We start from the raw sequence: 72,089 nt of genomic DNA, 5'->3' as shown, positions 1-72,089 counted from the left end.
CATCGTTTATAGAGATTTTTAGTCTGTTTATAAAACTCAAACGATACGATGAGCTTTGGAACGATAAAACATGATCGTTGGAGGATACACACAATGTGAAACCGGACCTAATGGTCATTTATCGTCTGATTGGCACAATAATCGGGTGAAAAACCTGTAGTGTGTACCCAGCCTTACCAAGATACAGGTCAGAGCTTGAGATGCAGCTCTTACACCTTTTCACCTGTGTGGTTCCAAAGCACAAAGTGATTTATTAGCAAAAGCAAAAAAATAAGTTCAATAAATAAGTACAGCCGATACATACAATGCCCCCTGGATCCAGTATTCAGCCATTCAATCCTGAAAAGTGGGAGGGCAGGGACAAAGTGACTGCAAGCTGATTCCAGAGAGCAATATATATATATATACAAGTACTGTTACAGCAAATACAACACAGATGATTTGGCATATTTTCATAGGTTCAGGCTCCAGGACAGTCCAGTGTAATGCAGGTCATTGGTTAGTTCAAACGACACCCTCCAAGGGTGGGGGTCAGCTCTCCAAGCAGATGCATACTGATCTTCCCGCCAAGAACTGGTCTATTTACATTCCACAGACAATACCATTTCAGGTCATTTATTCCCTATATCCATAACTAGCATACGCACGGTGTGATCTTTTAGGCATATGAACCGGACGTCTGCGAATTAATGGGGGATTAGAATGACGCCAAACATGATGTTTCCTGTAACCTGAACCTTAGATCTCACTGAAGTACATATAACCTTATACTATTTAACTATAAACTCAATTACATCTGTTAATAAAAACCTGTGGTTTGGAACTATTGTAAAATGAACTATGTGCAAGTGTAAGTGTATGCGTGTGTTATTATCGTGCTATTGCGTCATGACACGTGGCGTACTAATCGCAATCGCACGGTAAAACAATATTAATCAATATACTTTCATTTATCCAATTATTTGACTTTGGCACTTTAATAGTGCTTTACGATAGTTATGTTATACCAAGGAAGAAGTAGATAAAAGCAAAAACAAGAAGCGAGTGTGCTTTGTAGGACTAATGGATCCCAGTTAGCACTACCAGATCGGCCAGTTTACAAGGGAACACGTATAGAATACAGATGCTGCACAAGGTATCAGAATTCTAGGAACAGGTACAGGTGAACCCCTCACCCCTGGACCCACTGTCCTTCTGTCTCCACTACCCCTACTGCTGGTCCTGTTGGCTACAGCCAGGATATATTACATTCTGTGTCTGGATGCAGTTTGAAACAGAGATCAGATTTGGTTTAAAAAAGCAAAAAAAAAAACAAACAAATCACTTAATGTATTAGGGCAGCACTTTGTTTGGAGCCGTATTGGATGTCTGTCCAATCTGAAAAGTCAAACTGGATACGTCTTGGAGAACGCCATCTTTATAAAGCCCAGCTGCACATTGAAAGCGGGTGGAAACATCCCGTTTTACAGCACAATTTTATAATGTGCCTGGAAAGACTGGGTGCCAACCTGCTATGCAATCAACCAACATGCCACCACCCCCCCCCCCCCCCCGTTCCAAAATCCTGAAACCAGCCCTAGCGCTGTACAATATGGACTGGTTGTCACTAATGCAGAAGGGAAACAATGGTAGTGTCTCCCTGGTGGAGTGAAATCTAAAAAATTGTGATCCCTGAAGTGTCAATTATGCCACCCTAGGTGAACCCAGTATAATGGGCAGCACGGTGGCTTAGTGGTTAGCACTTTTGTTTCACAGCGCTGGGGTCATGAGTTCAATTCCCGACCATGGCCTTATCTGTGTGGAGTTTGTATGTTCTTCCCATGTTTGCGTGGGTTTCCTCTGGGTGCTCCGGTTTCCTCCCACACTCCAAAAACATACTGGTAGGTTAATTGGCTGCTCTTTGTGTGTGTGTGTGTGTGTGTGTATATTAGGGAATTTAGACTGTAAGCTCCAATGGGGCAGGGACTGATGTGAATGAGTTCTCTGTACAGCGCTGCGGAATCAGTAGCGATATATAAATAAATGGTGATGATGATAATGCAAAGGGCTGTGTGATGAATACACCCAAAATGGTTACAAACATGTTTTATTGAAATAAAAGACTACATGAAAAGACCCTTGTTTACCACTTTATAGTAAAAAACAATAATCTTCACTGTTCTTCGCTCTCATCATAGTTCAGCTTTAATGGATGAAACAAACCACGAGCACCGCCGTAGAAGGAATGCGAACTGAATTGGCCTGGACTCGCCTTCCTGCTTACGGCACTTTCAGTCAATTCAGGACACTCGTTCAACGGCGGTGGCGCTAGCGCGTTTTACCTTGTGTCGTGTGTTTTGATCACGCGGGGATTACAAAAGCTGCAGGATTTCTCTTTGAATTTCATAACTGCAGGATTACCCTTTGGTTTACGACGGTGCAAGAAGGAAGAAAGATTTTATTTTATAATAAAGAGGAGAACAAGGGTATTGGGGAGTTATTTTTATTTAATGTGCTTGTGTGTTATTTACTTATTTATACTATATATTTTATGCTCTCTCTATAATCTCTCAACATTGAACATTATCTAAAAATACTTGTCATTTTATCAGTATACTGTCAGTTTAACGTCACAGTAAAGCACCCACTTAGACTGTCCTTTGGCGATGAACTCTTAATCCTCTCCATTTCACAGTACGTGGATTAAAAATAAAATAGATCTATTTCCTGATTGTCACCTCTCTTGCTGCAAATAATCTTCTCTATTTCTTAGTTTAGTCTCATCTAAAAGGTGCATTGTGTTGTTTAACATCGTAATAACCCGTATTTGTATTCCTCTTCCTGTAGTGTCACATTGATTTGAGTCTTGTAAAGTCCTTATGGGTACTCACTTTGCAGAATACATAACTTTAAAAGGACATAGATAATAAACTATGCCTGCAGGCTGAAACATGCAATTAAGGATAATTTGAAATGTCCTACATAAGTATCTATACCCTTCCTGTTAGCAGTTATTAATTGACATGCCTTCTGGGTGCTTATGCCAGCTATTGTATATTCATAAGTAAAACTCTAGGACTATGTACAGGTTTACAGATAGAACCATCCACTTTATACAACAGATAGAGTCCCTTTGTGGGAAGTTATGTATAATTTGAGGTCACTGCTTCAATCCATCCCTTATTGGTGGACGTGCAGTGTTACCTGCTATGACTTTAGGACCATAACTGCTTTTAGGACGGTGTCGAAGTCAAATAATTGGATGAAGTAAACCAAATTGATTAATATTTTACCATGCGATTGCGATCAGTACGCCACGTGTTATGACGCAATTGCACACATACACTTACACGTTCACCTTAAAAATAGTTCCAACACACAGCCTTTTATAATCAAATGTATTAGCGTTTTATAGTTAAATATGATAATGTTAAAGGCATTTTAGTGAGATCTAAGGTTCAGGATACAGGAAACATATCATGTCTAGTATTATTCTAATCTCCTATTTATCCTCAGACGTCTGGTTCAATCGCCTAAGAGATCGCACCTTGCATACGCAAGTTGTGGATTATAGGGAATAAATGATCAGAATGGTATTGTGTGTGTAATGCAAATAGACCAGTTTGAACCGGCTGGAAGATTAGTATGCAACTGTTGGAGAGCTGACCCCCACCCTTGGAGGGCATCGTTTGAACTGGCCAATGACCTGCATTTCACTGGACCATCTTGGAGCCTGAACCTATGGAAACATGCCAAATCATCTCTATTGTTTTCACTGTATCAATAACTGTATAAAGGCAGGAGCTCTGGGGCCAGCTGGCTGTCGCTTTGACCACAGACTTCAGGATTGAATGACTGTAAGCTGGATACAGGGTGCCTGCATATGTATCTTATTTTATTGAATTGTATCCTGCTACTTTTTGCTATTAAATCTGATTGTGCTTTGGAACCACGCAGCGGACAATGATTATTGGTAGGGGATGAAATAACTTTAATAGGAGGAAGGAGACTCTGCTGCTCCCCGGTAACCTGGGATTACCCTTTAACTGCACACTCTTCACCCCATGAAGATCATTTATCTCCCGCAACATTTAAATTTTTTACATCTTTGTGCAGAGACATGTTATGATGCACATGGTTGTGCCTAGCCCATATTTTGCTCCTTAATCTGTTTAGTTGTTCCGAAGAGACAGTCTTGCTGGCATACTAGTGGATGCACTTTTCCATATAGATTGGCACTATGAACTGGATTAACTCCTGATACTTGAAATAAAACTTCTGCCTTAAATATCCTCTTGAAAACTCACACGCACTGTTGCTACTATTTGACAAGGCTGCGGATGACTGGCCTTCATTAGCCGCATCTGTAAAAATAGAAGCAACCAGTGTTGTCCACTGTATTGTTTTTATAATTATAGATGTTGCTAGGCATATCCGTTACTCACAACCTAGGTGTGAAATGGCAACAAGAGTGTGTTTTTGAGCTTTCTAAGAACTTTTCTTGCAAAAGTCGTATTTTAAATTAAGTTATGCCAATAAATCGTAGTATCCAGCATAATGATTTTAATTAGGCAAAATATTTTTATTGGTTGTGTTATGGTTACCCTTTAAGACGAGTGCATGAGAGGAGAGAAGATAGCCTCTTTGTCTAGTTCCGTGCTGCAGAGTTGTGGTGGCTGTCTGAACAAAGTTTTTAGGAAAGGATGGATATATGGTCTTCTGTCAAAGGGAATTATATCATGCACAGGGGTGTGGACAGAAGGGTGGAGTAGGCACAAAGTACCGGGACCCAGGACTGCCGGGGGGCCTGGCCTGCGTGTGTACTGGGAAAAGTCACCAACCTGGTGTGGGGCCTGATTCATTAAGGAAAGTTAAGTAAAAAATTAAGTGAGTTTTCTCCTTGACAAAACCATGTCACAATGCAAGGGGTGCAAATTAGTTTTCTATTTTGCAAACAAGTTAAATACTGTCTGTTTCTTCATGTTGCACACAAATATCAACTTTCAATTTCAGTGTACAAATAAGCTATCAAGTATTTGTGTGCTACGTGAAGAAACAGACAGTATTTAACTTGTTTGCAAAATAGGAAACTAATTTGCACCCCTTACATTGTAACGTGGTTTTGTCCAGGAGAAAACTTACTCAATTTTTTATTTAACGCTCCTTAATGAATCAGGCCCAAGGTCACTAAGTGATACATTGTATCAATCAACTACATTTTTCACGCTCTGACCAATCAGAGCAAAGCCGCTCTGTACTGGTTAATGGCAAAAGTTCTCCAGGTCTGTCATGTGCATCACGGCTCCACAAAGGGCAATATCCGTTGTCTGTAGCAGTGTTTCTTAAACCTGGTCCTCAGGACCCCTAACAGTGCATGTTTCCCATATCTCATTTGTCACAGTGTTTGTGGGGGGTTTTAACAGTTTGGTTTTTTTTTTTGTTTGTTTTTTTGTGGCACTACAGCATACTTGCCAACTTTTCCTCGTTGGTTTCAGGGAAATCCCAGGGGAGGTGGGGGCGGGGCTTGACTAATTGCATCATTTTGTCCCTGCCCTCCTAAACGATAGTCACAATTTTTGGCAATTACAGAAGGGGTCCTAAAATAATGCAATATTTGTGTCATTAAGCCCTGCCCCCACCACTTATCTATTGCGGGGATGAGAACCGGGAGGTCCCCCTGCTCTCCCGGGAGCCCAGGAGGTCTCCCAGAAATGCGGGAATCCCCGCACATTCCGGGAGAGTAGGCAACTATGCGTTAAAGAAAAGCAGCTAATGAATCTCTAGAGACTGAAGTGTCTTTTACATTTCTGTCTACATTACTGAAGTCATGTTGTCTTACCTGTCAGTCTTTGATTAAATCTTGGTCTCCATGAAAATGGCCACCTCCATAGGCATCAATACATGGACATAGGACACAAATTCTGAACAGCGTCATCATGCCACAGATGGCGAAGCCAACCACGTCTTGTACTGGCTCAGCATCAGGGAGAATGCCAGACTCTTCAGGGAGTGAGGGAGATCACCCCTATTTCAGGGAGTCTCCCTGACATTCAGGAAGAGTTGGCAAGTATGCACTACAAGTTCCAGCGAGCCCAGCATGTCGGAGCACCCTGGCGCTACACTTACAAGCCTGTACCCGTCGCTCTGCTAAAAGCTTATCTCCATGCACATAGTCATATAATCATGCAGATGCATTTATGTGTTTATTTTGATTTGTATGTATGGTAAGATAAGGGCTACTTAAAATAAACGCATAAATTTGCTTTTTTGGGCCACATATTTTCTGACTACACTTTTGACACAAATGTATCCATATTTAAATGAGCCTCAAAATCAGGTTTCTGTGTTTTTTTCCACAAACTAAAAGTTACTATTTTTGTTCCCTGTGAGATAAATCTGAATCCCGCACTGTGTGGTAAATTTGTCACCTCCATTTATCCAGAAATAACACTAAATTCCCTGAAGTATTATTTTTAATGAGGCACATGTATATGCAATTTTTTTTTAACACTTCTCAATGGAACAACTATAATGTATTTGGAAAAACATAAGAAGGCTTAAATGCGTCATTATTTTTTTTTTTTTAAATATAGAAAGCATTTTCATTGCTTGTGATTCATTCAACAAATGTTTTACTTGAATGTGAAGTTAAAAACTTCCTTTCAGTCTCCAAAAATTATATATATATATATTATACAAGAAATAAAATATTTATAGTTTTTTATATAGTTATGTCAACTTTTCATACTATAATTTTATCAATATGTATTTATATATTATATGTTCCAGCATTTTCAAGAATGTTCAAGCCAGTACACACATGATTGAGCCAATGTGTACAATCACATTAAACTTGTTACATTTGAATACATTTGGCAGTTTTTTATTGTAAAACCTTGAACTCCACCAGTTAGTAATCAATTGGGCAGTTATATGGACTCTGAGAACACAATGGGTTAGATTTTCTAAACTGCGGGTTTGAAAAAGTGGAGATGTTGCCTATAGCAACCAATCAGATTCTAGCTGTCATTTTGTAGAATGTACTAAGTAAATGATAGCTAGAATCTGATTGGTTGCTATAGGCAACAGCTCCACTTTTTCAAACCCGCAGTTTAGTAAATATACCCCAATATCTTGGCTTGATTTTTATGCTCCTGGATGCAGGGAATTGACCCCACAATGTTTTTACTGCTATGAGTATTGAGCTAAAGTTAAGTTTATTCACTTCACTTATTCCAATTAATTGTAGGACAATGCACCACTAGCCAGAGTATTCCCAAACTGCAGGAAACTTTGTTGAAACCGTGAGCTGTTCAGTCTAGATATGGTCCAGACACATGCCAAGAGCCGTCTATGGCCTCGGGTGGAATAAATATGGTCTTTAGTTTTATGGATATTTTATGTTGTCGGAAAAAACCTCTGTCGATGAAATCCACCAGTTAATTTTTGGCTTTTAAGGTGAAGTTGGAGCTATAAGGAAAGAGAACAGCTTGGAATCTGAATGGGATGACTCAGATGGTTAATCCAAAGTGCAGGAGAAGTAGCAAGTCCCAGGCAGTCCCCTGTTAAAGTGCCTGGGTTGGGTGGTTTTTCCAATGACTTACTCGCTCATCTGCGATGACAACAGGCTAATGGAAATGTCTTTAGCTGGTGCACCATAAATAGAGGTTCTCTTGAGCAGACAGTAGACCTTTTAAACCTCCAACCTGCATAGGCTCAGGTTCTGATTTATCTGTCTTGGTACTGGAGTATTTGACAGGTGATATTGGGGGGAAGAAAGAAGTATTAGACTGCAGATCTCTGTATTATGCCTTGAGCCATTTAGTGAGCTATGTGTCCCGGAACTCCTGCAGATTTTGGGGGGGACCCAATCAGGGCAGCTCATCATTGCAGATGTCATCGTTAAGTCCTCTCCCACACTGGTGATGTCTAGTTGCCATATACCAGTCCGTGTCATCAATTCAGTGTCAGAACTCAATGACAAAATCCAACACAAAGAGGATTGTTTCAGCTGCGGCTTCCAAGTGGGGGGCCATCAAAAACCCAGCCAAGACCCTGCTAGAATCCTGGCAGGGGTTTCAGTATTGGATCTTCATTATTCATCAAGGATCTTCATTATTCATCAGGACATCACACTTCAACAAGTTTAGTATTATCCCCACTTTCATTGACTCTATGGCATAAGTCAGTGACTAAAGTTAAAAGATAAAGTGATATTGAGTCACAATTTTCTGATATTGAGCCCGGTCGAATCATTCTAGTAGCACCACCTTTAGTTGTTCAGGGGGTACTGCCAGTAAGGTCTGAGCAGCTTGCAATTCATCAAGTCGGGCTTGCATCATTGTGAGCTGTGCCTACATATTCTGTATGACCTTCATCTGGGTCAGTTCATTAGAAGCTGTGGTGGCCCTAGCAGGATCCATCATAGGTCATATTATTCTGTCACTTTGTGAATACAGGGCAGGAATGAATCCCATTATCTGGAGATTGATGGGCAACCAGAGACATAGTCAAGGATGAAGCCAAAGACTCAAAACCAAAGCGAGTACATGCCAGGGTAGTCAGAGCCGGGAGAATGGTCTTACAAAGCCAGGAGTCACTGCACAGATAGCCCATCATAGAGAAAGGCAGGGATGCAGGATATAGGTACAATAATATGGCAACGTGTGTGAGGTTACGGGGTTCTTAGATCACTCAATCCCATGACGGATACAACGGTACTTTATTAAGGAACAATGTATACCAATGGAAGGGCAACTGTCTTTAACAACTTTACCGTGTGGGTAACAGTAGTCGAGGAAGTGACAAGGCAAAGTCTTAGGATGGTAGCACGAAGTCCCAATATAGTAACAAGAAATCCCAGACAATGTTAGTTCACCGCTGTTTTCAGATTCCTCAGACCAGAGTATGACCTCTTCAATCCGTCACTCCAAACTAGTACCCCGCTGGATTTGTGGGCTTTGGAGGCGAAACCTCAAACTTTCAGTCTCAGCCCCTGTCACACACACTGACTTCCTTCAATGCTCTGACCTGAACATTTTTATAGGCCCGGAAATAGCCTTCTCCTATCTGAGTAATTCAACACTCTCTTTCAATCCCAAAACCTACTATTACTATCAAGATGTGTATTTGGATAAAAGGATTAAAGTCAATTGCTATCAGGACTAGCATGACCACCTTTTGGTTCTGCACAATGTGCAGACAATAGCCAGGTTGCTGACTACACAGTAGAATGTTTACCAAGGCCTGGCTAAATAATTGTGTTTGCAGCAGTCTTATGTCTTAGCACAGTCTATTAACCTACTTGTAATAGTATGCATCAACTAGCTGTTAACTGTGCACATTTTACCATCTAAATTATGACATTACCCAACTAATAACTGTACTCAAAGTCTGCCATTTAACTTGCACAGAACAATTATTGAATACACAGTGCCAATTTGTTACATTGCAGCCACCTTGAGTAATGTGTTGGACGAAAAGGCCTGGCTTCTCTAACCTTCTCATATTATACTATATTGTCTTCTATTATATGGAGTTTTCAGCCTCTAACCTGGATCCAGCCTTTTAATATCATAAAGTTGAAGTGAAGCTCTTACATCCTTCTGACGTCCTCTTGTGTATCAGATGAGCCACTTTTAATAATATTTTTGGTATGCGGCTACCTTATACACTGTGTGTACTTATAATATATATATTTTTTGTATTTTACGAGGACCGCCCGCCCTAGTGAGGTCTTGTTAATCACCTAAGCAGTTTGTTCAACCAAAATGCAGTTAAATCCATAGATGGCAGTACAGATATGTGGATATATAATCACCAGACAGATGCAAGTCTTCGAAGTACCCAGAGTACAGTCAATGCACAGGTTATATCCCCTTCAATATTCCTACAGTGGTGGGGCTATTGGCAGGCAGATTGGAACCGTAGCCCGATTATGATAGATGGGCCAGTGATGAGGCATAACCCTAAGGGTCCCACCCCCCCTCCCCCCCCCCCCCCCATGGTGATTGGGGACTGTTGGCCCCTTGTGAAGAAGGTATCTAGGATTCTAATCCATGGATACTACTGTAGCATAGACCTGGTTGACTGTACAGTAGAGTTGACAGCATTATGCTTACGTACGCCAATTGTTTAACACAGACATCTCGTTCTCACTTATTCCTGATTTTCATTCCACCTGGCTTCATTTAAGAATACCCTATCTGGCTTATGTAATCATGTTTCTATTAATATAAATGCGCACAGCCTACAATAACCTATGTTAAAAAGTTGCACAAGAGCAATAAATGAAAATAAACTGCAAGTCAGTGAGATGGTGCAAGTTCATAGTCTGCAGATAGATCGATGGATCGAGAGTGTTAAAATAATAGTGTGAGATCTTTCTTACTTGGCACTATACCAACCTAGCTAAGTGTGTGTAATCATATACACCTGAAATACGGCACAGACACAGATATTTTGGTAAATAAATAGGTCGCAGTTAATTTATTTAAATAATTGAACCTTCGTGGTGGCGGTGAGAGCGCAGCAGTCAGCTAACAACTACTCTTGAACCAACAAACCGTGGGGGACAAGCGCTCAACCACTAACCAAGAATCTCATCTTTATCAATCGGCCGGCGCTAGTCTGGCGTCAGCGTGACTGTCCCCTCTAGACTCGACATCGCTGCACCGCGCAAAGCGCAGCAAGGGATCCTCCGCGCAGAGGAAGTCAAGAGTCATGTTCTTCAAAAGGGGCAGTGACGAGCGGCCAATAGGGATAGCACCTTCGACTAGTCACTGACTGCACAGCGCTCCTACCCACTGTTCCTCCTCTGTATAAATAAAAATGTTAAAAACAACTTAACTAAAACTAAGCAATGTGGGTGGGTGGTATCGGCGATGATCAGGAACAGAAAGACCCAGCATTCCTTGCTCACTGCATTTATACAGAGTAAACAAAACCTCTAAAAGACATCTTATTGGCTGGCGCAATATAAACACAGGAAAACTTAACCCCTAGTGGTAAGTGCCTATTCAGAGTACAGTACAGTACAGTACATGTGCGGATTCGGCACTCTGTTCTTTCTGTTAACATGCGGAAAATAACATTTAGGCAGAGTGTACTTACACCCAGAGTAAAACCTTGAGATCTGCTTGCATTTGAATGCAGTTGGAACTACGTTCATTTCTCTTTAAAACGCAAGTTACTGTTTGAATCAGGCCCAATATCCTTTTAAATCAGAAGATAAAAAAGGCATTGACAAAATTATTGACACCAGTGCCGTAACTAGACATTTTAGTGCCCTGGGCGCCCACCATCTAAGTGGGTGTGACAATCGTCAAGTGGGCGTGGTCAGCCTACGATGGGGGTGTGGCTAGTGCTTTACAAGCTCCAGGCCACACTGAAACCCCCCTCCCTCCCCATTCCTCACATTCTGGCTTTGTAAGGATCTTTATTTAAAGTAGGGATGAGCGGGATCGGATATCTGAAATCCAAACCCACCCGAACCTTGCCGATCCGAGCCGGATCCGAGACAGATCCGGGTATTTCCGCCAATTGCAAAACTGAAAGCGAGGCTCCGAGTCATAATCCCGTTGTTGGATCTCGCGATACTCGGATTCTATAAATTCCCCGCTGGCCGCCGCCATCTTCACTCAGGCATTGATCAGGGTAGAGGGAGGTTGTGTTAGGTGGTCCTCTGCCCTGCTATATCCTGTGCTGTGCTGTGCTCAGTCCAGTGGTGCTGTGTCCTGTGCTCTGTCCTTCTGAGGTCAGTGGTGCTGCTGGGTCCTGTGCCGTGTCCTGTTCAGTCCAGTGGTGCTGTGTCCTGTGCTCTGTGCTTCTAAGGGCATTGTTATTTCCCCATTATTCCCAAGTTCTAAAAAATTTTAAAAAAAGTTATAAAAAAAAAAAAAAATTATTATAAAAAAAAGAAATTAAAAGAAAATATCCAAAAACATTCAGCAGTATAAGTCCAGTGGTACTGCAATATTACAAAGTTCACTGATTCTGCAGTATAAGTCCAGTGGTACTGCTATATTACAAAGTTCACTGATTCTGCAGTATAAGTCCAGTGCTACTCTCCTGTGCCGCATATAATTTTTAAAGGCTTTGCCGAGTGTGTGTGGCTTAGGGGTACGCTCTCTTGTGCTGCATATAATGGAAAACAAAAATTTGGAGGATAAAGCTGCGAGGAAAAAGCTCCGTTTTCCTAAAAGACCCGCTGGCGGGGATACTGATAACATCTGGTCTGGACTGAAGGACCTGCCAATCATTGCAGACATGTCTACTGTTGCTGCATTGGATGCTCTCACAATAGAAAAAATGGTGGAGGATTATTTTGCTGACACCATCCAAATAGACATGTCAGACAGTCCATATTGTTACTGGCAGGAATAAAAGGCAGTTTGGAAGCCTCTGTACAAACTGGCTCTATTTTACCTGAGTTGTCCCCCCTCCAGTGTGTACTCGGAAAAAGTTTTTAGTGCAGCGGGGAACCTGGTCAGTGAGCGGCGAAGGAGGTTGCTTCCTCACAACGTTGAAAAAATGATGTTTATAAAAATGAATAATCAATTCCTCAATGAAGTACAGCACTGCCCTCCAGATAGTACAGAGGGACCTGTGGTTGTGGAGTCCAGCGGGGACGAATTGATAATGTGTGAGGAGGAGGAAGTACACACTGTAGGGGGAAAGGAATCAGAGGTTGAGGATGAGGACGACATCTTTCCTCAGTAGAGCCTGTTTAGTTTGTACAGGGAGAGATGAATTGTTATTTTGGTGTGGGGGCCCAAACAAACCAATCATTTCAGCCACAGTTGTTTGGTAGACCCTGTCGCTGAAATGATTGGTTTGTTAAAGTGTGCATGTCCTATTTCAACAACATAAGGGTGGGTGGGAGGGCCCAAGGACAATTCCATCTTGCAACTAATTTTTTGGCATTATGTTGTATATTGTAGGGACCACTCCTCTACGCAGTTTAGGTACAATTTTTGGTGGGATTCAGACCATTTGAGGGTTTTTAAATTATATTGTGGTGACCACTCCTCTACGCAGTCCAGGTACATTATTCGGTCTGATTCAGACCAGTTGATGGTTTTCTTATTATATTGTGATGACCACTCCTCTACGCAGTCCAGATACAATTTTTGGTGGGATTCAGACCATTTGAGGGTTTTTAAATTATATTGTGGTGACCACTCCTCTACGCAGTCCAGATACATTTATTGGTGCGATTCATACAAGTTCAGGGTTTTTAATTTATATTGTGGTGAGTGACCACTCCTCTACGCAGTCCAGGTACATTTTTTGGTGCGATTCATACCAGTTGATGGGTTTTCTTATTATATTGTGGTGACCACTCCTCTATGCAGTCCAGATACATTTATTGGTGCGAATCATACAAGTTCAGGGTTTTTAAATTATATTGTAGGGACCACTCCTCTACGGAGTCAAGATACAATTTTTGGTGGGATTCAGACCATTTGAGGGTTTTTAAATTATATTGTGGTGACCACTCCTCTACGCAGTCCAGATACATTTATTGGTGCGATTCATACCAGTTGATGGTTTTCCTATTATATATATTGTGGTGACCACTCCTCTACGCAGTCCAGATACATTTATTGGTGCGATTCATACAAGTTCAGGGTCTTTAATTTATATTGTGGTGAGTGACCACTCCTCTACGCAGTCCAGGTACATTTTTTGGTGCGATTCATACCAGTTGATGGTTTTCTTATTATATTGTGGTGACCACTCCTCTACGCAGTCCAGATACATTTATTGGTGCAAATCATACAAGTTCAGGGTTTTTAAATTATATTGTGGTGACCACTCCTCTACGCAGTCCAGATACATTTATTGGTGCGAATCATACAAGTTCAGGGTTTTTAAATTATATTGTGGTGACCACTCCTCTACGCAGTCCAGATACATTTATTGGTGCGAATCATACAAGTTCAGGGTTTTTAAATTATATTGTGGTGACCACTCCTCTACGCAGTCCAGATACATTTATTGGTGCGAATCATACAAGTTCAGGGTTTTCTTATTATATTGTGGGGACCACTCCTCTACGCAGTCCAGAAAGATACCTCGTTGCAACGTTTTGGACTAATAACTATATTGTGAGGTGTTCAGAATACACTGTAAATTAGTGGAAATGCTTGTTATTGAATGTTATTGAGGTTAATAATAGCGTAGGAGTGAAAATAAGCCCAAAAACTTGATTTTTTAACTTTTTATGCTTTTTTAAAAAAAAATCCGAATCCAAAACTTTAAATCCGAACCAAAACCTTTCGGCAGGTGTTTTGCGAAACAAATCCGAACCCAAAACATCACAAAAATCTGAATCCAAAACACAAAACACGAGACACCAAAAGTCGCCGGTGCACATCCCTAATTTAAAGGGCCTTTGTAGAATCACAGTACTTTCAATGCAGCTATCACATGCTAGCTGTAGAAAAAATGAATTAGTTGAAATTGAAATAAAACGCACTGAAACAAATTGAAACATAATTGTAATGGTACCATCTGTATCACACTGCCCCTTCATCACACTGTGCCCTCCATCACAGTTTCCCCTTTATCACATATCACACCATCTTTATCATACTGTGCCCCCTTATCACCATCACACTAAATATATATATATATATATATATATATATATATATATATATATATATATATATATATATATATATATATATACACACACACAATACAGAGGGCATTCCTATGACCGCCATACCAGCGCTGTTGTCCCTAATCTTTCTCTATTTTCACATTAATAAATAGCTCTCCTCCCCAAAATCAGCCCCACAGTTAATTAATAGCCTCAAACCACCCCACCATTAAATTAAAAAGTCTCATCAATAAATTAAATTGACCCACCATCACCACACAAATAAAATAGTACCCATTAAATAACTAGCACCCACAAAAAACGCCAACATTACATTAATAGCCTACCTCCCACCCATGTACTGAGACACACATCCCTACCCTCATATCACACTTTATATTAATCCGCCCCCTTTTCTCTCACACATTATGGCAGCATACCACCCCCCATTCCCTCAAAAACCATAGCTGCATGTAGCATAGACCCCCCTCCATAATAGCTATGTGCAGCACATATCCCTCCCTCTATCATAGCAACATCCCTACTCCTCTAATATAGCAGCACCCCTCCTCCTCTAACATAGCAGCACCCCTCCTCCTCTAACATAGCAGCACCCCTCCTCCTCTAACATAGCAGCACCCCTCCTCCTCTAACATAGCAGCACCCCTCCTCCTCTAACATAGCAGCACCCCTCCTCCTCTAACATAGCAGCACACCTCCTCCTCTAACATAGCAGCACACCCCCTCTAACATAGCAGCACACATTCACCCCCTCTAACATAGCAGCACCCCTCCTTCTCTAACATAGCAGCACCCCTCCTCCTCTAACATAGCAGCACCCCTCCTCCTCTAACATAGCAGCACCCCTCCTCCTCTAACATAGCAGCACCCCTCCTCCTCTAACATAGCAGCACACCCCCTCTAACATAGCAGCACACCCCCCTCTAACATAGCAGCACCCCTCCTTCTCTAACATAGCAGCACCCCTCCTTCTCTAACATAGCAGCACCCCTCCTCCTCTAACATAGCAGCACCCCTCCTTCTCTAACATAGCAGCACCCCTCCTCCTCTAACATAGCAGCACACCCCCCTCTAACATAGCAACACCCCTCCTCCTCTAACATAGCAGCACCCCTCCTCCTCTAACATAGCAGCACCCCTCTTCCTCTAACATAGCAACACCCCTCCTCCTCTAACATAGCAACACCCCTCCTCCTCTAACATAGCAACACCCCTCCTCCTCTAACATAGCAGCACCCCTCCTCCTCTAACATAGCAACACCCCTCCTCCTCTAACATAGCAACACCCCTCCTCCTCTAACATAGCAGCACCCCTCCTTCTCTAACATAGCAGCACCCCTCCTTCTCTAACATAGCAGCACCCCTCCTCCTCTAACATAGCAGCACCCCTCCTTCTCTAACATAGCAGCACCCCTCCTCCTCTAACATAGCAGCACCCCTCCTCCTCTAACATAGCAGCAACCCTCCTCCTCTAACATAGCAGCACCCCTCCTCCTCTAACATAGCAGCACCCCTCCTCCTCTAATATAGCAGCACACATTCACCCCCTCCCTCTATCAGAGTAGTACACATCCCCCTACCCTAGAATCTTTTGTTTCAAGTCCTACCTACTTTCTTTTTCCTTCCTGTCCAGCCGTCGCTGTCTGGCTCTTCTCTGCTCCTCTGCTGCCTAGCAACGTCATTACATCAGACGCTGAGGGGCAGAGGGCAGAGTTTAGAAGAGAGGAGGAGCTGGGTGTCGAGCGCTATCTTGGATGCGCCGGCCGGCAGTCTGATTCTGAGGTCTGCCAGTAAAAGTGGCAGGTAGCGGGTGGCCGCTGTGCCCACTTGTGCTTGTTCCGCACCCACAGCTGCCTAGTTACAGCTCTGATTGACACCCTAGACGTAATGTTTGCTAGCACAGCCTCTGGTCCTCATTACTGCATCAACAGCTTCTAATAACCACGTGTAAGCTCCCTGTACTTCTCTACTGGCAAGCCTCTATTCTTTTGCAAACTGTTCCAGTTCTCCCAGATTTGAAAGGTGCCTTCTCCCTACTGCTGTATTCAGATGTCTTCACAGGTGTTCCATGGGATTTAGACCTGGATTCATTGTTGGCGCTTCGGAGCAGTCCAGCATCTCACCTGGAACCATTCCATGGTGCTTTGTGAAGTGTATTTGGAGTTATTGTCCTGCTGAAAGACTCATGACCTTTGACGAAGACCCAACTTTCTGACTCTAGGTTTTAACATTGGGTTCCAAAATGGCCTGGTAATCTCCAGATTTCATGATGCCTCGCACATGTACAAGGCCCCCAGAGCCAGATGCAGCAAACCCAAAGCATCATTGAAGGTCGGCTACATTGCCATGGGCATTAAACTTCCTAATAACAATACATACTGTGGATGTGGGAACATCAAGCTTCCTGGAGACGGATTTGTAGTCTCGTGAGACCTTTTCTCTATTCAAGCTCATTTAAAGGGTGGTTTTTATATTGCAGACACCTGCTACTCACCACAGGTGCGTTCCATTCCAACGTGAACGAAAATCACCTACTTGAATTCAAATTATTTCTAACAACTTCTTAGGGATGCCAATAATTGTGCTCGAGGCATCTGAGTATCGCTCGACTTCCCAGGTAAATAATTTTTTATAAATAAGGGATTATTTTATTGGATAGACCAGTGGCAATATTGCCACGATCAGGGCTCTACTGGCAACTAGGCCTCAATGTTTTGTGTTTTTCCTTGGCTTGATTTGATCAGTGTATAAATTGCTTAATATGTATTGTTCGTTCTTGTAGTGTGAGATATCATGTGATTGCATTTCAGCCAATTACATGGCTGGAACAACTTTTGTCTTCATTGTATAGTCTTCCGATATGCAGATCAATAGACTTGGATATATGCTCATTTGTTGGTCACGTGACATTGCAACACATGATTATACTACCTGAAGTGTTTGACGTCACCCAATTTGGTGGAATGTTTGATTAATGAATCTGTGTATACATACCTGATTTATAGTCTAGATAAAAACTCTGTGGCTGACATAAACTGACCACAATTGATTTTCTGTGAGTGCTTACGAAATGGATTATATAAAAAAGGATTTGGATTGGAACAATGGGGGTTTTACTGGGAAATATGGGATCGGCCACAACATTACAACCGCCTGCCTAATATCGTGTAGGACCCCTCATGCCGCCAAAACAGCTCTGACCCGCCGAGACATGGACTCCTCTGAAGATGTCAGGTGGTATCTGGCACCATGGTAGCATCAGATACTGTAAGTTGCCAGGTGGGACCTCCATGGCTCGGACTTGTTTACCCAGCACATCCCACATATGCTCAAACAAATTGAAATCTGGTGAATTTGGAGGCCAAGTCAACACCTTGAACTCTTTGTCATGTTCCTCAAACCATTCCTAAACAATTATTGCAGTGTAGCAGGGGGCATTATCCTGCTGAAAGAGGCCACTGCCATCAGGGAATTCCGTTGCCATGAAGGGGTGTACCGGTCTGCAAGAATGTTTAGGTAGGTGGTACGTGTCAAAGTACCACTCACATCAATGCCAGGACCCAAGGTTTCCCAACAGAACATTGCCCAGAGAATCACACTGCCTGATTCATCAGACCAGGCCACCTTCTTCCATTGCTCCATGGTCCAGTTCTGGTGCTCACCTGCCCATTGTAGGCACTTTTGGCAGTGGCACTCTGACCGGTCTGCGGACTACGCAGCCCCACACACAGCAAGCTGCGATGCACTGTGTTTTCTGACACTTTTCTATCATAGCCAGCATTAACTTTTTCAGCAATTTGTGCTATAGTAGCTCTTCTGTGGGATTGGACCAGACGGGCTAGCCTTCGCTCCCCACGTACATCTAAGAGCCTTGGACACCTATGACCCTGTTGTTCAGCTGCTGTCCTACCTTGGACCACTTTTGGTACGTACTAAACACTGCATACCGGGAACACCCCACAAGACCTGCTGATTTTGCTGTTTTGGAGATTCTCTGACCCAGTCATCTACCCATCACAATTTGGCTCTTGTCAGAGTAAATCAGATCCTTACGCTGCCCATTTTTCCTGCTTCCAACACATCAACTTCAAGAACTTACTGTTCACTTGCTGAATAATATATCCCACCCCTTGACAGGTGTCATTGTCGCAAGATAATCAATGTCATTCACTTCACTTGTCAGTGGTTTTAATATTGTGGATGATCGGTATATATGTGAATATATATATATATATATATATATTCTCTGTAGGTGTCTTAAGTAGGGGGGAGGAGTAGCCCTAGTTCAGGCTCCATTGTCTGAACTAAGTCTCCTTATATTCCCTAAAGGCCATCTTTTTTTCTTTCCCAATATTTGCTACTTCTTTTGCAAACCACACTGGCTTCCTTTTCCTTGTACTTTTCTTAACCCTTTGATACAAAGGTCTGTTGCTTTAATTATTGCACAATTTTTCCCACCTCTCCTGCTCTCCGTTCAAGTTCTTCCACTCTGCCACTTACACATTTTCTCACCCTTCCTAAAATCTAACACCTTTATGTAGTATGAGTTGGTCTCTGTCTTTATACTAAACCATACTGCTTGATGGTCGCTGGATCCTAGGTTCTCCCCCACATTTACATCAGATATTCTGTCACCATTTGTAAGAATTAAGTCTAATATTGCGTCTTTGCGAGTGGGCTCCCTCACCATTTGCTTGAGGGATGCTCCTTGCAAGGAATTCAGAATGTCCCTACTTCTAGTGGAACTTGTAGAAGACTCCTCCCAGTTCACATCAGGTAGATTAAAGTCTCCCATGATTATTACCTCTCCTTTTAAAGCCATTTTTTTGATGTCCTGTAGTAAGTTCCTGTCCAGTTCTTCTTCCTGACCTGGTGGTCTATAGATCACCCCAGTACGAAGAACAGCGTTGTACCCTGTTTTTATGGTCACCCAAGGGGCCTCAGTTTTTTCTTCAATACTTTGTATTAAAGTAGTCATTATGCTTTTTTCACATACATTGCTACCCCTCCTCCAATTATTCCCACTCCGTCCTTCAAATAAAGTATATTTGGGCAGTGGTTAGCACTTCTGCCTCACAGCACTGGGGTCATGAATTCAATTCCTGACCATGGCCTTATCTGTGTGGAGTTTGTATGGGTTTCCTCCAGGTGCTCCGGTTTCCTCCCACACTCCAAAAATATACTGGTAGGTTAATTGGCTGCTGACAAAATTGACCCTAGTCTGTGTGTCTGTGTGTGTGTTAGGGAAATTATCCTGTAAGCTCCAATGGGGTAGGGACTGATGTGAATGAGTTCTCTGTACAGCGCTGCGGAATTAGTGTCGCTATATAAAGAACTGATGATGATGAAGTACATCCTGGTATAGCTATGTGCCAGTCATAATTTTTATTGCACCATGATTCTGTAATAACCACAATATCCAGATCATCCCTTGTCAGTAAAGCATTCCAATGAGAGGACAGGATGACTCCCTGTTACCGGCCCCTCCTGAGCGCCCTCCTCTCCCCCCCCCCCCCCACATTGCTTAATTAGGTTTTTGCATGTAAGTGCATAAGTAGCTCATTCATACTCCAGCCCTGTACTCAGGAACATGATGTTTTGTAGATCGCTGCCCGTTTTTTTGGCTTTCATTCCCTTTGTGTCGAGTCTTTACATGTGCCAGCCACGTCCCCGAATCATTTATCAGACTGGTTCCAATCCAGCGATCTTCTTCACAGGCTGCCAATCTCCCTGCTCAGTGTTTTTATTCTGTCTGGTGCCTGCTGATCACCTCCTTGCTTGGACCTCGGGGGGGACGTTGCTACAGCAACAAACACAAGTGCCATTTATAGGGCTCTATCATGCTAAAATGCAACTTGGAATGTGTTTCGTCTGAGCGGTAATCAGTCATCTGCAGTGACAGCTGTATAAGCTCATCGGCTCCTGTAACTCATCAATGCATCTGCCTGCAAACGTCACATACTGGTCTGTTAAAATAAACTGCAATCATAATGTCATTGTATTTCACAGCCAATTGGAGCTCATGTAGACGCCAGCTGATCTCTGATTGGCTGTCCAGATGTTTACTGTGTGATTGACAGCAGTTCATCATGCTGCTATTAAACGGAGCATAGGTTAGGAGTCGCTAGAAGCGATTAGTTAACGGCAGTGGGCTTGTGATTTAGGAGCTGGGAAGACTAAGAATCATGCAGGACTTTTCTTACTGGTCAGCAAAATGTGTGTAGGGCTCGGCCTCAAAGCCACTGACTGCTGGTCACATATCGGACTTACCTACTCTCTTGGAATGTCCGGGAAACTCCTGAATGTCGAGTACTTCTCCCGGACCGGCGGGAGACCGGTTCTCCCGTATCCTTTGAGAAGTGTGCAGGACGACGCGATTTGTCATGTTAGCCCTGCCCCCCTGCGTGTGATGAAGCAATTACGCCAATGCATAGGGCTAAAATGACACATTTACATATAACAGGAGACGTTGTTTACTGGTGGTGTAATATGGGGCACTGCTTTGTGGGGTTGGCATTTTGACATCCTTGCTGTGGGTGTCATAACACTTTAAGGGGCATATTCAATTGTTAGAATATCCCGCGGCGTTAAAACTATTACCGTTATTACGGTAATAGTAAGCTGTATTTCAGCTCGCGGCTCAGGGAGCTGAAAGCTGAAATCCAGCGAGAAAACTACCGTAACAACTGTATTTACGCGCACTATTACCGTAATGACGGTATTTACGTGCACTATTACCGTAATAACGGTATTTACGCGCACTATTACCGTAATACCGGTATTTACGCGCACTATTACCATAATAACGGTATTTACGCGCACTATTACCGTACTACCGGTAATAGTGCGCGCGCCGCGCGATTTTTGCCATTTTCGCCAACAATTGAATATGCCCCTAAAGGTCACTTATAAAAGTATAAAACGGCAGGCCCGCGGTGCAAATTGTATTTTTCAACACCCTATGTTAATTTTTGCTTATAAGAAGTGTAGAAATCTGTGTGTAGGGATTGCTGCATCTGTTGGAGAATGCAAAATAGAAAAATAAGAGAGTTGGCATAGATCCATGTAGGCATGAGGAGGGTTAATAGGCACACTTGGCAAATGTTGACGCAGTTTTTTCTGGTTTACAAATGGGGCCCTTTTGTCCGCAACACAAACACAAAATGAAATACTCAGCTCTGATAGTATATAGGGGCAAGTATTGGGGGCATGATGAAGTGACTGGAAATTTTGCGTCATGGCACAGTGGGGCGTAATCAGGAGGATGTGATTCTCATCATCCGGCCACACCTATTGCTGCATAATTATGCAAATATCATCCCTTGCAAATACGGCCTAATGACACAAGACAGAGAAGTGGGATCGGGGGGCGCGGCCTTCTCCCCCGGGAAATTTGGTAGTCAGACAGTACAGGAGAATAGACAAGCTTGGTGATTTCACAAGTTCTAGTGAATTGAGAGACATTTCACGCCTATTGAATCAGCCTATAAAACAGCTGCCTCCCTTATGTGTGGGTGATGGGTCCGAATAAAAGAGCGAGGGCATAAACCGGTAAATACGGTTACATTTTGCTGTCCACTTTATTTGTAGATCTAATTACAGTTACTCCATAAACGTATATATAAAAGCGTGAAGTAATTTCAAGTAATGCAACCTTTTTTTTTTTCTTTTTACAGACAGGTTTGTGACTGTTGTAAAATACAACAATCTGTTCAGTTTTCTTTCAAACTTTAACACGTATCCACATAAACATTTATTTTCCAGCAATTGAGACAAGTAAATGAATATCTGATGTGTCCAAAAGCACAAATTTGTGCACCACACGTAAAGACCTGGCATGTGGGAATGTGCAACATAATCTCCAATAAAAAAGGGATATTCGGAGGAAGGGGGGGGGGGGGGGGGGGGCGATATATTACTGTCTTTGCTCTATTACCCAAACAGGCAAAGCAATGCTATAGAACTGTCTGAAAAAGAGATTTGGCTACTGATTATTCAAGAAATGCTTGGAATTGGATATAGGAAAAACAAACTCGTACCTCTTAGCACATGTAAATTCTTCTCGGAAGATAATTGAAAACTATGTTGAGTCCAAAGCTTTATTTGCTGGTAATTTGTACATTGTACTCACCCACTCCGGGAGACTCCCCAATTCAGGGTAGGTCTCCCAGACTCTGGAGAGACAAGGCCATTCTCCCGCATCCTGCATGGGGGCCTCCTATTCATCAATTTGTGAAAAGCTTTGCTAGCAACTTTAAGCTACACACTGACCACCAATGTTAAATAGACCCCTGAGAGTTATATAGTGGAAGGAGCAGGGTTCCCCAGCAGCACAGAGTATATCAGGAGATAAGTGATGGGTTAGTTAGGACACTGCTGTATGTGACATGGGCAGTGACATGATGTGAGGAGGGGAATGGAGGCAGCAGGAAGCCACAGACTGAGAGTTATATAGTGGAAGGAGCAGGGTCCTCCACCAGCACAGTAGAGTATATCAGTGTATCAAACTTGTTAGAATTATAATTTTAAGTCCGTTATGTATAGGTTAGTTCAGGACTTGGCACAATTGTACACTGGGTTGGGGTACTAGGGATTCAGGCAGCAATTTGTTGAAATAACCCTAGTAGAATCTGCATAAAAGCTCCTGCCCAGTACCAACGTAGCCATGAAATGCTATTAAACTATTGCAAATTTTGCCAAGTATTGAGTAGTTATGTCAAGCCTTACACTCCTCTCTCTTATTACAAATTACTTTTTGCTTTGGTTATGCAATAAAAATGTGCATTTTTTTTTTTCTATTATAAACCTGAAAAGCATACACAGGATTGTTTAGTGCACCCGCTGTAAAAATTCAATTGTGTAGGTGAGCGCGGCTAATGAATTACCAAAGGTCTTGCTCAGTCACAGAGGTAATTTTCATGTTAACCTTCACACACACAAAGGATTAACATAAGCAACTAACGTTTATTGTCCTATCAATTCAATCAATCTTGTGCTTGCTTGCAGAGAGAAATGATAACGAAACAGCACTCAAGGCTGGCTACATACCACAATGCAGGTGACTTGCACAACTAAAGTCCCATCTACCTTTAAATGTCAAGAATCACTTGTTAGGACAGCAGAAGAGCCGTGCCTAAGAATGACAGCGGGATCAGTAAGATATTTGCCTTTACCGCTGTGTTAGGAGGAAGAACTTCAGCTGCACGTTACGAACTTGTGTGTTTCGGATGCAGCACAGATTGCCGGGAGCAAGAGGAGAAAAGATTGTCATTCCCGGTATTTGCAGAAGGAGAATCTGCTCATTTATTAATTATCACAATGCAGTTACAAGCATGGGAATCATGGGTTTGTTTTCTGGGCAAGGCTGACACCGCAGGTCTGTATGCAATAGACGGAAGCTGGAGTGTTTGAAATGTTTCTGTGCTGAAGTCAGGGCTTGTTGGGCTGCACCATACACAGAGTACGTCACAGCCTCAGCTGTCAGTGAGATGGTTACAAAAGCAGAAACCCTTTCTTATGTCAGATCAGTACACCGCGGTCCAATTATCAGCTGCTGTGTTGTGGAAGATTACGGTCATGTTTGATACAAAGAGAAGAATTGTCTCCTCCTTATAAAACAATGTGGAAACATTGCTACAATTTTTGGCTAAATTAATGAACTTTTCTTCAAAGCAAATTATTATTTTAATTTTTTTATGGTTTTCCAGGATTGTGCAAAAAAAATCACTTGTAGGTCAGTTGCTTTAAAACAAAAACGTAGTGACTTGTCTTTCGGCTTGATTTCAACGTAACTCTTCCTGCAACTGGAAACGTTGGCATGGCGATGGCTGAGAAGTGTGATTTCATCGTTAATATGTATGGGTACGATCTGGGTGGCCACTTTGTAGATTTTAAGCCTTTAGGATTCGGGGCCAATGGACAGGTCCTGTCTGCCACCGACAGCAAAACTTCTCAGAAGGTGGCGGTGAAAAAGATCACAATCAGCGACTGCCGCGGCATGAAACACGCGTTGCGAGAGATTAAGATAATCCGGCATCTTAACCATGATAACATTGTGAAGGTCCACACCGTGTTAGGTCCTAGAGGAGCTGATCTTGAAGGAGACCTTTTCAGATACAACCTGGTGTACATTGTGCAGGAACACCTGGAGACGGATCTGGCCCGCTTGCTGGAACAGGGACCTCTCAGCGAGGACCACGCCAAGCTTTTCATGTACCAGCTGCTCCGCGGATTGAAGTACATCCACTCCGCCAATGTGCTCCACAGGGACCTGAAACCAGCCAACATCTTCATCAGCACGGAGGACCTCGTACTCAAGATCGGTGACTTCGGGCTGGCCAGGATCGTGGACCAGCATTACTCACACAAGGTATTTATCTATTGTTCTCATACAGCAATACACTTTGCAAACAGTTTTTAAACTTAAGCTTTTAATTTGTTATACATAAAACCAATAAAATAATATTGTAATTATTTTTTTTATTTAAATCCCGACTTTTCTGAAATTGTAGTAATCTGTGACAGATCGCACTGTGTTAGGATAGATAGATACGAGATAGATATGAGATAGATAGATAGATATGAGATAGATATAGCATAGATTGATATAGGATATATTGATATAAGATATATATATAGTTTCAGATAGATATAGATAGATAGATATCGGATAAATAGAGCGATAGATACGAGAGAGACAGATATGCGATAGATAGATAGCTAGATGTCGGATAAATAGTTATAAGATAGATAGATATGAGATAGATATAGGATAGATAGATATGAGATGGATATAGGATAAATAGATAGATAGCTAGATGTCGGATAAATAGTTATATATAGGATAGATAGATAGGAGATAGATATAGGATAGATAGATATGAAATGGATACAGGGGCACACGCAACCCCCCTGACCCAAAAAAACCCCAAAAAACACACGAGAGAGCTGCTGCTCCGTATCCGTATCAGCAGCGCTGTCATATACAGCAGCCGCGGCGCTGTCGAAGAAGCTTCCGCGGCGGTGCTGCGTGCGCCACTGGGATATAGGATAAATAGATATATATGAGATAGATATAGGATAAATAGATGGATAGATATAGGATAGATAGATAGATATAGGATAGATAGATAGATATGAGATAGACATGATACATATGAGATGGATAGATATGAGATAGATATAGGATAAATAATAGATATGAGATAGATATAGGATAAATAGATAGATATGAGATAGATATAGGATAAGTAGATAGATATGAGATAGATATAGGATAAATAGATAGATATGAGATAGATATAGGATAAATAGATGCATAGATATAGGATAGATAGTTAGATATAGGATAGATAGATAGATATGAGATAGACATGATAGATATGAGATGGATAGATATGAGATAGATATAGGATAAATAGATAGATATGAGATAGATATAGGATAAATAGATAGATATGAGATAGATATAGGATAAATAGATAGATATGAGATAGATATAGGATAATAGATAGATATGAGATAGATAGATAGATATGAGATAGATATAGGATAGATAGATAGATATGAGATAGATATAGGATAATAGATAGATATGAGATAGATAGATAGATATGAGATAGATATAGGATAGATAGATAGATATGAGATAGATATAGGATAAATAGATAGATATGAGATAGATAGATAGATATGAGATAGATATAGGATAGATAGATAGATATGAGATAGATATAGGATAAATAGATAGATATGAGATAGATATAGGATAAATAGATAGCTATGAGATAGACATGATAGATATGAGCTGGATAGATAGATATGAGATAGATATAGGATAAATAGATAGATATGAGATATGGCGTATTTCGTATTACCATGCACCCCACTCACTTGCCAGTCAGAAAAGTTGACACGTATGACATACATACATACATACATACAGTAAAATAATTAATAGATGAGAGTTGGCCTTCTAGTGCACTGCTGTTGGAGTTAATAAGGAGATGGCCATATTTAGTATTTAAAAATGCTCATGAACATTGTGACATCATCGAGAGAACATTAGTGTACCCGCACGCGGTGCAGCCACGTAACTGACGTGTGAGGGTGACATCAGTTCACCACCCATGTGCTGGGGTATAGTTGGCATACGGCTCCAAGTTGGCATATCTACAGGTCTGGAAAATCCTTTAGTGCATTTGTGGAAAATGTGATTTGACTACAGCATCTTTTAATGTCTAACATTTATTGTCATTCGAGGATTCAGTGAATGTAACTGTTCTGTAAACCTCTGTAAGCCTGTCCTAGTATTGTTATTCCGGGCTGAATAATGGATTTAAGATGCAGGACAGTAATCGACAGCTAGGCTTCCCTAAATGTTCTAGAATCCACATACTGATCTGTGTAGTGGACAAACGGCCTCTAAATGGAAGTTCAGATCGTTAGTCGTTACCACTACCAACAGTGTCAGTATTACTTTTTTGTGATTTACCTGAATCGGCGTTTTCTGGTTCAATCCATATTAATAAAACGTAAATCTGTAAAGCATGGAATACTGCCCCCATAGTCCGACCTGTACAGCTTGGTAATGTAACGCCCAATGTAGATCCTGATACATGTCTGAAAAATACATAAAACGTATCGGGAACAAGTTATCAAAGGACAAAAAGCCTATCTGCCGGTGATATGGCTGTTTCACTTTGTTGTATAGATGTACGGGGTTTATCGTAGCGATAAACGTGACCGCTTCCCCATGCAATACTTGTTTTGTTAATTTTTCTTAATTTAAATTAATTTGTATTCCTTATAAATATATCAATAATTTAAACCGTACAAATGCTTTATTCCAAGATTGAAGAGAGAAGCTAAATATAAGCCGTTTTGCCTATTGATAAGTTTGCCCCTGATTCATGTTCGGATACAACCTGTGGTTAAACAAAGAAGAGCAGGGAATATGAGCGTAGTTACGACTGTATTGATATCCAATCGGAACTCAAGATACGTTTCCATTGGAGTTTGGGTGTAAGTACGCTCTGCCTAAACGTTACTTGCCACATGTAGACAGAACACAGTAGGGCATACGCACATACATAGGTCTCATCAGAACACATACAACAAATATTTATATTGTAAAATAAATTAACAAATCTAATCATCATTAATAAAAATATGGATTGTTAAAAAAAATATTTATCTTTTTACATTAAGTACATTAATCAAGATGTTTGTTTACTGCAGACTGTACAAAAAAAGCGTTTTTATGGTCTATCAGTTGCATACACATGTTCTGTGCTAGCTGTAGGCACGAATAGGTGTAGTTTTTAATACAAACACTATGCTGCGTCAGTCGTCACAATTAGTCGGCCCTTACACCTGTCCTGTAGCTGTTGCAAATGATACGGCAGGAACAAACGCACTTATGAGAAACCCTGGATTTGAATTGGCCACATCTGTGTCGGAACGCCCTCTGCACCCTTACTGTAAGTGGCCTTTGTTAGTTCGCCTCTTTCCTCCCTTATTAAACCTCTCAAGCCGTAGGTGTCATTTGCATTCAGTCATAACTTTGGCAGCACAGTGGCTCAGTGGTTAGCACTTCTGTCTCACAGCACTGGGGTCATGAGTTCAATTCTTGACCATGGCTTTATCTGTGAGGCGTTTCTATGTCATCCCTGTGTTTGCGTGGGTTTCCTCCGGGTGCTCCGGTTTCCTCCCACACTCCAAAAACATACTGGTAGGTTAATTGGCTGCTAACAAATGACCCTAGTCTGTGTGTGTGTGTGTGTGTTAGAAAATTTAGACTGTAAGCTCCAATGGAGCAGGGACTGATGTCTCTGTACAGCGCTGCGGAATCAGTGGTGCTATATAAATGATGATGATAAATTGCATGCAATTGTGTTCATTGGTGTGAGCTCCGTTTTGGAGCAAACACAAAGCTTTTTCACGCAATACACGGCCCACAAGCCGACTTACGTCCGAACATGAATCAGGCCCAAACTGTGCTCCAATGCCAACTAAGCAAAACTTCAGGAACTATGGAGCCAACGCGCCAACAAAAAATTGTTAGTGGTCGGACACCTGCTCCTGGCTCCCGAATCTTGCTCATAGCTAATTTTTTTTCCATTTTGTTAAAGTCACCAGGAGAATGACAGTTGTTGCAGACAACCTGCTTGGTCGTTAGGAGTTATAGCACCTTTTTCCTCTGCACCACTATCTATGAATGTCTCCGATACAATGTTGATATGAGGTCATGCTATAATTCAATGCTATTAGTTGCCTCGGATCCTACGGCGCTCCCAAACAGCTTTCCTCCCAAATGTCCCAATTTGAGGGGACTGTCCCGCCACCTCGCCGGGAAGTTTGCAGGTATGTCCTGGCACAGCGTGTGGCAATTCTACCGTCTTTTCAGTGTAGGGGCGTTTCGGACATTCCGGGCATCAGTTGTGCCAGGCACTCACCCAGAGAAGGGTATGCCCACACTCGGTGTGCCCTCATGCAGCATAAATACATCCTTTTTTGTATGCACACAGTTTGTCCCAATTTGGATGGGGATCGATGATAGGAGGTACGAAACTGGACCGCTTCTCTTAATACTAGAAGCAGTTATTAGTATTTGTTCTAAAGTTATTTATTAAAAGTACTTAAAATACATGAGCCCTGTATTATGATCACAGCAATTGATTGTGTTGGAGAGTGAACGTGTTTGGATGCAGAGGCACAAAAGAGAAGAGAGTAGACAGATAACGTTGGCCAACATGCGGCTCCTTCATCGGAAGCATATCCATCGGTCCTATTGTCCTGAGCTGTGCTGTATAAACAGTACAGGTCACATTCCTGTCATTTCTGAGCGCACATCAATACACTGTCAGCACTGTATACACTGTATGCAATAGACGGAAGCTGGAGTGTTTGAAATGTTTCTGTGCTGAAGTCAGGGCTTGTTGGGCTGCACCATACACAGAGTACGTCACAGCCTCAGCTGTCAGTGAGATGGTTACAAAAGCAGAAACCCTTTCTTATGTCAGATCAGTACACCGAGGTCCAATCATCAGCTGCTGTGTTGTGGAAGATTACGGTCATGTTTGATACAAAGAGAAGAATTGTCTCCTCCTTATAAAACAATGTGGAAACATTGCTACAATTTTTGGCTAAATTAATGAACTTTTCTTCAAAGCAAATTATTATTTTAATTTTTTTATGGTTTTCCAGGATTGTGCAAAAAAAATCACTTGTAGGTCAGTTGCTTTAAAACAAAAACTTAGTGACTTGTCTTTCGGCTTGATTTCAACGTAACTCTTCCTGCAACTGGAAACGTTGGCATGGCGATGGCTGAGAAGTGTGATTTCATCGTTAATATGTATGGGTACGATCTGGGTGGCCACTTTGTAGATTTTAAGCCTTTAGGATTCGGGGCCAATGGACAGGTCCTGTCTGCCACCGACAGCAAAACTTCTCAGAAGGTGGCGGTGAAAAAGATCACAATCAGCGACTGCCGCGGCATGAAACACGCGTTGCGAGAGATTAAGATAATCCGGCATCTTAACCATGATAACATTGTGAAGGTCCACACCGTGTTAGGTCCTAGAGGAGCTGATCTTGAAGGAGACCTTTTCAGATACAACCTGGTGTACATTGTGCAGGAACACCTGGAGACGGATCTGGCCCGCTTGCTGGAACAGGGACCTCTCAGCGAGGACCACGCCAAGCTTTTCATGTACCAGCTGCTGCGCGGATTGAAGTACATCCACTCCGCCAATGTGCTCCACAGGGACCTGAAGCCAGCCAACATCTTCATCAGCACGGAGGACCTCGTACTCAAGATCGGTGACTTCGGGCTGGCCAGGATCGTGGACCAGCATTACTCACACAAGGTATTTATCTATTGTTCTCATACAGCAATACACTTTGCAAACAGTTTTTAAACTTAAGCTTTTAATTTGTTATACATAAAACCAATAAAATAATAATATAATTATTTTTTTATTTAAATCCTGACTTTTCTGAAATTCTCGTCATCTTTAACAGATCAAACTGTGTTAGGATAGATAGATAGATTGATATGAGATAGATATAGGATAGATAGATGGATAGATAGATAAATATAGGATGGATGGATAGATATATATATATATAGGATAGATAGATGGATATGAAATAGATATAGTATAAATATAGATAGATATGAGATAGATATAGGATAAATATAGATAGATAAGAGATAAATAGATATAGGATAGATAGATAAGAGATAGATAGATATAGGATATATAAATATGAGAGAGATAGATATAGGATAGATAGATAGATAGATATAGGATAGATATGAGATAGATAGATGGATAAATATAGGATAGATAGATTGATATAGGATAGATAGATATCAGATAAATAGATAGATATCGGATAAATAGTTATATATAGGATAGATAGATAGATATGAAATAGATAGATATAGGATATATAGATAGATAGATATGAAATAGATAGATATAGGATAGATAGATATCTATCGGATAAATAGATAGATATCACATAGATATGAGATAGATATAGTATAAATATAGATAGATATGAGCTAGATATAGATAGATAAGAGATAAATAGATATAGGATAGATAGATAGATATAGGATAAATAGATATGGGATAGATAGATATAGGATAGATAGATATAGGATAGATAGATATAGGATAGATAGATTCATATGATAGATAGATATGAGCTAGATGGAGAGATAGATAGATATAGGATAGATAGATAGATATAGGATAAATAGATATGAGATAGATAGATATAGGATAGATAGATATGAGCTAGATGGAGAGATAGATAGATTAGATAGATACAGATGCATACACGCCAAAATGGCGTATTTCGTATTGCCATGTACCCCTCTCACTTGCCAGTCAGAAAAGTTGGCACATATGACATACATACATACATACATACATACATACATACATACATACATACATACATACAGTAAAATAATTAATAGATGAGAGTTGGCCTTCTAGTGCACCGCTGTTGGAGTTAATAAGGAGATGGCCATATTTAGTATTTAAAAATGCTCATGAACATTGTGACATCATCGAGAGAACATTAGTGTACCCGCACATGGGGCAGCCACGTAACTGACGTGTGAGGGTGACATCAGTTCACCACCCATGTGCTGGGGTATAGTTGGCATACGGCTCCAAGTTGGCATATCTACAGGTCTGGAAAATCCTTTAGTGCATTTGTGGAAAATGTGATTTGACTACAGCATCTTTTAATGTATAACATTTATTGTCATTCGAGGATTCAGTGAATGTAACTGTTCTGTAAACCTCTGTAAGCCTGTCCTAGTATTGTTATTCCGGGCTGAATAATGGATTTAAGATGCAGGACAGTAATCGACAGCTAGGCTTCCCTAAATGTTCTAGAATCCACATACTGATCTGTGTAGTGGACAAACGGCCTCTAAATGGAAGTTCAGATCGTTAGTCGTTACCACTACCGACAGTGTCAGTATTACTTTTTTGTGATTTACCTGAATTGGCGTTTTCTGGTTCAATCCATATTAATAAAACGTAAATCTGTAAAGCATGGAATACTGCCCCCATAGTGCGACCTGTACAGCTTGGTAATGTAACGCCCAATGTATATCCTGATACACGTCTGAAAAATACATAAAACGTATCGGGAACAAGTTATCAAAGGACAAAAAGCCTATCTGCCGGGGATATGGCTGTTTCACTTTGTTGTATAGATGTAGAGGGTTTATCGTAGCGATAAACGTGACCGCTTCCCCATGCAATACTTGTTTTGTTAATTTTTCTTAATTTAAATTAATTTGTATTCCTTATAAATATATCAATAATTTAAACCGTACAAATGCTTTATTCCAAGATTGAAGAGAGAAGCTAAATATAAGCCATTTTGCCTATTGATAAGTTTGCCCCTGATTCATGTTCGGATACAACCTGTGGTTAAACAAAGAAGAGCAGGGAATATGAGCGTAGTTACGACTGTATTGATATCCAATCGGAACTCAAGATACGTTTCCATTGGAGTTTGGGTGTAAGTACGCTCTGCCTAAACGTTACTTGCCACATGTAGACAGAACACAGTATGGCATACGCACATACATAGGTCTCTTTAGAACACATACAACAAATATTTATATTGTAAAATAAATTAACAAATCTAATCATCATTAATAAAAATATGGATTGTTTAAAAAAATATTTATCTTTTTACATTAAGTACATTAATCAAGATGTTTGTTTACTGCAGACTGTACAAAAAAAGCGTTTTTATGGTCTATCAGTTGCATATACATGTTCTGTGCTAGCTGTAGGCACGAATAGGTGTAGTTTTTAATACAAACACTATGCTGCGTCAGTCGTCACAATTAGTCGGCACTTACACCTGTCCTGTGCCCTCGGCACCCTTACTGTAAGTGGCCTTTGTTAGTTCGCCTCTTTCCTCCCTTATTAAACCTCTCAAGTCGTAGGTGTCATTTGCATTCAGTCATAACTTGGGCAGCACAGTGGCTCAGTGGTTAGCACTTCTGTCTCACAGCACTGGGGTCATGAGTTCAATTCTTGACCATGGCTTTATCTGTGAGGCGTTTGTATGTCATCCCTGTGTTTGCGTGGGTTTCCTCCGGGTGCTCCGGTTTCCTCCCACACTCCAAAAACATATACTGGTAGGTTAATTGGCTGCTAACAAATGACCCTAGTCTGTGTATGTGTGTGTGTGTGTGTGTGTGTGTGTGTGTTAGGAAATTTAGACTGTAAGCTCCAATGGAGCAGGGACTGATGTCTCTGTACAGCGCTGCGGAATCAGTGGTGCTATATAAATGATGATGATAAATTGCATGCAATTGTGTTCATTGGTGTGAGCTCCGTTTTGGAGCAAACACAAAGCTTTTTCACGCAATACACGGCCAACAAGCGGACTTACGTCCGAACATGAATCAGGCCCAAACTGTGCTCCAATGCCAACTAAGCAAAACTTCAGGAACTATGGAGCCAACGCGCCAACAAAAAATTGTTAGTGGTCGGACACCTGCTCCTGGCTCCCGAATCTTGCTCATAGCTAGTTTTTTTTTCATTTTGTTAAAGTCACCAGGAGAATGACAGTTGTTGCAGACAACCTGCTTGATCGTTAGGAGTTATAGCACCTTTTTCCTCTGCACCACTATCCATGAATGTCTTCGATACAATGTTGATATGAGGTCATGCTATAATTAAATGCTATTAGTGGCCTCGGATCCTACGGCGCTCCCAAACAACTGGCCTCCCAAATGTCCCAATTTGAGGGGACTGTCCCGCCACCTCGCCGGGAAGTTTGCAGGTATGTCCTGGCACAGTGTGTGGCAATTCTACCGTCTTTTCAGTGTAGGGGCGTTTCGGACATTCCGGGCATCAGGTGTGCCAGGCACTCACCCAGAGAAGGGTATGCCCACACTCGGTGTGCCCTCATGCAGCATAAATACATCCTTTTTTGTATGCACACAGTTTGTCCCAATTTGGATGGGGATCGATGATAGGAGGTACGAAACTGGACCGCTTCTCTTCCTAATACTAGAAGCAGTTATTAGTATTTGTTCTAAAGTTATTTATTAAAAGTACTTAAAATACATGAGCTCTGTATTATGATCACAGCAATTGATTGTGTTGGAGAGTGAACGTGTTTAGATGCAGAGGCACAGAAGAGAGAGAGTAGACAGATAACGTTGGCCAACATGCGGCTCCTTCATCGGAAGCATATCCATTGGTCCTATTGTCCTGAGCTGTGCTGTATAAACAGTCCAGGTCACATTCCTGTCATTTCTGAGCGCACATCAATACACTGTCAGCAGGTAGATATTATTACACAGGAGGCAGGTGGGGTGGATTTGGGAAACTATAGACAGATGGAAGGTTTATCTATTAAATCACGTTCTTTGGTACTCTCTAGCATTTCATATGTATTGGACCAATAAATGCCATTATAACATCACACAACAGCGTATATGGGTCTGCAGGGTTGATAGGTGATCCTTACTGTTACAAGTTAGACTTGGGCTTCTATAATTTTAAAATGAAAAATCAAGACACCAATGTGAGCTGGGGGTAAATGTATCAAGCTGAGAGTTTTCTGGCGGGTTTGAAAAACCAATCAGATTCTAGCTATCGTTTATTTGGTACATTCTACAAAATGACAGCTAGAATCTGATTGGTTGCTATAGGCAACATCTCCACTTTTCAAACCCGCCGGAATACTCTCAGCTTGATACATTTTACCCCCTGGATTCTGTTCACAAATTACCCCGTACTTCCTTTCAGGTTCTAAATAAGATAAAGTGATCAGTACACTACTCCCTTTGACCGTCCTTGACTTGTGGAAGTCAGAAGTCATCCATTGGTGTAAAAAGGTCAGACTTTATTTACATTGGTTTAGATGTACATCATTATGGTTTATTCATTATAAGAATGAAGGATTTAGGGCTTCTCCTGTTTTACTCTGGCTGACAGAGAACTCCAGCAATGGCCGGGAAAATTATCACCGGTAGGGAGGGCTTCATAAATTGGGAGAAGCCCTAAATCCAGCGAAAACAGCGGCTTCAGCGATTTAGGGCTTTTCACTATTTGATAAATAGACCCAAAGTGTAAAATCGGGCCATTGTGAACATCTTAAAAGGCTTCGCTGATTTCTGTGAAATTAAGAACACCTTAAATTTTACATGGCCTCCAATATCTCATCAGATAGACAAAATGGTGTTTTTCAATTCACGCTCATAATCCCTATTATGGCATCCGCTTGGTAGAACATGACCAACCAGCTATGCCCATAAACATTCGCTCCTAGCGCAATCGGTACCATCAGCGTATCTCTGTAAAAATTGTGTGACGGTGTAAAAATAGCAGAGAGTTACATCACAAAACCATTAATTACGTCTTTTGCAATATGCACCCATATCATTTAAGGATTGTAAATGACTTGCATTGTCTATCTTTGTGAATTCTGACATTACATAGCACATACGACTGTGTACGCTATAGTAAGTTGTATTTTAACTTATACGTGAAAGACTGCCATGATTTGCTTCAGTCTCTGGCCGCCATTAAGAGTGTGTTTTTTTGTTTGTTTTTTTTCATATCAACCTTGTATGTTTATATACTGTATATAACGAAAGTATATATATATATATATATATATTTTTGTGCATATGTGCCTGGATTGTGGGATAACCATTTCTCCAATGCACACAAGATACCTTTTTCCCTATAGATATTATACGACTATATAATGTCTATGGGAGCCTTGAAATTGATTGTACTCCACTTCACTGGAAAGAGAATGTGCAATCGCTGACCGCTAGTATCAAAACTGGCACCGCACCACCCGTCCTAATTCTGTAATGGATCTGCAAGGACGGAATAGTGCCCTGTATGCTTAATGCTCCATAGTGTTTTCTGCACTGTATTGAGAATATAAATTACTTATTAAAAATCGGCATCTCCGTGCATGAGAATAATTAATAATTCATGTTTAATTTGAACATATAAGTGTGTACGGAGCACATCACTAACACTCCAGCATCTGCAATTGAGAAGACATTTATATCTACTGGAAGCCCCCTGCGCCCTTTAACCTGATGAACCATTCTTCACCTGACCCAGATATAGGTGTTCAGTCATAAATGTGTGTGAGCGATGGTTCCAAGACATTAAATACATGTGTTACCAATCATACACAGAGGAACAAGGAGAAGATATAACGCAGTAAGTCCAGTGAGAGAAATCAAGGACGGAGCAACCTTCCCGCTGCAAAACACATTTATGCGAGAAAAGATTTATGCCGAAAATGAAAAAAAATTCTAAAAAAAAACGCAATAGGAAAGTCTTCTTTCTAAAGACTATATTTATTGCCTGCTGTTCGGTATTGATCAGCAGGTAATAAATAAATATGTGAATGGGTTAAAGTACGGTCACATGACCGCACTGCAGGCAAGTAGGCTGCAGGTGAACCAGCTCCCAGGGAGCAGTTTGATTGGTTAGCTTCTCTGCCCGTGATTGGTGTAGCAGTTACCTTTTTTTTTGTGGGTCTGTTTAGCTGCCGGTTCTGGTTTTGCCTCCATTCTGGCCGTGCTCTGGATTGCCACCTACGCTGACTTTTTGCTTGGATTTAGACCAATCCCTGAATTGCTGCCTGCCCTGACCTTTTACCTGGATATTGACGTTTCCTTTATAGCTGCCTGCCCTGAGCTCTGCCCAAGGACCACATCTTAGCCAATCTTTTGCTCTAAAGTGTCCCCATTTTATTTTTATGTTTTTTGTTTCATTTGAAATGTTTTGGATTTGTGCTCCATGACTGTAAAGTTTGGTTTGATGTTTACGGTTTAAAACTATATTTTTCTAAGTGTTTACAAATAGAATCAAGGAAATAAATTATCCCTTCATTTACTAATACAGCAGCACTGCTGAAGTTTGACAGAAGATGACATCTCTGGTGTCGGAAGCATATGATTGGCTGGTTGCTGCCTTGTCCAATCAGGTGCCTTCAGCACACACAGCCATTGGTAACTCAACCCCTTCCATATGACGTTAGGGTAAGACAGACTCTTATGCAGAAATAGACAATTAATTTACAAAGCAAGAAATGTGTTCTTTCTGGTTCAGTTAACCTTACAAGTAAACTGCCAGATTAAACATTACACACAAGGAGATTTTGGCTGTGTTGGTTGTTGTTGTGGAATGTAATATATACTGGTCTAAGCCGGACCCAGCTCTTGTATTCTACAAGTAAGACAGGATGGATGGACACTATGTGTCATATATGACTTATACTGACACCTGGGGAATGTGATGCACACAGCTTTATTTGCATTTATTGCACTTTAACATTTTACAGGGACAGAAAATGTATTATAAAATGACATGTGCTGAGACATAAATGTAATAAGAAATTCCTAGCATGTTTCAGTAACACTGTTAGAGGAAGCGGTAAGATACCTTCTAAGAAGGAAAAGTGGAGGTGTTGCCCATAGCAACCAATCAGATTCTAGCTATCATTTATCTAGTACATTCTAGAACAGTGATTGTCAGCAGGGAGCCCGAGGGTCACATTTGACTCTCTGAGCCTTCACCTGTGGCCCCAGCTCCTTCCTGCTTTATTTCCAGATGTGTGTGTTATATCTAGAGATGGTCACTGACCCCCGTGTTTTGGTTTTGGATTCGGTTTTGGATCTGGATTACCGTCGTGTTTTGGTTTTGGTTTTGGTTTTGCAAAACCGCCATTGCGTGTTTTGGTTTTGGTTTTGGTTTTGTTTGGTTTTGTTTTGCTATTTTGTTGGAAAATCCATGTTTTTGTGCCTAAAATAACCCAATTTAGTGCTCCAACTGTTTAAGAGATAAGTAATCTAATTGTTGAGGTAATAAATCATCCAAAAAAACACTTTAATTCTTCATTGGTAGGCCTTCATTTATTCTACACACAAAACAGATTGTCTTCCTCTCTATCTATGCATATTGGCAATGCAGCCATCGTCTTTGGATGTATATTACACCCTACACTTATAGTTAAATATGTAAAGAAATGGAAAAAGACAGTTTGCTTTCTGTCTCTATAGGCCCCCCTCCACTTTTTTAAAAAAAACAAAAAATTCAGCCATTATAGACTGTACAACATTAATTGACATGGAGAAAGCCAGTTTGGTTTCTGTCTCTCTAGGCCCCCCTCCACTTGTATAAAATACCAAAAAATCCAGCCGTTATAGACTGTACAATATTAATTGACATGGAGAAAGCCAGTTTGGTTTCTGTCTCTCTAGGCCCCCCTCCACTTGTATAAAATACTAATAAATTCAGCCGTTATATACTGTACAATAAAAATTGAAATGGACAAAGGCAGTTTGGTATCTGTCTGCATCAGATCCTCTCTCCACTAGGAGTAAAATAGAAAACTATTCAGCCGTTATATAATCTAGAATATAAATAGAAATTGAGAAAGGCAATTTGGTATCTGTCTGCATCATAATCATCAACATCATCATTAGCGTCGCCTACACAAATCTTACCCTCATCCTCTTCTAATTCCAAAGTGGCATCCTCAATTTGGGTATCACCGGCTACACTCGGGCTATTAAGGCACACATCAGCAGAATGCTCATGATTAGACATCCCACTGTTGGATGGACTCTCTACAGGGATTGTTGTCATTTGTGAATCAGAGCAAACATTCTCCTCTAATGCCTTACTGTTATCTTGCAGCTCGGCTTTGATGCGTAACAGTAGTTGTGCACCAATTGTAGGCTGGGTAACTTTTTGGGATCTGCCACTAATAGCCAAAGGTGAAGGCCTCATTCTCTCTTTGCCACTGCGTGTGTAGAATGGCATGCTTGCAATTTTTTTTTTATCGTCACTTAACTTTTGCTCAGTTACACTTCTTTTTCGCTTCAATACAGTAAAAAAAAATTTGTTTTTTGTTTTTTGCACTAATTTGGAAACACTCTGTTGTTTGACATCGCCTTGGCCAGATGACGTACTGGGAACACTAACATCAGAACTGGTGACAGAACCTGGTTGCTCATTCTGATCATATGTGGACTGCTTTGAATCCATTCTGAGCGCAAACCACTGGGGAGTGCTAAAAATTATTTAGTAGATTCTGCTGACAGTTATGACTTTTGACAGCCAGAAATATTAATGCACAATTAGGGAGGACACCCCAAAAGCACTGAGGAGTGCTACAAATTATTTAGTAGATACTGCTGACAGATATGACTTTTGACAGCCAGAAATATTAATGCACAATTAGGGAGGACACCCCAAAAGCACTGAGGAGTGCTACAAATTATTTAGTAGATACTGCTGACAGATATGACTTTTGACAGCCAGAAATATTAATGCACAATTAGGGAGGACACCCCAAAAGCACTGAGGAGTGCTACAAATTATTTAGTAGATACTGCTGACAGATATGACTTTTGACAGCCAGAAATATTAATGCACAATTAGGGAGGACACCCCAAAAGCACTGAGGAGTGCTAAAAATTATTTAGTAGATACTGCTGACAGATATGACTTTTGACAGCCAGAAATATTTATGCACAATTATGGGGGACACCCCAAAAGCGCTGGGGAGTGCCAAATATGAAGAAAAAATAATAAACCTCTATCCTCCTCTCTGCACTAGCGATTTTGGTTAGAGCAATTGCAAGAACAATATTGTATTATCTGTCCCTGCTCTAATTAGCCTATGACTACACCCTGCTCTCTCCCTCTGTCAAATGGCGATGGATTGCTGTGGAGGCGTGTATTTATAAAGTTGAAGTATCGCGAGAACCGAGCCCCGAGATCCGACGACGTCACAATGACGTTCGGCCTCGATTTGGATTCGGAATGGGCGGGAGAGTACCGAGCTGCTCAGCTCGGTACTCGGATACCCAAAGTTCGGGTGGGTTCGGTTCTCGGAGAACCGGACCCGCCCATCTCTAGTTATATCATCATCATTTATTTATATAGCGCCACTAATTCCGCAGCGCTGTACAGAGAATTCACTCACATCAGTCCCTGCCCCATTGGAGCTTACAGTCTAAATTCCCTAACATATACACACACAGAGACAGAGAGAGAGAGAGAGAGAGACTAGGGTCAATTTAATGGCAGCCAATTAACCTACCAGTATGTTTTTGGCGTGTGAGAGGAAACCGGAGCACCCGGAGGAAACCCACGCAAACACGGGGAGAACATACAAACTCCTCACAGATAAAGCCATAGTTGGGAATTGAACTCATGACCCCAGTGCTGTGGGGCAGAAGTGCTAACCACTGAGCCACAGTGCTGCCAATTGTGTAAAATGCAGATAGGTGTCTCGTTCTTTGACTACACGTATTGTTTTATCTCATTACTGAAATTAAGAGTAATGTGCGGCCCCTTTGAAGCTTAGAGGACCACACCATGTGGCCCCTGAAATGTGTCTGGTTGTCTATTATCAACATCTCGACTTTTCCTTTTTAGAAGGTTTGATCAATCTACCCCTTGTTTTATGATTGTACCGTATGAAACTTTATACATAATCCAAACATTCCGAGAGGGCAATTGAATTAGCCGTGAGCAGCCGTTTCCACCTCGCGCGGATGCCTTGCTGTCTCTGTGCGATTATCCCAAATTTTCTCATTGAATTTATTATGCAATTTGATGAATTTGACACCCCACATATTGGGCCTGAGTCATTAAGGAGAGAAAAGCATAAAAAAAAGTAGTTACTCTGCCCCTGGACAAAACCATGTTGCATTGAAGGGGGAGATAAATTTAAAATGTGGGGACAGATTCATATTTGGGGTAGGACATGTCCTAGATCAACTTTACATTTCAGTGTACAAATAAATCTATCAAGTATTTGTGTGTTACATGAAAAAACAGCCAGTATTTTCCTTATGTGCAAAAAAATGAGCGTATTTGCACCCCTTGCAGTGTAACATGGTTTGTCCAGAAACAAACATACTCCTATTTCTTGTTTTGCTCTCCTTAATGACTCAGGCCCATTGTGCGCAAAATCTGTTATTTGGCTAAACGTTGCTGGGAATAACGTGGCAGTCGGTGAAATTTTTTATTTCAAGCCATTTATTAAGGAAATTACAATATTTAGGGCTTGGTTAAACAAGAATTTCACTCAACATAGATTTTTTTCTTTTTTTTTTCTTTATTTAAAGATCGCTAAATTAATCATGACAATTACAACTGAACACAACAGATTTTGGGCTCTGTATATCATCGTTAATGGTCATCAAGTCTGATTTTGGCTGTTGCGGAAAAAAAAAATGGCTTATCACTAATTAGCAAAGACTGTATAGAGCACTTATTCCGTGATCACTATGTCTAAACAGGTGGAGCAGAATTTGTTACAGCATACATCCTAAGGAACTGGAGAACCTGGAACCTGGTTCGTGACATCTCAGGTTAGCTTAGTCGTGTTTAGCTGAGGGTATTCGAGTTAATTGTAAAAAAAAAATTAAAAAATTGTGCTATTATTATTTTCAATTATAATTTTATTGCACCAACATATCCTGTGACAATTAGAGAACGTTATTAGGACAAATCCACTTACCTGTCGCAAGAATCGAATTTCCCTACCCCATACCCATAAACACCCCAGGACCAATTTATTCAATCTAATAGACCCCTTGATACAAGTGTACTGATTTTTGCATGCCCAAAGTGGTTTGGTCTATTATAATGGTGTATTGAGCACCGTGGGCGGATACCGAAGCCCTGTGGCGGAAACATGCTTCACGCAGATAGTTCTATGGTCAGTTTCAAGCCCAAGACCCCAGTATTGCAGGACTTTTTCTTCTGAACATTTGCAGAACGATGAAACAAAACTGGGCAGCACGGTGGCTCAGTGGTTAGCACTGGGGTCATGAGTTCAATTCCCGACCATGGCCTTATCTGTGTGGAGTTTGTATGGTCTCCCTGTGTCTGCGTGGGTTTCCTCCGGGTGCTCGGGTTTCCTCCCACACTCCAAAAACATACTAGTAGGTTAATTGGCTGCTATCAAATTGACCCTAGTCTGTTTGTGTGAGTGTTAGGGAATTTAGACTGTAAGCTCCAATGGGACAGGGACTGATGTGAGTGAGTTCTCTGTACAGCGCTGCGGAATTAGTGGCGCTATATAAATAAATAAATGATGAGGATGAATTCTGCTTACAGCTAGATGAACACGCCTTTAATGTGTGTTAGAAGGATCCTGCGTCGTTCCTATAGAATTGCAGAGGTATATACTGGAGTTCCCTCAGGGAATAGCAGGTTATGTAAAGCTCAGATGCTGCTCTGTAAATATGATCTCTCTGCTTTTCCTGTCCTGAGCAGCTCAGACTATAACTTCCTGAATATTTCATGAGGTTATAATGCAGACCTGGCTTGTCCTAGTAATCAGGCTCAGGTTATGTGATAAAAAACAGTTATGTCATAAAACACATATTGTCTACGTATGATTAACTTGTTTTATAAGGTTGATCAGGTTTTGTGGGGTCATTCACCCCTCAAATTAACATTCCTTTTAAAACTGGAAATATTTTATCCCCTAGCAATAAAAGCAAAACTAAAAGAAAAACCTTTGGGTTTTTTCCAGTGTTGCATTAGGTAAAGAGGTCAAAATTGTCTTCCCTCCAGTCCTGACATTTTGTCGTGTTTATTCATATATATACGTGGTAAGGTGAGAATTGTGGGGCAACATATGTGGCGTAAGTCCTCCACACTCTCCCGTTGTCACATATGCTCCCCCACTGAACACCACAGGGACATACCTCTCCATTTTCCCTGCAGTTAGCTGAACAGTTACTCAAAATTACTACTGCAATTTATCAGATTGTCCTACTTTCTCCTACCTTGCAGCTCTGATTACCTGCTGCTGGTGACTTAATCTCTATTGATGTTTAGCCGGACCTTGGAATGTTAGGGCCTTGTTTGGAATATTGGGCCCTGTTCAAAAAAGAGACAGGTACTATTAGCCTCCTGGAAAGCCGAGCAACGAGTGAACATGCTAGGCTCTCCTACTCCCAACCAGCCCCAACATTTAATCAGTAACAACCACATTTAATAAAATAGGCCTCCTTCCCCCAACTAACCCTGTCATTAAATTTGTACAGATAACTCACATTGCTTTATTAGTCCCAACAATATATTAATAACTCCATGAAATTCACATTACATTAATATCCCCATGTTTATTTAAAAGAGACTCCATATTAAATAACCTCCATCTACTGATATGTTACATGAATAACCCTCACATTATATTAATAGCTTAACTATATAACCTTAATTCCATCCCCCCACATTACATTAATAGCCTCCACACACATTAAAATGAATACCCTCCCTCACACACATACATTAATATTCCTCACACACATTACATTAATGCCCCACACATATTACATTAATACCTTTACACACATACATTAAATTAATACCCGCCACAACCAAAAAGCCCAAATGTGCTGAAGGAAGGAGGTGCGGCTGGCCCACATGGTGCCATCAAATAGGAGAAACGGATCAGCCCCCTGCCCTGATTTTGCTCTGCACCCCAGGGGTCATGTCATGATTTCCTGTTCTAGATTGGCAGACAGAACAGCTAAACCCTGATCAGCGACTGGGGCATGAAGGGCCCACCGGGGGACTGCAACGCTAGGGGCCCACCAGAGGGGGTGTGGCCAGCCATCATAGAGGCGTGACCAAACACTCGTGGGGGAGTGGTCAGCCCACAAAGGACAGCTAGCACCATAGTGTAGTATATAAATAATGTAGTTTGTATATAAAGAGTACACAGTGTTGACCTGCCCCTTAGATTGGCAGAACAGTCAACAAAAATCGGGATTGTACCACTAGACCAGACTTGGCTAACCTGTGGCACTCCAGGTGTTGTGAAAGTACAAGCCCCAGCATGCTTTGCCAATATATAGCAGCTTATTGCTGGAAGGGTATGCTGGGAATTGTAGTTTCACAACACCTGGAGTGCCACTGGTTAGCCAAGCCTGCACTAGACTCAGAACATTTGACAGACTGTCCTAACTGTTCTTGTCACTTTTACCATCTGTGGCTGCTCGTTTCTCTAGTTGCAGCTTGTCTGGATCCTGGAATGTTGAGGGCCCTATTTGGAAAAAATAATGGGTACATTTAGAGAATTCCAACCAGCCTCGGCATTAAATAAATAGGACCCACAATTAATACTTAGGCCTTCCTCCAGACCCAACATTAAATTAATAGTATTCCCATTTAATAAAGAAACCTGATACCCTCCCTCCAAACAGCCCCATCAATAAATTAATAGCATTTACATTTAATACATCCATTTCCCACAACCATTCCCAGCATTAAATAATATTCACATCTAATAGATAGCCCTCCTCCCCACGCTCAGCCCCACATTCAATTATAGACCCAAAACACCTCAGCATTAAATTAAAGGTCCCATCACCCCCTCCCTATAGTGTTCTCTGTGCAGCCCCCCTCACTATAGTTTAGCGCAGGCAGCCCCCCCTCACTATAGTTTAGCACAGTTAGCCCCCCCCACTATAGTTTAGCATAGGCAGCCCACCTATAGTTTAGCATAGGCAGCCCCCCTCCCTATAGTTTAGTGTAGAACGGCAGCCCACCTATAGTTTAGTATAGTCAGTCCCCCTATGCCACTGAGTAGTGCCCCCAAACAATATTATGCCACACAGGAGTGCCCCCAATGTTATCCCACACATTAGTACCAAAAATTCACAAATGCCACACTACAGTGTCCCCAATTCATAATATACCTGCAATAGTGCCACCCAATTCATATATATTATATATATATCTCACATACAGTGATGGCACAAACAATATATACAAGTGAGTGAAAGCTACTTACCCATATTTTGATTTTAGCAGCTTCTCTGCCCCTTGATGCTCCCGCCAGCCTCTCAGGCACCCATCAGGCAATCAGCAGGGGAGGGGAGGGGGCAGGTCACATGATTGCAGCTGCGATCGCATTTGAAGCAACGGGGACGCGGGGAGGACAGCGGGCTCCCTAGTGAAGACAACGGGTCCCCAGGGGCAGCTCCGCCCACTTTTAAAAGGGTGTGTGGCCGTGAGGCAGCGGGGCCCACCGGTGATTTTTCCGGTATCCCGGTGGGCCAGTCCGACGCTGCCCCTGCTGTCCACCACAGGCAGAGCCGTAGTTAGATATTTTAGTGCCCTGGGCAAGTGAGAACACTGGTGTCCACCTCCCCCATCTAGGTGGAAGTAAATGCTGCCTCTCAGCAGGGGTGCACCGCCAGGGAGGTGTAGCCGTCCTATGGTTTGGACATGTCTACCCCTCTACAAGTGTAGGACCTTCTCCAACCCAGTGCTGCGGTTTCCTAACGGATCTTGTAGTTTTCTGATTGGCTGCTGCTGGTATATTGAGCACCGTTGCTGCTGCCTGGATCCTTTTAATGTTGGAGTCCTGTTTGAAAAAGAGCGAGTTCTTATCCACCTCCTGGAAAGTTGAGCAGTGAGTGAACAGTCAAGGGACCAGGAAGCACATCAGAGCCAGTGCCCTAAGCCTGGGGCCTCAGTCACCCTCTCCCTTACCAGTATAACTGTGGGTGCGGGGTAGGCCCATAAGTCAAGGGGCTGGCTTGGAGCTACCTTGATCCATAGGCCCATATGCACTGCACACCCTGCGCCCATGGTGGATACGCCATTGTGCTGTTTGCTTTTACAGGAGCAGTGCTATTTTGGGGACTTAAAGGGCATATATGCAATTTGCCTTCATATCTTTGACCATGTGTTAGAAACACTCCTTATTAGAGTGTATCTAACAGTGCCTACAAAATGAAGACTCTCTCTTTCCGGGGGCGGGCATTTATCTGCTCCAAATACGTACTGTACCTGTCCCCACTTCCGCAGTGTCAGGTTTATAGTCCATGCCTCCTAATAATTTAGGCCAAAATAATCAGCACTTCTACAGCCCCTCGTGGTCCAAACATCACTTTGATGCAGCAAACAGTTGTCATTTTTGTAGAGAAGACATCCGGAAATGGGTAATCCCTGCTCCTTTTGTATGGTGTGGAATCCCACAGTACAAATAGCTGTTCATGTAGACTTGCAACATGTTTTTGTGCTAGAAATGAAAAGAAATCACCTTTCATAAATAACTGTAACAATGTATCCTTTTAGCTCCCCTATCATTGTGAGGGGTTTCCGCACATCCATCGCTCGCAATAAGAATCTGGAATGAGAAGAATGAGAGCAGAATACTGGGATTGTGTGAGGATTATGTCATATCCGCCACTTCCCAGGCTCTATTTGTTGTCCAAATTGAGTTCCATTCAGACATGTAACAGGTTCTGCAGAGCGTTCACAATCTCCCAGGTTATTCGTGTGTATTGTAAGTTACAGAGCAAATAAAGAAAAATGTTTATATAGAGTCTGATGAACCCGCGTATCCTCTTGTTCTGTTCAAAAGATCTGACCATAATAGGAATTACAGATGTTACCGTGGGTCCCTCCAGTTTAAAGTTCTGTAACATTCTCATAAGTTATCTCAACCTTGAACCCACCTTTTAAAACCTTCTATCTGTGTTCATTTTATATATACATACATGTTTCTATCTCATTGACATGATGGTGAGTGTGTGGAATGACAGTCTGGAGTTTTATTTACTACCCTAACCTGAGTTAGTGCAGTGCTCCATCTTTTTTTTAACGCCCCCCTTTACAATACTAAGCCACTAGGTATATCCCTTAGCAGAAAACGGAATTCAATAACTATTTATTTCATTATATATACCATCCTTGCTGTATTGAGCTGGTATTTTATAAAGAGGGAGTCTAAAAACAATTGGCCTTATTCAAAAAGGAGCAGATCTCAAGATCTGTGCGCTGTAGAATACGGCTGTAGGTCAGCTCTTTTCTGCTACACACGTCACTGCACGATACGTCCAGTACCTTTGGGGATTACAAATAATGCACAGAAAAAAAAAATCTATATATAGAATTAATATCACCAATAATAATAATGGTAGCAAAGATAAAACAGTAACAGATTTTTTTTTATTACATTTTTCCCCCATGAAATTATTAGGATGATGTTAGTGTCTACTGAATATAAAATACATTTTTACAGTTGCTCCTGATTGCAAACACATGTTATAGCATGCATACGAGACTGTCATTACTACTGAACAGGACTTATATTAGCTGTGTAGCTGGAGCTACGGCAGAAAGGCAAGTAACTTTGCGGTGCCCAAAGCTTCGGACGTGGCTGAGTTTGGCACGTCCCTATTGTACAGTGATTACTGCAAAACGCCCCTTTCCCACCCCAGGTGCAAGCGCAGGATTTGTAGAGGAGGGTTTCCACACCACGCCACCAGTGGGCGTGACCAGCATGCATGGGGGCGTGGCTATAATATTAGACAGTGCTTGGCTGCTCTCCAACTCTTCCTATCCCTATAATATACATGGACAATGCTGCATGCACTACTGTTAGGAGCACGCAGCTCTCCCTTTTCAAGCAGAGCTGTGTGAAGTGGGGGCAGGGTCCAGCCACCTCAATTATACAGTGCTCCAGGCTTTAAAGGGGGGTTTACAGGCACTAGAAAACCCCCCTCAGTTTGCCTATGACCCCGTTCCCCATAATTCCCCACTCCCCATAATTGTAAGCTGTAGTAAGTTTGCGTTCAAAGGCAGAGTGGACACGGCTGCATTTACTGACATATCTCCTAGGTTTGGGCATGCGCAGAGTGATTTTGCATATGATACTCTAAAAACCGCCAGAAGCTCCGTTTCGGCCGTCATCAACTGCTTTACTGAAGCAGCTGCAGCGCCCGCGTGCCAAACAGAAGTGGTCCGCGTGCCACGCATTCCTGGAGCTGCCGACACCTATGTTAGACTGATGCTATCCAATTTAAGGCCTTTGGTCTGGTGGTTGACCTTCCAAGTATTTTGTGCTCCCCATAGAAAACATGCAATTCTCATAGAATTTGTGAATTCCACCAGCATATACCATCATGTGACTTTATTAAATGCTCATCAAAAACACAGTAAGAAATGGGGCGTCGATAGTAAAAATGTCTGGAATGTTACAGCACTTCCCTGCTGAAGGATATTAACCATCTCTGATATGGTGAATGTTCCCCCCCTTTCAGGTTTCAAATGAACACTGAAATCTCGGTCGGAGGGAACTACAGAGTATAAAATATGTATATCTCATGGTATAAAGCATCAGCCTGGTTTTATCCTCTCTGATTTTCGTCACAGCAGCCGACTCCATGTCCTGGTCTCTTGGCTGCTGGTACGGAGCACAGTGCCAGCTTGTCCGGACAATAACTGCGGAACAAACATCAGCGGATCAGCATTCATGGAGTATTGTGGTTGCTCTGCTGGTCTCTGCGTCCTGCAGTCAGCCTTTATTACTGTTTGCAATTGATTGATGAGATCAGCGTTAGCTACAATGGCTCTCGAACACAGGTCGACTTAACAGGGGATTCAGTATTCTCACAGTGGCTTTTTGGCAACTGAAAAAGCGAAAATCTACTGTGGTCTTTGCAGAATCCACTACATTACGCCTCCAATATACACCCCGTGGGAACGCAACAGATCATAATAGACCCTCACACTGTTCAAATATCCCTGTTTGACCATTGTTTCATGAATTTCCTCTGTTTCCATAATAAAATGCTGTTATTAAACATTCATTAGGGTTTCACTGAGCGTTTGAGAGTTTGGGTTTAGGTCAGGCTTAGCTATGAGGATTCTGCTCCAATTTTTGGCAGCTTTGTGTGAATGGTTAATGTAAGTACTGGGTTGGGGCTATCTTTGCACTTTGCAAACCCTAAGTAAAACACTATCCCTTTAAATAGGGGGTGTACCCAATTTCATAGCTGCTAAAGTCAGCTACAATTAGGAGCATGTCCAGTACTGGGGGGAACTGAATTTCATGCAACACCGGCCTTAAAAAACCCCAGCATGCATTGTGCGGTATAGGGGGTATACTTGTGACCAAACCACACAACCAAGATATCAAAGGAGTGGCTTCAGGACAACTCTGTGAATGTCCTTGAGTGGCCCAGCCAGAGCGCAGACTTGAATCCGATTGGGAGATCTGAAAATGGCCGTGCACCGACGCTTCCCATCCAACCTGATGGAGCTTGAGAGGTGCTGCAAAGAGGAATGGGCGAAACTGCCCAAAGATAGGTGTGCCAAGCTTGTGGCATCATATTCAAAAAGACTTGAGGCTGTAATTGCTGCCAAAGGTGCATCAACAAAGTATTGAGCAAGGGCTGTGAATACTTATATACATGTGATCACTTAGTTTTTTATTTTTAATAAATCTCAAAAAAACTTTTTCCATGTTGTCATTATGGGGTATTGTGTGTAGAATTTTTAGGGAAAATGGAATTTATTCCATTTTGGAATAAGGCTGTAACATAACAAAATGTGGAAAAAGTGAACCAATGTGAATACTTTCCGGATGCACTGTAAATTGCTCACGTTAATTTTAATTTCTTATCGCAAGGATAAGAAATAGATTCACGTGGCAATTTATTAAGATTGATTAGCTGGGACAGGGGCTCCGATAGGAGTCTGTCCCAGCGAACAATCTATAGTGAAGTGATCGCATTTGCCGTGTCATGGCTGAATTTGCGAAGGGGTGGAGCGCGGAGCCTGCCGGATTAAGGATTCGAAGAGCCCTCTCCTGCCGTGCTCATAGGTTATAGGCTGTCCCGGGATGATCTTTGTAATAAAGGTTGGCAAAATATCATCCCTTAGCATTGCGATAAGCAGTGCTTTTTTTGTAAAAAAAAAGGTGGTGGAACTCACATCTTGTTAATATTTTAGGGAAAAAAAAAATATATATTAATGTCTAAACATACCTTTAGTGTATTGTATTTCAGGCAAATGTTCATAGTAAATTCCATAGTAAATTCCAAATTCCCCGTTACTAACGGGGGACATAAAAATGATTAGGGGCACTGGCACAGGATGAACACTAACGGGGGACATAAAAATTATTAGGGGCACTGGCACAGGATGAACACTAACGGGGGACATAAAAATTATTAGGGGCACTGGCACAGGATGAACACTAACGCCGTTAGTGTTCATCCTGTGCCAGTGCCCCTAATAATTTTTATGTCCCCCGTTAGTGTTCATCCTGTGCCAGTGCCCCTAATAATTTTTATGTCCCCCGTTAGTGTTCATCCTGTGCCAGTGCCCCTAATAATTTTTATGTCCCCCGTTAGTGTTCATCCTGTGCCAGTGCCCCTAATCATTTTTATGTCCCCCGTTAGTGGTTATCCTGTGCCAGTGCCCCTAATAATTTTTATGTCCCCCTTCAGTGTTCATCCTGTGCCAGTGCCCCTACTAAATTTTTGGTCCCCCTTGAGTTTTTATGCTGTGCCCCACTAATTTTTATACCCCCCCCCCTTCCCCCCACCCTCATGCTGGCCTTTTTAATTATTTCTTTCACCATTTATTTTATTGTCCACTTTCTTTTAAACGGCGCCCCATTTTTCCTTTAACTTACCTCTATTGCATCCTTTCTCCTCTTCACTTCTTTTCACTTTTCTTTTCTGGCGTGGCACTCCTCTTCTTAGGTTGAATATGCTCCTCAGCTCACACCTCCGTGAATGAAAGGCGGGCGCGACATGCATGATGACGTCGCGCCCGACAGTCATAGCAAATAGAGAAGGGAGGAGGGCGCAGCCGCGCCGGAGAGATGTAATTTTTTTTTTTTTTTTTTTTTATTGTTAAAGGCCGGCTGAGAAGCCGCCGCTAATCAAAAAAAAAAAAGGTCCCGGAACGCCGTTCCCAGCGTTCTATGGGGAAAAAAAGCACTGGCGATAAGGCATGATATTTCATGGGGGGGGGGGTATTCATACATAGACCCCATAGTGTGGTATGTTTGGAACTCCTGGCATGACACAATAAGAGGTACATTGGTAGATCATGGGGTCATGTGATACTCCAGTGCTTTAAAGCTGCATCACCACCTAAACCTAAATGTCACGTACCCTGATCCTTCCCCTCCACCGAGCCCCAGGGGCTTTGCTACCACGTTTCCCGGTATGATAAAGCTGCTGGAATAACGGTTCCTTAGAGAAATTCCATTTCTCCTTTAAATGACTTTCCACAAATAGGCCATCGAGACGAATCAATTCATCACAGCGCTGCATCTAAAAATATGATACATTTGTCACGGCCTAAAAGAAAACTGTTTGTTTTCATTCATTTTCTGCCAGCGAATGCAATCTGTACTAGAGGACACCGAAAACATTAGACTAATTTGATAACACCCTGCTGCTCTCGAGCTTGGTGTGATTCAGCAGTGATCATGATAACAGCCAAGAAGAGAGACAATTTGTTGGAACCGGTCCTGGATAATGCGATCCCCCTTACACGGCGTGTCGCAGGGACGGAGATTAGAACAATTGAAATATCTAATCTATTAAGGGTTGTGTCCCTACAACAGGAATGTTAACTATTGTCTATTATGGGCTCACTGGCAAGTCCCTAATCAGGGATCAGTGTAACGGTGCCTCTTGCTGCAGAATGGACAAGTTCCAAAAACAGCTCAGGGGCAAAGAATTGTAACTATGGGGAGAATTGAATTGGCCATAAGGTGGCACCGGACATTGCCGACAATTACGTTAGGAATCTCCGCTCGTTTATTAGAGGTGCGAGGAAAAATCGGCAGAGATGCCAGCCATAACGTTGGCGCGAGGTGTGTCTGCGGACCTTCCGGAGACACCTCGCACCAAATTGAATCCTCCCCAAAGTGGTCATTTACATACTTGCCTATATTTTTGGTCTCCCTTCCCCTGGGATCTGAGAGGGACGCCTCCGTCCCAGGATTCGGGAGCATTCCCCGAAATCCAGGAGTCTCCCGGGCATTGCTGTAGAGTAGGTGAGAATGGTTATTTATATATCAAAGGCAAGACAGGTCTTGCAGGAGTATTAGTCAGGGGCGCAGAGAGGGGGGGGCGGGTACAGATTACCGGGGCCTGGGTCTCCACTGACAGGTAATGTATTCTTTTTGTGGGGGGGGGGCGGGATGTCTGGGTCTATGGGGAGGGAGGAGCTGTTAGTAGTGATGTGACACACTGTCTAATGCGCTCTAAATCTCGCTAGATTTGGTAATCTCACAAGATTTACAGCTGCACTGCTCACTCTGCAGGACTAGTGTAACTTCGGTAAGTATGCTGGGGGGGGGTGTTTGGGGAGGTTAATAATGTGTTTGGGGGGTTAATGATGTGTTTGGAGGGGGTAATGATGTTCCTCCCCTCCGTGAACGAAAAGGGCACAAAAGCATATATAAACATGCTAAACTCTGCCCCTTTCTACAGCACAGCTGCGGACGCTTCTTTGTCAGTGCCGCGGCTGCTGTACAGTTCAGAATCTCCCCCAATATGTCATGTTTAAAGTGACGCAGCCATGCCCCATGTTGACCACACCTCCCCCTTTGGAGGCGAAACAACAGTCTTGGAGGTGTGGTCAACACGCCCCTTCCCTTCTCATCTATGGAGGGGGGGGTCAAAAAGTTGTTGTACTGGGGCCTCAAATTCCTCTTGACGGCCCTGGGCTTAATACCATTGTAAAGTGTATTTTCTGATTATCATCATCATCTATTTATATAGCGCCACTAATTCCGCAGCGCTGTACAGAGAACTCACTCACATCAGTCCCTGCCCCATTGGAGCTTACAGTCTAAATTCCCTAACACACACACACACACACACACACACACACACACACAGACAGACAGAGAGATTAAGGTCAATTTAATAGCAGCCAATTAACCTACCAGTATGTTTTTGGAGTATGGGAGGAAACCGGAGCACCCGGAGGAAACCCACGCAAACACGGGGAGAACATACAAACTCCACACAGATAAGGCCATGGTTGGGAATTGAACTCATGACCCCAGTGCTGTGAGGCAGAAGTGCTAACCACTGAGCCACCGTGCTGCCCACATTCTACATCTTCGTAAATTTACTTATTGTATGATATCCATGATTATTCTGACTCACAAGCAGTGTTAAAGACATTAAGGTTTACAAATATATATAAGGTGCAATGCTTCTATTTTGACATTATGCGCCTACATTTGTGCAATTGCATTTGTTTTTACTGGTAACCACATAGATTTGCAGGCCACCATACGGGTATATATCGTTCTTTCCGCCTTGAGCATTTTCTGGCGGAACCTTTAACTCACAGAACTAAGCGCAGACTGTCAGTTTGTCAGTTCCAAAGACCGGGAATTTGCATGTGCCTTAAAACACGCTTTTGACTACACACACGTGTGCAACTGAACAATGTATATTATACCACCTATGTTTACTAAACATCTTCCTCCCAGAATGCACTGCTGCTAGCGTTTCGCCTGCCATGACGGATTATCTTTCAAGAAATCTCTGCCATATAAACGTGTCCACAACAAGCTCCCTTTACTCCTGAAGGGATGAAATCACAGGGAAGGGGCAAAGTTTGCTGATAGTGCAGGAAGTGAGGCACATGATTGGATTTTGTACTTTGCTTTGTTTTCAGAACTTATCTTTACATCCTCTTGTGCAATGATTTACAATGATCATTTTTTTACAATTTCTTAACAATGATCACCTCAGTACTTTATTATTTATTTCTTACTTTATTATTAAAATAATGACTATAGTGAATCTCCTGGACTCCTCTTCACCACCCAGCCAATCATAAACATTATTTCAAACTGGCCTCTTGTGATTGGCTGACTGGTTGTATAGGCGCTCTAGGCAGGTCTAACCCCACTCCTGTGATAACCAGCTCAGTCTGCCTAGCACTGGGGTTTTGGTTAATGATTTGAGGGGAGGGGGGCACGCTGCCCATATTTAAACTATTTACTTTTTAACGCGCGTTGTACATGGGACCAGTTTTTTTACAGGTGGCAATTTTGTGTGATGCATTACAGTACACAGAGTACGCCTTCAAAAGCGCTTTTAAATAAAATTGTAGGTCGAGACGCGATCTCTGCTGGCCGTCGCTGAAGAAGAGAATTTGTAGACGCACTATCGACAATATAATACAAAGCTTTAGACGCACAAAATTTACACATTATTTAATGAAGCCATAGATAAGGCTAAATCAGTGGTCAGGGAACAGGGGTAAATTGCCCCAAATGGGGTAAAAATGAAATTCCTGGGGGTAATGCTGCCGATCCACATGCTGTCAGTTGTGTTGTAGACCCCTTTAAATGTGAAATTGCTGTAGTATCAGAAGAGCCTCAAGGGTTGGCAGAGGCACTTCTTGAGCTTCGATGCAATAATGAAGCACGTATTGCATTTGAAAACAAAGCAGATCTGTCATATTTTTGGATGTCAACAGCTGCAAAGTAATTTAAAATTGCACACGAGGAGGCCGTCAAAAAGTTGCTGCCTTTTGCAACAACCTACCTTTGCGAACAAGGATTTTCCACTCTAACGAACATAACAACAAAGCAGAGAAATCGATTGGAAGCTAAAAACTGTATCCAAATTGCTCTGATATCAAAATGCCCCAATATTGATGCTCTCGTATCGAAAATGAAGCAACATCATTTCTCCAAACCCTGAAGTTTTGAAGTTGAAGCTTTCAAAGAAATTTTGAATAGATTCAATAAAATTTTGAATTCCAATAATTAATAATATATGATTTCCTTCCTTTCAAATCAAGGGGGTAACTTCGGCGTATCTAAATATATTTTGGGGTAAAAGGTAAAACAATTTCCTGACCCCTGGGCTAAACCAAGCAGTGTTTTAGGATAAAAATGTAAAAGTTAATTTAATGATAGTGGTAGTTTCCAGAGAAATTTGCGCAATGTTCCTCCTAAGGATCTTTCCGCCTCTCCGCACATCATGGCGCGGTTGCACTTTGTGGAGGCTGCTGCTGAATGCGTAAAAGAGGCTGCACGGTCATATAGCTGAGAGGACCATCGAGGCGCTGCGTGACAAGTACAACTAGAGATAACTTCTCTAGAGAGCAGCACTCTGACCTATAAAAGCATTGTTCTGTATCGGTTGATTGACACGTGTATTCCTTTCCGTTCCAGGGCTATCTCTCAGAAGGACTGGTGACTAAGTGGTATCGATCTCCTCGTCTTCTCCTCTCACCTAATAACTACACCAAAGCCATTGACATGTGGGCTGCCGGCTGTATACTGGCAGAAATGCTGACGGGACGGATGCTCTTTGCAGGTGAGTAAATTTTTATCTACGTGTAATATAGATAACCCTTTTCTGACTCTTCCAGCTGGCTGGCTCTGAGAACCGTTCTTACACTTAGGTGTGACTCAGGACTGAGAGGGACATTTATTCTGTAAAGTAAGTTAATAATGCAGGAATATTATTTTTTATTTTGCAGAGAGCTTCTTGTTGAACAAAACAGAGCTGATTTGGTCAAGTTATTTCTTAGTCAAATCATTATTTCAGGTGACTTAAAGGCAGGTAAGCAATGTAACAAAGCAATGAGAAAAGCAAGTCAGATGCTTGGTTGTATAGGGAGAGGAATCAGTAGCAGAAAGAAAGAAGTAATAATACCACTGTATAGGTCATTGGTACGACCTCATCTAGAATACTGTGTTCAGTTCTGGAGGCCATATCTCCAGAAGGATATAAATACATTAGAGACTGTACAAAGAAGGGCAACTATAATGGTGCATGGCCTACAGCACAAAACTTACCCGGAAAGACTAAAAGATTTTAGTATAGTTTGGAGCAGAGAAGGGAAATGGGGGACATGATAGAAACTTTCATATATATCAAGAGTTATAACAAGGTACAGGAGGGAAACATTCTACAAAGGAAGAGAAGTATTTAAACACGAGGACATGTACTGACACTGGAGGGAAGAGAAGTATTAGAACACGAGGACATGTACTGACACTGGAGGGAAGAGAAGTATTAGAACACGAGGACATGTACTGACACTGGGGGGAAGAGAAGTATTAGAACACGAGGACATGTACTGACACTGGGGGAAGAGAAGTATTAGAACACGAGGACATGTACTGACACTGGAGGGAAGAGAAGTATTAGAACACGAGGACATGTACTGACACTGGAGGGAAGAGAAGTATTAGAACACGAGGACATGTACTGACACTGGGGGAAGAGAAGTATTAGAACACGAGGACATGTACTGACACTGGGGGGAAGAGAAGTATTAGAACACGAGGACATGCACTGACACTGGGGGGGAAGAGAAGTATTAGAACACGAGGACATGTACTGACACTGGGGGGAAGAGAAGTATTAGAACACGAGGACATGTACTGACACTGGAGGGAAGAGAAGTATTAGAACACGAGGACATGTACTGACACTGGAGGGAAGAGAAGTATTAGAACACGAGGACATGCACTGACACTGGAGGGAAGAGAAGTATTAGAACACGAGGACATGTACTGACACTGGAGGGAAGAGAAGTATTAGAACACGAGGACATGTACTGACACTGGAGGGAAGAGAAGTATTAGAACACGAGGACATGTACTGACACTGGGGGGGAAGAGGAGTATTAGAACACGAGGACATGTACTGACACTGGGGGGAAGAGAAGTATTAGAACACGAGGACATGTACTGACATTGAGGGGAAGTAGGTTCAGAGGAAATATGAGGAAAAACTACTTTACAGAAAGGGTAAGGGATAAGTGGAATAGCCTCTATCAGAGGTGGTTGAGGCTAATACAGTAGAGCAATTTAAACATGCTTGGGACAGATGTAAGGATATCCTTACAAAGAATAAAGAATCAAATAGAGTTTGAGGTTACCATAGGTTAACATTTTGGCAGACTAGAACGGCCAAACGGTTCTTATCTACTATCAAATTCTATGTTTCTGTGTTAAAGCAAGGAAATATTCAACCATTGTCCATAATGGATTGACCTCTGAGGACACACTTCCATTGAAGTTCGATATATCATTTCACCGTTCCCTATGAAGCAACATCCCTCATAGGCCAATAATTCCAAAGCTTCTGGTCACTAAACGACATATTTTTAAAAATAAATTAGACAAACCGCTATTTATAAAAGCGGTGTTTATCACGTTTAATGTGCACCTGTTGGTCACATACAGCCATTTTGTCAACGTAGTCTTATTAGTTCTCTAGGAGCCAGTAATATTACTGAGGTGCTTTATGGCGGCCATTTTGTGGCTGTATTCTCATGAATATTGGTGTCTTCACAACATTTGCGATCAGAAAATAATTGAGGTACGCCAGCATTTTTTATAGAACTTTTTAATGCTGGGAAAATAATTATTTCTGTTGTGAGTAGAATTCAATAAGCAATAATGCTAAATATTACTTACTTGAGGTCCAGAGACCTTCCTCATCTTGTGGGTTCTCCAATATCTGTAAGCGTCTTGTTTCTTCTGCCTCTTGCCCGTTTCAAACAGGCAGTGACGTTATCAAAGTGCCTTCTCGGCATTGATAACACCTCTGTTTAAAGAAATTCTCTCCTATGAGAGTATTCTGGGATTCATATGGACCTGTTGGGAGGTAAATAATATTCAGTATTGTTGTTTAACTTATTGGTGGAGTCATCAGACATTGCTTAGGAAATGTCGACCCCCAGGACCTGTATCAGACTTATCTTCTCAATGTTTTTGTAATATTAAGCTGTTCTAGTTTTTTTCTGAACACAGTTGATAGTATAATTTCCAGATGGTGTAAAACACAACCAATCACATTTGACCATGACGGGAAATCAAAATCACTGGACTTGAAGGCCTAATAACGGCTTCTAATGAGGTTACAAGAAATGTGTGTTTTTTGTCAGTTTGCCCAATTACATAGATCCAATTATTTAGTTGAATGTGACTGGATTACAGTGCGTAGAATGTTTGCAATTTCTCATTGACTACACATCCAGGTCAATGCAGTAATCTTCTATTCTGATTTTGAGCTGACCTGATAATTGGGCCAACACACATGGTGTATTTCAGATCAATCCGATCTAAAATTACCAAATTGGTCGATGAACTCAAGTCTTGGAGTCATGCTAGACTGTGCCTTATACTTACACACAGTCAGACCATATACAAATTCTGTAATTTTTCTCAACTAAATCCAGTATCTCATGTTATCCCAAGTTAACTTTTGTTAGCATCTATTAATGGACATTCCACTACAATGACTATCTTCTCCCCAGTCTGTCCTTAATACCACCTATAGACTTATCAACATCAACACCACTTACAGACTCATCAACATCACCTACAGACTTATAATCATTATCTACAGACTCATCAACATCAACACCACCTACAGGTTCATCAGCATCAATAACACTTACAGACTCATCAACATTAACACCACATACAGACTCATTTACATCAATACCGCCTACCAACTCATCAACATCAATACCACCTACAGATTCAGCATTAACACCACCTACAGACTCGTCAGCATCAACATCACCTACAGACTCATCAGCATTAATACCGCCTACAGATTCATCAACATCACCTACAGACTAATCAACATCAACACCACCTACAAATTCATCAACATCAACACTGCCTACAGATTCATCAGCATTAATACCGCCTACAGACTCATCAACACCACTTACAGACTCATTAACATTGCATCTAGACTAATCAACATCAACACCGCCTACAGACTCATCAGCGTTAATACCGCCTACAGTCTGATCAACATCAACACCACTTAGAGACTTATCAACATCAACATCTCCTACAGACTCATCAACATCAACACCGCCTACAGACTCATCAGTATCAACACCGCCTACAGACTCATCAGTATCAACACCGCCTACAGACTCATCAGTATCAACACCGCCTACAGACTCATCAGCATTAATACCACCTCCAGGTTCTTATCCTTCTCTAGTTGCTCCATTGGTACTTCTTCTCTGTGCTAGTCCTTGCACAGTTTGTAGTAAGTCAGTACATCGCTGCTGGATATATCTGCTGCAATACATACTAATATTTATAGGCTACTACACAACTAGTGCTAATACATTTATTTAATCCCTTAACTTGTGTATAAATGGTGAGTACTGTTTATAATCCATGACTTCTGGTGTCAGCAATGCAGGATAAAGTAGGAAAAATTGTGTATTGTTATGAATAGCAAATCACGTGCTTTAAATGATGATGGATAATAGAAGTCAACTCAGTTTTCCATGACCTACATAAAATTACTTCCGATGTCCATGCAATTTACTGAAGGGTGCATTATCCATATATTAAAATAAAACATCTTGAATTACATTTCCTTACAACGCCGTGCAGAATGACACCAAGACATTAATAATCCAATCATGGCCCTGCATCTATCATGCTCTGTTAATTTATTCAAATATGTGTTTTTCTATGATGTAACCTTCAGATCTGTTCATAGCTTAAGGAGAGGTCTGGCCCATCGTACCCTTGACTTGTAATGCAATTCCTCTTTGCCGACAATAATTTCACCTTCTTTGATGAAGATTTTGCCCCTGTAGCTTGAATCTACTTATAAAGATTTTTTTTTTTTATTGCAGCAAATCGTTAAATAAGCCTCACGTATATGTTCTGTGCTTTCCTAATTGCTGTGGTGCACATAGTTTGCCACAGCAGAATAATTAAGTCCCACGTGGCCCATTACAGGCTGAAAAAAAGAGTAGTATCAACGTCGATATTTTTTTCTACTTTTAATTGACACGCTCAATCCAAACATCTTCTTAAGGTGAACCCATACCTGTCATGTGATGCGTTCCACCGGTCATGTGACACGTTCCACCGGTCATGTGACGCGTTCCACCGTTCATGTGATGTTTTACAGCTGTCATGTGATGCGTTACACCTGTTGTGATGGGGCAACTTCAGTGTATGCTGATGTGTTTTTGGGTTTTCACATTTTTAGTTAGTTGTATAAAATTGAATTTAATTAAACTTTGTATTTTTATGTATTCTGTTGCTTGTTTTGTTGAGCTTATTGGTTTATTTTATTTTTGTTTCTCCAACAAATGTCCCTGATTTTCAAACCTTCCGAAATGTCTAGAAGATTCTCTGAGCAAGGACTTGCTTCGCGCGTCATGGTGCAGTGGTGGATGGGGCCTGTTGACGTGACATGCGTCACCATGGCCCGCTAACGATGATGTCAATTGTGTCATTGCGCAATAGGACGCAGGGTCATCATGATGAATGTCCGTCATCACGCCCCCCCCCTAAAGTAGGTCCAAAAAGTAGTCAGTTATGCTGTTTTTACTGGGAATAAGCCTGTGACTGTCAGATCTTCACAGAAAACAACACGATAAAGTGCTCCTGTTGTCACACCGTGGGCCTCATTCACAAAGCGCTATATGGCTGGGATGCTTCCTACGCTTCTCCACAATCCTCGGTGCACTTGTAATGTGGTGAGAGTGTCATTCATCATTATGTGCCGTAGGGGGTCCATCTAGGTGCACTGCTGAAGGACCAAGCTGTTTCTTGGACTGCGCTTTGTCAGTGAGGTCCAAGGCAGACGATTTGTGAGCTGATCCAATATTCATGAGAATACAGCCTCTCAAATCAACTAAGACCAACGACATAACTTACACCGCTGTTTTCTAGCTTAATGAGGGTTAAAAAAGCCATGCAGTCAGCAACAAGAAGTGAGTGCGGCAGGGTCTATATGTAACACTTGGACATGCTTTGAAGTCACTTGACTTTTTCACATGATGCAGTCTATTGCGTTTGATTGTCAGCAAAATCAATGATCGTGCAAAGCATCCGAGCAGATGGAGAATACGTTTTCGGGGTCCTATTTATGTCCATCTGTGTGTGTTGAAGTATGCACCGACACTGGTGTAAAAATTGTGTTTATTTTTCAGTTATTTTATTCAATTTGACCCCTATAGGATAATGACGATTGAAGTATTGTCTGCACTTCTTGTCTTTCACCAGTTGTTTGTAGGTTTTGTACAAACATGTAACGAACTTTACTATACTACAGAGACTGCCCCTCAAGATCTGTACTCCACACTTATATGACAACCTCCCTTCATTGCTGTCAGTATCAGAGTTTTGGAAACTGCTTTTTATACGCAGAATAAACAGCCAAAATAAAGACCTAGGATCATAACATTGTCACATGCTGCTGACTTTACATTATTGTGTTTATTTTGTATATTATTTGCTCATTATTTTTATATTGTAAGCATTTAATATTCATACCTCCCAACATTTTATGTTGGGGGATTGGGATAAACATGCGTGTGCCCCCAGCATGCACTAGCGGCAGGAGCTTACTGGACACATCAAATCAGTACTGTCCCGCAAATAACATGAGCACTGCAGGATTTCCACTTTCCTACATTACCTTTTATCTTCTCTGTATATTTCAATGGATGTTTCCATTATTATTACATCATAATTTAAAAATTGAAATCAACGGTAATATTATCACTTAGTGGGCTGAAATCATGTACATAGACGTGAAAGTCGCCGGAATGGCTGACACGGATTGATATTTGCCTTTTTGTAATTGATCATATAGGAAGTCATGAACTGGAGCAGATGCAGCTGATTTTAGACACGATTCCTGTGATTCACAAGGAAGACAAAGAAGAACTTCTCAAAGTGATGCCCTCGTTTGTCAACTCCGACTGGGAGGTGAAGAGACCGCTCAGGAAACTGCTTCCTGAGATGAACCTGGAAGGTGAGCCCTCGATTCACACTGGTTATCATCCAGACCAGTGTTTCTTCGCTCCAGTCCTCACACCCCCCAACAGTACATGTTTTCAGGATTTCTTTAATCGTGCACAGTTGAGTTAATCTATTTGGCTGGGTCAGTAATTATCCTGCTCCCACAGGAAGAAATTCTCAAAACATGCGCTGCTAGGGGTCCCTGGGTACCAGGTTTGGGAAACACTGGTCTAGGGGAACAAGTGCTTGCTCCTGAATCTAGTCTACCATATAATAATAACCCACAAACCTAGTTCTAAATTTATTTGTCCACACCCACATTTATGGTACACCACACCCACTTTCCTGTAGGTCACACCCCTTTTGGGTATGAGATATATTTTATACATGCTACTTCAAAATCTGTAGCTTCCTCGCCGGTGCAGATCCCAGTCACACAGTTATTTAAACCACATTTTACACTACATTATTCATGTCCCCCCCACTTTGTCTGAACAGTGTCAGGCATGAAGGGCCCACCAGGGGAATGCAGTTGTAGGGGCCCATGAAAAATTTTGTGTGCACCGCCCTCAAAGCCACCAGAGGGGGTGTGGCTAGCCACCAGACTCAAGGCCAGCCAGTAGAGGGGATGTGATCAGCCCACAACAAACATTTTACTTCTTTCTTTCATTACTTTTTAATTATAGGGTAGCCATTGTAGCTTCTCAGCGCTGCACAGCTTTTTTCACTTGAATCGCTTATTTCAAATCCCCACCTGCCGGCCTCAAGTCAGTGAATAAGTCATCACGTCAGACAGGCCGTGGAAGGTCTAAAAAAAGCAGCTCAGGTGTAAGTAGCAGCTCAGCGCTTGCGAGATTCAGTGATGTCCGAATAGTTAAAAGTAACAAAAGGAAAAAAATAAACTTTATTCAATTAAATAACTTAAAAAAACTTTTTAGTTATATATTATCTATAATTGAAACAATTTCCATCTGAAGAGCTATTTTTAATTCTAAAAAATAAAATAGTAAAATATAATCTCTCTCTCGTTCAGCTATGTAAGCGGTGTAGGGAGATCAGCATAGAGTCTGTTAGGAACAGATTGTGGCAGGTGAGGCACAGCAGCAGGGAGGAACAATGTGTTTGTGGGGTCAGTGGCTGCATATGGGGTGACTGGCAGTGAGTAGGGAGGAGTAGAGGGGTAGATGGGTCTTTGGCAGCAGGGAGAGAGTTAATGTGGCAGAGGGGGTGTCTGGCAGCAGGGAGGGGGTTAATGTGGCAGAGGGGGTGTTTGGCAGCAGGGAGTAGGTTAATTTGGCAGAGGGGGTGTTTGGCAGCAGGGAGTAGGTTAATTTGGCAGAGGGGGTGTCTGGCACCTAGAGAGGGGGTTAATGTGGCAGAGGGGGTGTCTGGCAGCAGAAGGGGGTTAATATGGCAGAGGGGGTGTCTGGCACTAGAGAGGGGGTTAATATGGCAGAGGGGGTGTCTGGCTGCAGGGAGGGGGCCTATTATGCACAGTTTGGCTCACACGCACACCCACTGACACACAGACTACATCACACTGACCTGTTCCTTTATTATAAAAGCAGCGTAATGCTGGCTGTTTACCAGTGCAGTATAATCGCTGTCATCTATCCAATCTTTAGCTATCGATTTTTTGGAGAAGATTTTGACCTTCAACCCAATGGACCGACTAACTGCTGAAGCAGCTCTACAGCACTCATACATGTCCCCGTACTCCTGCCCAGAGGATGAGCCAGTGTCCCTGCACCCCTTCCGTATCGAGGATGAAATTGATGACATCTTGCTGATGGAGGCCAGCCAGAGCCAGCTGTCTAACTGGGACAGGTGAGGCTTCCGTGCAGCGTCCTTCGGAATGTACATAGAATGTCAGCGTTCTGTAACATTCCATTACAGAACTGTAACCTATCATAGAAGTCAAAACCCTCATAGATCTGAGTGATTGGCTATTTTATATAGATTGGAGGATGCGATTTGCATGAAATCTAAACGTCTTTAACTAAAGTCTGGCATAATATCTGAATATATAGCTGAACACTGGGCATTTAAAGCTTTTTGACTCATGCCAGCAGCTATTTAGAAATTGTCCAAAAGGTGTAAGGTAGCTTTGTGCAATGTAGGGGCAGAAAAATTCTATTACACTGGGTTTAATTGTCACTTAGGGACATCTATAGAAATATCTTTGGTGATGGGTGTCAGCGGCATTTATTTTGGCGGTATTATAGATTCATTTTTTCAACTATTGTGCCCATTTATGATACAGTGAAGTAATACTCTTCATATTATGTTTTTGCTTTGCACCCGTCCTGTTATTTAATCCTCTAATTACACACAAAATGACACTTACCTATCATTGGGGGTGGTAAGTATCATTATATATTGCTGCAAATCACAGTGCTTCATCATGAAGTACGGCCGCTATTTGCCACGCTGCTCTGGAAGCACCGGCGAAGACCTCCACCCTCCTTCACAGAGTTTATTCCTATTCACAGCAGCCTAACGCTGTCTGCAAAAGGAGGAGATGCTATTCGCATGTGCGGCTAATGTTGGCTCATGCACATAGGAGGAACAAGAAGTCCCCACCGGCAATGTCACTGTACCGTCGCAATCCTTGTTCTGTTATTGCCGTCTCAGGATAGAGTTAATTTTAAAAAAATGCTTTATTATTTCAGTAAAATTGTTTTTCTTCAATCGTCAGCTTTAAAAAAACAAAAACTATATTTTTAATTATTTGTTTTTTTTACTAAAAAAATGTAATTATTTTTGTATTATTGGAATTGAAAGCTCAAATCTTACTCAGCCACCCCGGTGATATTTTATTGATAAACTGCGCCGTTAAGTGATTTTCTATCTCCGCGATAAACAGATATAGAAACAGTCTTATATCCGCAGATAAATAGACGCGATAGTGTGAAAAATTGTAATTAATCCAGTTCAGTTATCAGCCGTATTGCACAAACGCTATTGCAATTTTATAAATGATATATTTGTTCTTTTTTTAATCTTGCCTCCTCCTCCAGCACAGCTTTTTTTCAATATGATAGTGCACCCCTACTTCAATTTGTCTACACCCTGGGCTGCCAACCAACACTAGTTACACCTCTGACATTGAGGTTTCAAATATATTTCTGCATAAGTGCCAATTATAGTACAACTCATCACTACCAGCATGACCATTGTAGCCTATGTATTGGTGCAAATCTTTTACATATTCATTATATCTTTCATTCATCATATTCAACATTAGAATTAATGCTGACAACTTTTTTTTTTTACACCTGTTTATAAATTTATATTATACAAGTTAAACCTGTGCATGATACTCATGCATCCTAGTCAAATCAAGCTACATAAGGTGTTAAAAAGGTTCTTGTCATGCATTTGGGCCTAGCCCAGGCCTCCTCAGGGGAAGAGCGTTACTTCCCGACGCAAGCGCCCTTTTTTAACGTGGTTTTGTCCACATGTCACCACCTCATCATTTTTCTCCATCACCTCATCCTTCATCTTCATCGCCACATCCTTCATCAAGCTACTTAAGGTGTTAAAAACTCCCCACTGTCACCCCCGGCAACCACCAACCACTCCCAACTGTCACTTCTCCTTCAAGAAATATATAGGTCAGTGTATAACTCTGCCCAGCAGGTGGCGCTGCAGCTTGGTTTTTTTTTTCCACACACGCCACTAGGCATTTATATAGTAGATTTAACATGAACTAATACCATAATTTCTATCACGGAAGCTGATTTTGTAATAAGAACTAATGGTATCTATTTTTACAGGTATCAAGTGAGTTTTTCTTCCGACCAGGACTGGAGACAAGATCAAAACCTTGGCATGAGCGATGTCCAACGTGACCCTCGAGCCGGATCAGGATCGCAGGTTGAAGAAGCTCAAGTTGATCCACGTAAGTACTCGCAGAGTAGCTCGGAAAGATTCCTAGAACAGTCACACTCCTCAATGGACCGGGTTTTTGAGGGTGACTGTGGAAGGTCATGTGAATATAAAGTAGGATCTCCGTCCTACATGGATAAGTTACTATGGAGAGACAACAAACCACACCACTACTCAGAACCTAAACTCATTTTAGATCTTTCCAACTGGAAAAAATCAACCATCCCACCGACGGGAGACATTGCATTGGAAGAAGAGCCATCCAATCTCTTCGTGGAGATCGCTCAGTGGGTCAAGAGCACCCAGGCAGGTCTTGAGTGCCCACCAAGTCCTGTTTCCGAGACTCAAGAGCACCATCAGCTGTGTCCTCCTCATCAGGAAGCGACTGGCGATATCGCCAAGGATGCCGAATCTTCTTTTGATTTGGATGTATTTATCACCAGGGCACTAAAGTTATGTACTAGCCAGGAAGACTTGTCGGACAACAAACTCAACGACATCAACGGGGCTTGTATTTCTGATCACCCAAATGATATTTCACAGAAGGAAGTATTTCATAAGGACAGGTGGTAGAATGAGTGGTTAAATCATAAAGTGATTATTTTCATAAATTATTTATGATAATACACAAACAATACAAAAAACCGAGCACATCTTTCTTTAAATCAACAATGGACATGACATTGTGGCTTACACAGTGCAACGTTCTAAGGTGTCTCTAACCTCTCGTAGAATATTCGAGGTCAAGGCTGTAAAAAAATATTTTCTTTATTGGTTTATGGCTGATGTAATTTCATTACATAGCAAATCTCTTAATGCCTTTTATTTAAAGGCTAGCACAGATCAATGCTCAATATTTGATGCCTTACTATACTTGATGAAAGGAGCGTGAGAAATACATACCATACTATATGATATGCATTTATTCATTTTACAATGCAAATGTTATCAATTATCAAAGCTTTCCTTATACTGCAATAATTTTCCTGACATCTCCTGCCTCACGTCACTATTTTTGCTGAATCTGAAATAACTGCAAAATCTAAAAGATAATATTAGATTTATTAAATGGTATGAATAAAAAAATACCCCAAAATGTTCTGAAAATTTCTTACATTTAAAAAAACAAAGATCACTTTTAAATTCAGAAAGCATTATCTAGTTTTTATTGGGATCTTTTCCTTTTTTTTTTGCTGTATAACTTTATTATTGTTGCATCCGTTTTAAACCTTTTAACGTACAGTAAATGAAATAATATAAGAAAGAATTTAAAAAAAATTATATTACATGCAGTACCATGTTGACTGTATATTTTGAACATACACATAACTATATTGGGAAAATAATGATTATTGATACATGTTAAATAAATTAAAAAAATCTCATGCATTATAGACTACTGTCTCCAGAGTGGAAATAATATATACCTAACTTGCAACATTATAAATTTAACAGATTTTTTGAACAATGAAAAGATATTTTAAAGACCTCTGATGTTTTAAATACGGACTGGGGGGCACAGTGTGCGAATAGATATCTGTTTATGTTTTAGTTTAATTATTTAAAATTGTGTTTATGTATATTTTAGAGATTCATTTTAATATATAAATCTAGAATATTTAATTTTGAAATGCATTTTAAATTTATTGAACATGTTAGCCATAAATTGCACAAAAAAAAGCAATTCTGGGATATTAGGGTTAGAAATTTTCATTGTGGTCTCTCTCCAAAAGCTCTAGAACTCATCCAGTTAGAAAAAAAAAATCTTGTTTGGTAAATATTGTGCTGCTTTTTTAGTTAATTGCAGTTTTTAAATAACTAAAAAAATATACCTGAATGTACCTGAGCAAAACAAACTAATTTTTGTTTACATTGATCAATTAAATATTTAAAAAACATTAAGAAATATAGTTTTTATGTACAAATTGGAAAATCCTTAACACTATGGGGCATATTCAATTAGCTTTTAAAATCGCGGTAATGCGCCGGAACAGCCGCGAAACGTAATACACGTTACCGCAATAACGTGGATTTTCGTTCGCAGCCCATAGGGTTGCGTACGAAAATCTGCGTTAATGCGGTACCGTAAAACCGGCAAGAACGCGCACTTTTCGCGGTAACGTGCGTTACCGCGAATCGGAAATCTAATTGAATATGCCCCTATAGGTCTTATTTAGAGGGGGACGAATATGCTCTTAGAATGAAGGTAGGAAATGCGCATATGCATATTTATTTGCATATGTTGAGTAGGATACATCTCAAGATGCATTGCAGCTCAAAGACAGTAACATTTGCACCTTGTACTGTATGACAGTGTAGAAATATAATAATGTAACAAAGAGAATAGTGTCTTGACTGTTATAAATAATTGCGAAAGTCGTATGTTCCATATTAATCTAATTAAATACGAAAATAGGTACAAAATTTTAAGTAAATTAAATGCAAACGTCTATTGTTTTTCGCTTTTAAAAACCAAATCGGTCAATACATAAGACATGCGTCCAATTCTCAGCGAACTCCTATGTGTCACAAACTAGCAATTTCAACCTATTTTATTTGGGGAAGCCCTAAACTCTACAATAATATCTAGGCAATTACAGTATGCAAGACCTGTTGACCTGTGTTAGTTTAGGGTGGTAAGGACAATGTAGAAACTAAATAAGACATCAATAAAGTGATAACTATGGCACTTTCATCCGTATGAAAAATGGAAGATTATTTTGCAGAGTAAAAATCTGCTTTAGATATTAACAGTTTTATCTATTTTAGACCAAGATTCTATTACTTCCCATAAGCATGCAGCGTTTTCAAGGATATTTCCACCTAAAAACATCCCTCTTTCCCTCAAATACAAAAAATATTGGGGTCCTATGCTAGTGATCCTCTCCTCAAAGTTTTGAATAACTCCGAAGCTTCTTCTCCCCTAGATGGGAAGGTTCAAGTTTCAGGAACTGACATAGTACTTGATTCAGGAACTGGCAGAGTACATGATTCAGGAACTGGCAGAGTACATGATTCAGGAACTGGCAGAGTACATGATTCAGGAACTGGCAGAGTACATGATTCAGGAACTGGCAGAGTACATGATTCAGGAACTGGCAGAGTACATGATTCAGGAACTGGCAGAGTACATGATTTAGGAACTGGCAGAATACATGATTCAGGAACTGGCAGAGTGTAAGTTTCAAGAACAAACAAAGTGCAAGTTTCAGGTACTGACAGAGTGCAGCTTGAGGTTCAACTGTCCTTAATTGCCAATGAGGAATCAAAAAGATATTGGAGCATTGGTGGGGGTTTCCAAACAGTGGGAACTCCTAGTATGGAACCCCATAGTTGAGAGCATAGGTGATATTAGAGAAAAAGTAAATTTTATGTAGAATATCTTTTTAGGTACACATACACTCTGCAATGCTGGCTGCTTCTAAAGCAACCAAATTGGCGTCAAATGAGGTGAGCCCAAAACAAGCTCCAAATTTGGATCCAAATCTAATCGGGATTGATTCAACTGTTGGTCAGTACTGGTGGAAATGCAGTTAGGCAATGACTGATTTAACAGTGTGTGTGATCATTGCAGGACCCCGTTTGGTCCAGATTCCCAATGGCCAGTCCTGTCCAATGTAATTATGTTGCATGGCCAAATCAGACATAGATCTGACCATTCAGACTTCAGACTGAACAGATGGATCTCCAGTGTATTTGCCCATTATTATTATTATTATTATTATTATTATTATTATTATTATTTGTATTACTATTCAAATCTAAAGCAGGTGATATCTCTAAGATTGCCATTAGCTGTCTTCACATTTACATTTTTATGCTACATTTAATTATTTTGCCTATTGTAAACATGACGCCTATAGATGAGGATGAGTCCTTATTATTTTCTGGCTTTAACCATATACCAGATCTTCCTATCATTGACTATGGGCCTGATTCATTAAGGATCTTAACTTCAGAAACTTCTTATTTCAGTCTCATGGACAAAACCATGTTACAATGCAAGGGGTGCAAATTAGCATTCTGTTTTGCACATAAGTTAAATACTTACTGTTTTTTCATGTATTACACAAATACTTGATAGCTTATTTGTACACTTTAATTTAAAGTTGATATTTGTGTGCTACATGAAAAAACAGGCAGTATTTAACTTATGTGCAAAACAGAATACTAATTTGCACCCCTTGCATTGTAACATGGTTTTGTCCAGGAACCTGAAATAAGAAGTTTCTCAAGTTAAGATCTTTAATGAATCAGGCCCTATGTCTTCACAAAGTCTGCCAATAATACGGTTTACCGAATTTTGCCGTATGTTCATTGACAGAAGACAGGACTGTGAAATCCAACGCTACTTTGTATGAATGGGGAACTTGACGGATGTGAAAGTGTTCAGTATGTGTATAAAGTGTAAAGTGTGATTTTGTTTGGTGGTTTAATTCCATGTCTTAATTCACAATATCTGTTATGAATTGTACTGGTATATCTCAATCTAGAGGTGTACACTTATACCTAACAGAAATTGAAATATTAAAATAACTTCAGTAAAACATTTCGAGTTACTCATTCATTTGCTTCATTGTTTTTCTTTCTTTTTTTAACTAAAACTGTGTTTAAACATTGAGTGTGATTATATTTTTTTCTTGGCTCTTAGATTTGTAGCTGACCACACACCATGAGTTCAATGCACAGTAGTATTACCTGTTATCTATGTATATTTAGATTTATTTTTTTTAGCTGTGCATATAAATGTCTCTTATGTTATTTTGTATATAAATAGCTGCCAGAATGTTTACTCAAATCTTCATCCAAATCCTCAAGGAGAACTTTAGTAATTTTTCCAAAACTCCACTTGTCTCAAATGATTTATGCCCCAACTTTAAACTAGTTCCTGCGAAGTTCTGACTGCAGGACAGCTCCACAAAACCACGACTGTCCCGCCAGAGTCAGGACAATTGGTGGACTATCCTGCTCTCTCCTACCTGTTTATGCAACTTTGATTATTTCCTGATGGTGTCGTGAGCTCTGTTGGTGCTTGGTTGGATCCTGTAAAGTTAGGGCCATGTTTGGAAAAAAAGATATTATTCACCTCCTGGAAATCCGAGCAGCAAGTGAACACTCTAGGCCTCCCTTCCCCCAACCAGCCCCAAATAGTCATCGTCCCCCCATTAGTCCTGTCATTAAATTATTAGCATCCACACTTAATGCAGAGCTTTACACTTGCCTACCCTAGCCAGGTGCAAATGGTGCTAGTATGAAACAAGTTAAGTCCCACAACTGGAATTTTTGGTATCGTTGCAAATCGTGTCCCAAAGCTACAGGTGCTCTGCCTTATCACAGTGTTCAGCGAGGACATAAAAGCAGGCAAGTATCCCACATTGCATTATTGACTCCTGCAATATATTAATAGTTCCCATCAATCCCACATTACATTAATAGCCCTCAATTAATTCAATAACCTCCATCTGTTGATACAATACATTAATAGTCCTCATATTACATTAATAGCCCCCATCAGCCTACACATTACTCAATGATCTCATCAAATTTAGCCAGCTGTTATATCACTCCCACAATACACCGAGGGTCACCCTTCTACTTGGTTTTATCCCATCAACTCCTTCATACAGCAGTATGCTTCAGAATTCTCTCACAAGACACAACTCTGTCATAGGCTGACAGCTTTATTGTCCCTTATTAAGTGAAAAAAAATACCAATGCCAACACATTATTTAACACAATGATAGTTAAAATAGTCATACAACTACTGTCAATACTTTTTTAAGGAATAACGCAGCCCCTACTGTGAAATAAAATGATGATAGAAGTCACCTCCATTCTGTAACCTGTATAAAAATATTCAGCCTGTGGAGTCATTCTATCATATGATCATGAGCAGCCTCTGTGACTAAATATCCTTTTATTTCACAGTAGGGATATATTATCTTACAAGTTAACCCGTGCATGATACTCATGCATTCTAGTCAAATCAAGATACTTAAGGTCTTAAAAAGGTTCTTGTCATGCATTTGGGCCTAGCCCAGGCCTCCTCAGGGGAAGATCGTTACTTCCCGATGCAAGCGCCCTTTTTAATGTGTGTTCATGAGGTAAAATTACCTCACGAAAATGAGTTTGACCCCTCAACTCCTAAATTTAGCCTTTACTACCCCTCCCACGGGGGGAAGGGGGGATGATGGAAGTTAACTGACTTGACTATTCGAATTTTTTTGTCAAATAATGTCAGTATACCAAATTTCAGGTCAATTGGATGAGCCCTTTCTGAGAAAATAGTTTTTTCCACACACACACAAACACACTAACGCACGCCTCTACACATGTGTGTTCATGTTGTAAAATTACCTCACGAAAATGAGTTTGAGCCCTACCAAATTTCAGCCCTTTTTGAATTTTTTTTTCCCACACACACTAAGAATTTAGTAGGTCA

The 72,089-nt window shown here is 41.3% G+C and overlaps 1 protein-coding gene and 1 pseudogene across 2 annotated transcripts; both read left to right on the top strand.

Moving 5' to 3' along the window:
* Positions 1 to 24,332: 24,332 nt before the first annotated feature.
* Positions 24,333 to 25,031, top strand: LOC142159952 (mitogen-activated protein kinase 4 pseudogene; annotated as a pseudogene).
* Positions 25,032 to 29,876: 4,845 nt separating this feature from the next.
* On the top strand, positions 29,877 to 70,194 carry LOC142101260 (mitogen-activated protein kinase 4-like). 2 transcript variants are annotated; one of them, XM_075185610.1, is made up of 6 exons: positions 29,877 to 30,480; positions 55,166 to 55,310; positions 61,608 to 61,769; positions 63,382 to 63,583; positions 65,536 to 65,660; positions 65,844 to 70,194. In XM_075185610.1, the coding sequence occupies exons 1-6, from the start codon at positions 29,929 to 29,931 to the stop codon at positions 66,218 to 66,220; spliced, it is 1,563 nt and encodes a 520-aa protein (XP_075041711.1). In that variant the 5' UTR covers positions 29,877 to 29,928; the 3' UTR covers positions 66,221 to 70,194. The 2 variants fall into 2 exon arrangements, with proteins under 2 accessions (XP_075041711.1, XP_075041702.1); XM_075185601.1 differs by having other exon boundaries at positions 65,536 to 70,194.
* Positions 70,195 to 72,089: the final 1,895 nt, after the last annotated feature.

Source organism: Mixophyes fleayi, chromosome 1 (assembly GCF_038048845.1).
Source record: "Mixophyes fleayi isolate aMixFle1 chromosome 1, aMixFle1.hap1, whole genome shotgun sequence".
NCBI classification, from domain to species: Eukaryota; Metazoa; Chordata; class Amphibia; order Anura; family Limnodynastidae; genus Mixophyes; species Mixophyes fleayi.
Note: the sequence above shows the minus strand (reverse complement) of the source record. Positions and strands in the feature narration are given on the sequence as shown.

Excerpts from the sequence above, each read along its gene's own strand:
- LOC142101260 (XM_075185601.1), top strand. The coding sequence starts at position 29,929 with ATGGCGATGGCTGAGAAGTGTGATTTCATCGTTAATATGTATGGGTAC. Across the intron at positions 30,481-55,165 it reads ACCAGCATTACTCACACAAG|GGCTATCTCTCAGAAGGACT; the intron begins GTATTTATCTAT and ends TTTCCGTTCCAG. Across the intron at positions 55,311-61,607 it reads GGGACGGATGCTCTTTGCAG|GAAGTCATGAACTGGAGCAG; the intron begins GTGAGTAAATTT and ends TTGATCATATAG.